This window comes from Eubalaena glacialis, chromosome 1 (genome assembly GCF_028564815.1).
Source record: "Eubalaena glacialis isolate mEubGla1 chromosome 1, mEubGla1.1.hap2.+ XY, whole genome shotgun sequence".
NCBI classification, from domain to species: Eukaryota; Metazoa; Chordata; class Mammalia; order Artiodactyla; family Balaenidae; genus Eubalaena; species Eubalaena glacialis.
In genome coordinates, this window is record NC_083716.1 from 100,852,669 (window position 1) to 100,923,607 (window position 70,939).

The following is a 70,939-nucleotide window of genomic DNA, read 5'->3' on the forward strand; positions in this document are numbered from 1 at the left end:
CACCCCTGTGGGCCTACTGAGCAACATCGAGGCCCATAGGTTCCTCGGAGGCCCTCTGTGTCTGCCGAGTGATGGGCAACACACTGCACGTTACTTCAGGCGTGCTACATTTCCAGAGCCCTCGAACAACAGCAGAACCACATTTCTAGGCAGTCCAACATGGCCTGGAAGTCTTCGACATTGCCCTCGTTTGAGCTGCCATGAGAAAACACTCTGCTTAGAATTCTTAGAGGACCTCGTACCTGAAGTCTCTCTACTCAAGGAGAAAGTCAGCATCCTACCATGCGGTGTCGCTCACGGGACACTCAACGTGAGGACTTGCCTCGAGGTAAGGCCCTGAATTGCTCTGCAGAAGCGGAGGCGTGCAGCAGTTTCCATGAGGCCGTAGTCGCTGCTCTGCAGCATTTGAACGCCAGTACGCTTTGCGGGACACCTAGGTGCCTCGCCTGGAAACCCTATTCCCTGCAAGAACACTGAGTACCCCCAGGCTCCCCTGGCTCTTCTAAACAACATCCAGGCCCGTAGGCCTTCGTACTCACACTGTGTATGCCGAGTGATGGGCAAAACAGTACACTCTTTCTTGGGACAGCTTGATTTCCCCAGCACTACCACAGGTTCACGGGCACGGTTCTAGCAGGTTCCAACATGCCGTGGAAGTCGCACTCATTCCCTACTCTGATTGGCACTGAAAAAAAACACTAGGCTTCGCCTTCCAACCAGGACCTCCTACCTGAAGTCACCCTGCCTCCAGGAGAAAGGCGGATTGCTTGCCTATTGCCACTAAAGCACAGTTCTTCCTGTAGCACTGCAGGCTTCTGAAGAGGCCCGGGCCCAGAGGCCTAGCTAGGGCGTGCCTTGGTTGAGGTCGTTCACTAGATGCAGAACACTCTGCCTGGAGAAGTTGATTCAGGGAAGGAACCAGTGTGTGCTCTGTGTCTCTTTTGACTTGTCAGAAACCACAGGGATGTATGCTGCGTGTGCCCATGGAAATGGGGGCGGGATGGTACTAGCCTTGCTTTTCCATTTGGAAAGCCCCATTCATGCTCCCTTGAAGCTCCCTGAAATTCTCTGCTGTTGACTGGCCTCTGGCCGCTGTAGGCATGGGTCTGGGAAGAAAATGGGTTTTCTCTGGCTACACAGGGTGCTTCCATGGCCGGGGTGGCTCTCTTCTTGTAATGCTCTAGAACTAAAGGGAATCTCAACGTGAGTCCTTGCCTCGAGGTAAGGCCCGAGTAGCCATGCAGAACGGGAGGCAGGCAGCTCTTCCCATGAGCTCTTAGTCGCTGTTCTGCTTTATTTTAAAGAAGGTACCCTTTGAGAACTCCTAGGCCCCTCGGGTGAGCATCATTTTCGTTCCAAGATCACTGAGTACCCCACACCCCTGTGGGCCTACTGAGCAACATCGAGGCCCATAGGTTCCTCGGAGGCCCTCTGTGTCTGCCGAGTGATGGGCAACACACTGCACGTTACTTCAGGCGTGCTACATTTCCAGAGCCCTCGAACAACAGCAGAACCACATTTCTAGGCAGTCCAACATGGCCTGGAAGTCTTCGACATTGCCCTCGTTTGAGCTGCCATGAGAAAACACTCTGCTTAGAATTCTTAGAGGACCTCGTACCTGAAGTCTCTCTACTCAAGGAGAAAGTCAGCATCCTACCATGCGGTGTCGCTCACGGGACACTCAACGTGAGGACTTGCCTCGAGGTAAGGCCCTGAATTGCTCTGCAGAAGCGGAGGCGTGCAGCAGTTTCCATGAGGCCGTAGTCGCTGCTCTGCAGCATTTGAACGCCAGTACGCTTTGCGGGACACCTAGGTGCCTCGCCTGGAAACCCTATTCCCTGCAAGAACACTGAGTACCCCCAGGCTCCCCTGGCTCTTCTAAACAACATCCAGGCCCGTAGGCCTTCGTACTCACACTGTGTATGCCGAGTGATGGGCAAAACAGTACACTCTTTCTTGGGACAGCTTGATTTCCCCAGCACTACCACAGGTTCACGGGCACGGTTCTAGCAGGTTCCAACATGCCGTGGAAGTCACACTCATTCCCTACTCTGATTGGCACTGAAAAAAAACACTAGGCTTCGCCTTCCAACCAGGACCTCCTACCTGAAGTCACCCTGCCTCCAGGAGAAAGTCGGCTTGCGTTCCTATTGCCACTAAAGCACAGTTTTTCCTGTAGCACTGCAGGCTTCTGAAGAGGCACGGGCCCAGAGGTCTAGCTAGGGCGCGCCTTGGTTGAGGCCGTTCACTACATGCAGAACACCCTGCCTCGAGGAGTTGATTCAGGGAAGGACGAAGTGTGTGCTCTGTGTCTCTTTTGACTTGTCAGAAACCACAGGGATGTATGCTGCGTGTGCCCATGGAAATGGGGGCGGGATGGTACTAGCCTTGCTTTTCCATTTGGAAAGCCCTATTCATGCTCCCTGGAAGCTCCCTGAAATTCTCTGCTGTTGTCAGGCCTCTGGCCGCTGTAGGCATGGGTCTGGGAAGAAAATGGGTTTTCTCTGGCTACACAGGGTGCTTCCATGGCCGGGGTGGGGCTCATCTAGCCATGCTCTAGAGCTAAAGGGAATCTCAACGTGAGTCCTTGCCTCGAGGTAAGGCCCCGAGTAGCCATGCAGAACAGGAGGCAGGCAGCTCTTCCCATGAGCTCTTAGTCGCTGTTCTGCTTTATTTTAAAGAAGGTACCCTTTGAGAACTCCTAGGCCCCTCGGGTGAGCATCATTTTCGTTCCAAGATCACTGAGTACCCCACACCCCTGTGGGCCTACTGAGCAACATCGAGGCCCATAGGTTCCTCGGAGGCCCTCTGTGTCTGCCGAGTGATGGGCAACACACTGCACGTTACTTCAGGCGTGCTACATTTCCAGAGCCCTCGAACAACAGCAGAACCACATTTCTAGGCAGTCCAACATGGCCTGGAAGTCTTCGACATTGCCCTCGTTTGAGCTGCCATGAGAAAACACTCTGCTTAGAATTCTTAGAGGACCTCGTACCTGAAGTCTCTCTACTCAAGGAGAAAGTCAGCATCCTACCATGCGGTGTCGCTCACGGGACACTCAACGTGAGGACTTGCCTCGAGGTAAGGCCCTGAATTGCTCTGCAGAAGCGGAGGCGTGCAGCAGTTTCCATGAGGCCGTAGTCGCTGCTCTGCAGCATTTGAACGCCAGTACGCTTTGCGGGACACCTAGGTGCCTCGCCTGGAAACCCTATTCCCTGCAAGAACACTGAGTACCCCCAGGCTCCCCTGGCTCTTCTAAACAACATCCAGGCCCGTAGGCCTTCGTACTCACACTGTGTATGCCGAGTGATGGGCAAAACAGTACACTCTTTCTTGGGACAGCTTGATTTCCCCAGCACTACCACAGGTTCACGGGCACGGTTCTAGCAGGTTCCAACATGCCGTGGAAGTCGCACTCATTCCCTACTCTGATTGGCACTGAAAAAAAACACTAGGCTTCGCCTTCCAACCAGGACCTCCTACCTGAAGTCACCCTGCCTCCAGGAGAAAGGCGGATTGCTTGCCTATTGCCACTAAAGCACAGTTCTTCCTGTAGCACTGCAGGCTTCTGAAGAGGCCCGGGCCCAGAGGCCTAGCTAGGGCGTGCCTTGGTTGAGGTCGTTCACTAGATGCAGAACACTCTGCCTGGAGAAGTTGATTCAGGGAAGGAACCAGTGTGTGCTCTGTGTCTCTTTTGACTTGTCAGAAACCACAGGGATGTATGCTGCGTGTGCCCATGGAAATGGGGGCGGGATGGTACTAGCCTTGCTTTTCCATTTGGAAAGCCCCATTCATGCTCCCTTGAAGCTCCCTGAAATTCTCTGCTGTTGACTGGCCTCTGGCCGCTGTAGGCATGGGTCTGGGAAGAAAATGGGTTTTCTCTGGCTACACAGGGTGCTTCCATGGCCGGAGTGGCTCTCTTCTTGTAATGCTCTAGAACTAAAGGGAATCTCAACGTGAGTCCTTGCCTCGAGGTAAGGCCCGAGTAGCCATGCAGAACGGGAGGCAGGCAGCTCTTCCCATGAGCTCTTAGTCGCTGTTCTGCTTTATTTTAAAGAAGGTACCCTTTGAGAACTCCTAGGCCCCTCGGGTGAGCATCATTTTCGTTCCAAGATCACTGAGTACCCCACACCCCTGTGGGCCTACTGAGCAACATCGAGGCCCATAGGTTCCTCGGAGGCCCTCTGTGTCTGCCGAGTGATGGGCAACACACTGCACGTTACTTCAGGCGTGCTACATTTCCAGAGCCCTCGAACAACAGCAGAACCACATTTCTAGGCAGTCCAACATGGCCTGGAAGTCTTCGACATTGCCCTCGTTTGAGCTGCCATGAGAAAACACTCTGCTTAGAATTCTTAGAGGACCTCGTACCTGAAGTCTCTCTACTCAAGGAGAAAGTCAGCATCCTACCATGCGGTGTCGCTCACGGGACACTCAACGTGAGGACTTGCCTCGAGGTAAGGCCCTGAATTGCTCTGCAGAAGCGGAGGCGTGCAGCAGTTTCCATGAGGCCGTAGTCGCTGCTCTGCAGCATTTGAACGCCAGTACGCTTTGCGGGACACCTAGGTGCCTCGCCTGGAAACCCTATTCCCTGCAAGAACACTGAGTACCCCCAGGCTCCCCTGGCTCTTCTAAACAACATCCAGGCCCGTAGGCCTTCGTACTCACACTGTGTATGCCGAGTGATGGGCAAAACAGTACACTCTTTCTTGGGACAGCTTGATTTCCCCAGCACTACCACAGGTTCACGGGCACGGTTCTAGCAGGTTCCAACATGCCGTGGAAGTCACACTCATTCCCTACTCTGATTGGCACTGAAAAAAAACACTAGGCTTCGCCTTCCAACCAGGACCTCCTACCTGAAGTCACCCTGCCTCCAGGAGAAAGGCGGATTGCTTGCCTATTGCAACTAAAGCACAGTTCTTCCTGTAGCACTGCAGGCTTCTGAAGAGGCCCGGGCCCAGAGGCCTAGCTAGGGCGTGCCTTGGTTGAGGCCGTTCACTAGATGCAGAACACTCTGCCTCGAGAAGTTGATTCAGGGAAGGAACCAGTGTGTGCTCTGTGTCTCTTTTGACTTGTCAGAAACCACAGGGATGTATGCTGCGTGTGCCCATGGAAATGGGGGCGGGATGGTACTAGCCTTGCTTTTCCATTTGGAAAGCCCCATTCATGCTCCCTTGAAGCTCCCTGAAATTCTCTGCTGTTGACTGGCCTCTGGCCGCCGTAGGCATGTGTCTGGGAAGAAAATGGGTTTTCTCTGGCTACACAGGGTGCTTCCATGGCCGGGGTGGCTCTCTTCTTGTAATGCTCTAGAACTAAAGGGAATCTCAACGTGAGTCCTTGCCTCGAGGTAAGGCCCCGAGTAGCCATGCAGAACGGGAGGCAGGCAGCTCTTCCCATGAGCTCTTAGTCGCTGTTCTGCTTTATTTTAAAGAAGGTACCCTTTGAGAACTCCTAGGCCCCTCGGGTGAGCATTATTTTCGTTCCAAGATCACTGAGTACCCCCACACCCCTGTGGGCCTACTGAGCAACATCGAGGCCCATAGGTCCCTCGGAGGCCCTCTGTATCTGCCGAGTGATGGGCAACACACTGCACGTTACTTCAGGCGTGCTACATTTCCAGAGCCCTCGAACAACAGCAGAACCACATTTCTAGGCAGTCCAACATGGCCTGGAAGTCTTCGACATTGCCCTCGTTTGAGCTGCCATGAGAAAACACTCTGCTTAGAATTCTTAGAGGACCTCGTACCTGAAGTCTCTCTACTCAAGGAGAAAGTCAGCATCCTACCATGCGGGGTCGCTCACGGGACACTCAACGTGAGGACTTGCCTCGAGGTAAGGCCCTGAATTGCTCTGCAGAAGCGGAGGCGTGCAGCAGTTTCCATGAGGCCGTAGTCGCTGCTCTGCAGCATTTGAACGCCAGTACGCTTTGCGGGACACCTAGGTGCCTCGCCTGGAAACCCTATTCCCTGCAAGAACACTGAGTACCCCCAGGCTCCCCTGGCTCTTCTAAACAACATCCAGGCCCGTAGGCCTTCGTACTCACACTGTGTATGCCGAGTGATGGGCAAAACAGTACACTCTTTCTTGGGACAGCTTGATTTCCCCAGCACTACCACAGGTTCACGGGCACGGTTTTAGCAGGTTCCAACATGCCGTGGAAGTCGCACTCATTCCCTACTCTGATTGGCACTGAAAAAAAACACTAGGCTTCGCCTTCCAACCAGGACCTCCTACCTGAAGTCACCCTGCCTCCAGGAGAAAGGCGGATTGCTTGCCTATTGCCACTAAAGCACAGTTTTTCCTGTAGCACTGCAGGCTTCTGAAGAGGCCCGGGCCCAGAGGCCTAGCTAGGGCGTGCCTTGGTTGAGGCCGTTCACTAGATGCAGAACACTCTGCCTCGAGAAGTTGATTCAGGGAAGGAACCAGTGTGTGCTCTGTGTCTCTTTTGACTTGTCAGAAACCACAGGGATGTATGCTGCGTGTGCCCATGGAAATGGGGGCGGGATGGTACTAGCCTTGCTTTTCCATTTGGAAAGCCCCATTCATGCTCCCTGGAAGCTCCCTGAAATTCTCTGCTGTTGACTGGCCTCTGGCCGCTGTAGGCATGGGTCTGGGAAGAAAATGGGTTTTCTCTGGCTACACAGGGTGCTTCCATGGCCGGGGTGGCTCTCTTCTTGTAATGCTCTAGAACTAAAGGGAATCTCAACGTGAGTCCTTGCCTCGAGGTAAGGCCCCGAGTAGCCATGCAGAACGGGAGGCAGGCAGCTCTTCCCATGAGCTCTTAGTCGCTGTTCTGCTTTATTTTAAAGAAGGTACCCTTTGAGAACTCCTAGGCCCCTCGGGTGAGCATCATTTTCGTTCCAAGATCACTGAGTACCCCCACACCCCTGTGGGCCTACTGAGCAACATCGAGGCCCATAGGTTCCTCGGAGGCCCTCTGTGTCTGCCGAGTGATGGGCAACACACTGCACGTTACTTCAGGCGTGCTACATTTCCAGAGCCCTCGAACAACATCAGAACCATATTTCTAGGCAGTCCAACATGGCCTGGAAGTCTTCGACATTGCCCTCGTTTGAGCTGCCATGAGAAAACACTCTGCTTAGAATTCTTAGAGGACCTCGTACCTGAAGTCTCTCTACTCAAGGAGAAAGTCAGCATCCTACCATGCGGTGTCGCTCACGGGACACTCAACGTGAGGACTTGCCTCGAGGTAAGGCCCTGAATTGCTCTGCAGAAGCGGAGGCGTGCAGCAGTTTCCATGAGGCCGTAGTCGCTGCTCTGCAGCATTTGAACGCCAGTACGCTTTGCGGGACACCTAGGTGCCTCGCCTGGAAACCCTATTCCCTGCAAGAACACTGAGTACCCCCAGGCTCCCCTGGCTCTTCTAAACAACATCCAGGCCCGTAGGCCTTCGTACTCACACTGTGTATGCCGAGTGATGGGCAAAACAGTACACTCTTTCTTGGGACAGCTTGATTTCCCCAGCACTACCACAGGTTCACGGGCACGGTTCTAGCAGGTTCCAACATGCCGTGGAAGTCGCACTCATTCCCTACTCTGATTGGCACTGAAAAAAACACTAGGCTTCGCCTTCCAACCAGGACCTCCTACCTGAAGTCACCCTGCCTCCAGGAGAAAGGCGGATTGCTTGCCTATTGCAACTAAAGCACTGTTCTTCCTGTAGCACTGCAGGCTTCTGAAGAGGCCCGGGCCCAGAGGCCTAGCTAGGGCGTGCCTTGGTTGAGGCCGTTCACTAGATGCAGAACACCCTGCCTCGAGGAGTTGATTCAGGGAAGGACGAAGTGTGTGCTCTGTGTCTCTTTTGACTTGTCAGAAACCACAGGGATGTATGCTGCGTGTGCCCATGGAAATGGGGGCGGGATGGTACTAGCCTTGCTTTTCCATTTGGAAAGCCCTATTCATGCTCCCTGGAAGCTCCCTGAAATTCTCTGCTGTTGTCAGGCCTCTGGCCGCTGTAGGCATGGGTCTGGGAAGAAAATGGGTTTTCTCTGGCTACACAGGGTGCTTCCATGGCCGGGGTGGGGCTCATCTAGCCATGCTCTAGAGCTAAAGGGAATCTCAACGTGAGTCCTTGCCTCGAGGTAAGGCCCCGAGTAGCCATGCAGAACAGGAGGCAGGCAGCTCTTCCCATGAGCTCTTAGTCGCTGTTCTGCTTTATTTTAAAGAAGGTACCCTTTGAGAACTCCTAGGCCCCTCGGGTGAGCATCATTTTCGTTCCAAGATCACTGAGTACCCCCACACCCCTGTGGGCCTACTGAGCAACATCGAGGCCCATAGGTCCCTCGGAGGCCCTCTGTGTCTGCCGAGTGATGGGCAACACACTGCACGTTACTTCAGGCGTGCTACATTTCCAGAGCCCTCGAACAACAGCAGAACCACATTTCTAGGCAGTGCAACATGGCCTGGAAGTCTTCGACATTGCCCTCGTTTGAGCTGCCATGAGAAAACACTCTGCTTAGAATTCTTAGAGGACCTCGTACCTGAAGTCTCTCTACTCAAGGAGAAAGTCAGCATCCTACCATGCGGTGTCGCTCACGGGACACTCAACGTGAGGACTTGCCTCGAGGTAAGGCCCTGAATTGCTCTGCAGAAGCGGAGGCGTGCAGCAGTTTCCATGAGGCGGTAGCCGCTGCTCTGCAGCATTTGAACGCCAGTACGCTTTGCGGGACACCTAGGTGCCTCGCCTGGAAACCCTATTCCCTGCAAGAACACTGAGTACCCCCAGGCTCCCCTGGCTCTTCTAAACAACATTCAGGCCCGTAGGCCTTCGTACTCACACTGTGTATGCCGAGTGATGGGCAAAACAGTACACTCTTTCCTGGGACAGCTTGATTTCCCCAGCACTACCACAGGTTCACGGGCACGGTTCTAGCAGGTTCCAACATGCCGTGGAAGTCGCACTCATTCCCTACTCTGATTGGCACTGAAAAAAAACACTAGGCTTCGCCTTCCAACCAGGACCTCCTACCTGAAGTCACCCTGCCTCCAGGAGAAAGGCGGATTGCTTGCCTATTGCCACTAAAGCACAGTTCTTCCTGTAGCACTGCAGGCTTCTGAAGAGGCCCGGGCCCAGAGGCCTAGCTAGGGCGTGCCTTGGTTGAGGTCGTTCACTAGATGCAGAACACTCTGCCTCGAGAAGTTGATTCAGGGAAGGAACCAGTGTGTGCTCTGTGTCTCTTTTGACTTGTCAGAAACCACAGGGATGTATGCTGCGTGTGCCCATGGAAATGGGGGCGGGATGGTACTAGCCTTGCTTTTCCATTTGGAAAGCCCCATTCATGCTCCCTTGAAGCTCCCTGAAATTCTCTGCTGTTGACTGGCCTCTGGCCGCTGTAGGCATGGGTCTGGGAAGAAAATGGGTTTTCTCTGGCTACACAGGGTGCTTCCATGGCCGGGGTGGCTCTCTTCTTGTAATGCTCTAGAACTAAAGGGAATCTCAACGTGAGTCCTTGCCTCGAGGTAAGGCCCCGAGTAGCCATGCAGAACGGGAGGCAGGCAGGTCTTCCCATGAGCTCTTAGTCGCTGTTCTGCTTTATTTTAAAGAAGGTACCCTTTGAGAACTCCTAGGCCCCTCGGGTGAGCATCATTTTCGTTCCAAGATCACTGAGTACCCCACACCCCTGTGGGCCTACTGAGCAACATCGAGGCCCATAGGTTCCTCGGAGGCCCTCTGTGTCTGCCGAGTGATGGGCAACACACTGCACGTTACTTCAGGCGTGCTACATTTCAGAGCCCTCGAACAACAGCAGAACCACATTTCTAGGCAGTCCAACATGGCCTGGAAGTCTTCGACATTGCCCTCGTTTGAGCTGCCATGAGAAAACACTCTGCTTAGAATTCTTAGAGGACCTCGTACCTGAAGTCTCTCTACTCAAGGAGAAAGTCAGCATCCTACCATGCGGGGTCGCTCATGGGACACTCAACGTGAGGACTTGCCTCGAGGTAAGGCCCTGAATTGCTCTGCAGAAGCGGAGGCGTGCAGCAGTTTCCATGAGGCCGTAGTCGCTGCTCTGCAGCATTTGAACGCCAGTACGCTTTGCGGGACACCTAGGTGCCTCGCCTGGAAACCCTATTCCCTGCAAGAACACTGAGTACCCCCAGGCTCCCCTGGCTCTTCTAAACAACATCCAGGCCCGTAGGCCTTCGTACTCACACTGTGTATGCCGAGTGATGGGCAAAACAGTACACTCTTTCTTGGGACAGCTTGATTTCCCCAGCACTACCACAGGTTCACGGGCACGGTTTTAGCAGGTTCCAACATGCCGTGGAAGTCGCACTCATTCCCTACTCTGATTGGCACTGAAAAAAAACACTAGGCTTCGCCTTCCAACCAGGACCTCCTACCTGAAGTCACCCTGCCTCCAGGAGAAAGGCGGATTGCTTGCCTATTGCCACTAAAGCACAGTTTTTCCTGTAGCACTGCAGGCTTCTGAAGAGGCCCGGGCCCAGAGGCCTAGCTAGGGCGTGCCTTGGTTGAGGCCGTTCACTAGATGCAGAACACTCTGCCTCGAGGAGTTGATTCAGGGAAGGAACCAGTGTGTGCTCTGTGTCTCTTTTGACTTGTCAGAAACCACAGGGATGTATGCTGCGTGTGCCCATGGAAATGGGGGCGGGATGGTACTAGCCTTGCTTTTCCATTTGGAAAGCCCCATTCATGCTCCCTGGAAGCTCCCTGAAATTCTCTGCTGTTGACTGGCCTCTGGCCGCTGTAGGCATGGGTCTGGGAAGAAAATGGGTTTTCTCTGGCTACACAGGGTGCTTCCATGGCCGGGGTGGCTCTCTTCTTGTAATGCTCTAGAACTAAAGGGAATCTCAACGTGAGTCCTTGCCTCGAGGTAAGGCCCCGAGTAGCCATGCAGAACGGGAGGCAGGCAGCTCTTCCCATGAGCTCTTAGTCGCTGTTCTGCTTTATTTTAAAGAAGGTACCCTTTGAGAACTCCTAGGCCCCTCGGGTGAGCATCATTTTCGTTCCAAGATCACTGAGTACCCCCACACCCCTGTGGGCCTACTGAGCAACATCGAGGCCCATAGGTTCCTCGGAGGCCCTCTGTGTCTGCCGAGTGATGGGCAACACACTGCACGTTACTTCAGGCGTGCTACATTTCCAGAGCCCTCGAACAACATCAGAACCATATTTCTAGGCAGTCCAACATGGCCTGGAAGTCTTCGACATTGCCCTCGTTTGAGCTGCCATGAGAAAACACTCTGCTTAGAATTCTTAGAGGACCTCGTACCTGAAGTCTCTCTACTCAAGGAGAAAGTCAGCATCCTACCATGCGGTGTCGCTCACGGGACACTCAACGTGAGGACTTGCCTCGAGGTAAGGCCCTGAATTGCTCTGCAGAAGCGGAGGCGTGCAGCAGTTTCCATGAGGCCGTAGTCGCTGCTCTGCAGCATTTGAACGCCAGTACGCTTTGCGGGACACCTAGGTGCCTCGCCTGGAAACCCTATTCCCTGCAAGAACACTGAGTACCCCCAGGCTCCCCTGGCTCTTCTAAACAACATCCAGGCCCGTAGGCCTTCGTACTCACACTGTGTATGCCGAGTGATGGGCAAAACAGTACACTCTTTCTTGGGACAGCTTGATTTCCCCAGCACTACCACAGGTTCACGGGCACGGTTCTAGCAGGTTCCAACATGCCGTGGAAGTCGCACTCATTCCCTACTCTGATTGGCACTGAAAAAAACACTAGGCTTCGCCTTCCAACCAGGACCTCCTACCTGAAGTCACCCTGCCTCCAGGAGAAAGGCGGATTGCTTGCCTATTGCAACTAAAGCACTGTTCTTCCTGTAGCACTGCAGGCTTCTGAAGAGGCCCGGGCCCAGAGGCCTAGCTAGGGCGTGCCTTGGTTGAGGCCGTTCACTAGATGCAGAACACCCTGCCTCGAGGAGTTGATTCAGGGAAGGACGAAGTGTGTGCTCTGTGTCTCTTTTGACTTGTCAGAAACCACAGGGATGTATGCTGCGTGTGCCCATGGAAATGGGGGCGGGATGGTACTAGCCTTGCTTTTCCATTTGGAAAGCCCTATTCATGCTCCCTGGAAGCTCCCTGAAATTCTCTGCTGTTGTCAGGCCTCTGGCCGCTGTAGGCATGGGTCTGGGAAGAAAATGGGTTTTCTCTGGCTACACAGGGTGCTTCCATGGCCGGGGTGGGGCTCATCTAGCCATGCTCTAGAGCTAAAGGGAATCTCAACGTGAGTCCTTGCCTCGAGGTAAGGCCCCGAGTAGCCATGCAGAACGGGAGGCAGGCAGCTCTTCCCATGAGCTCTTAGTCGCTGTTCTGCTTTATTTTAAAGAAGGTACCCTTTGAGAACTCCTAGGCCCCTCGGGTGAGCATCATTTTCGTTCCAAGATCACTGAGTACCCCCACACCCCTGTGGGCCTACTGAGCAACATCGAGGCCCATAGGTCCCTCGGAGGCCCTCTGTGTCTGCCGAGTGATGGGCAACACACTGCACGTTACTTCAGGCGTGCTACATTTCCAGAGCCCTCGAACAACAGCAGAACCACATTTCTAGGCAGTGCAACATGGCCTGGAAGTCTTCGACATTGCCCTCGTTTGAGCTGCCATGAGAAAACACTCTGCTTAGAATTCTTAGAGGACCTCGTACCTGAAGTCTCTCTACTCAAGGAGAAAGTCAGCATCCTACCATGCGGTGTCGCTCACGGGACACTCAACGTGAGGACTTGCCTCGAGGTAAGGCCCTGAATTGCTCTGCAGAAGCGGAGGCGTGCAGCAGTTTCCATGAGGCGGTAGCCGCTGCTCTGCAGCATTTGAACGCCAGTACGCTTTGCGGGACACCTAGGTGCCTCGCCTGGAAACCCTATTCCCTGCAAGAACACTGAGTACCCCCAGGCTCCCCTGGCTCTTCTAAACAACATTCAGGCCCGTAGGCCTTCGTACTCACACTGTGTATGCCGAGTGATGGGCAAAACAGTACACTCTTTCCTGGGACAGCTTGATTTCCCCAGCACTACCACAGGTTCACGGGCACGGTTCTAGCAGGTTCCAACATGCCGTGGAAGTCGCACTCATTCCCTACTCTGATTGGCACTGAAAAAAAACACTAGGCTTCGCCTTCCAACCAGGACCTCCTACCTGAAGTCACCCTGCCTCCAGGAGAAAGGCGGATTGCTTGCCTATTGCCACTAAAGCACAGTTCTTCCTGTAGCACTGCAGGCTTCTGAAGAGGCCCGGGCCCAGAGGCCTAGCTAGGGCGTGCCTTGGTTGAGGTCGTTCACTAGATGCAGAACACTCTGCCTCGAGAAGTTGATTCAGGGAAGGAACCAGTGTGTGCTCTGTGTCTCTTTTGACTTGTCAGAAACCACAGGGATGTATGCTGCGTGTGCCCATGGAAATGGGGGCGGGATGGTACTAGCCTTGCTTTTCCATTTGGAAAGCCCCATTCATGCTCCCTTGAAGCTCCCTGAAATTCTCTGCTGTTGACTGGCCTCTGGCCGCTGTAGGCATGGGTCTGGGAAGAAAATGGGTTTTCTCTGGCTACACAGGGTGCTTCCATGGCCGGGGTGGCTCTCTTCTTGTAATGCTCTAGAACTAAAGGGAATCTCAACGTGAGTCCTTGCCTCGAGGTAAGGCCCCGAGTAGCCATGCAGAACGGGAGGCAGGCAGGTCTTCCCATGAGCTCTTAGTCGCTGTTCTGCTTTATTTTAAAGAAGGTACCCTTTGAGAACTCCTAGGCCCCTCGGGTGAGCATCATTTTCGTTCCAAGATCACTGAGTACCCCACACCCCTGTGGGCCTACTGAGCAACATCGAGGCCCATAGGTTCCTCGGAGGCCCTCTGTGTCTGCCGAGTGATGGGCAACACACTGCACGTTACTTCAGGCGTGCTACATTTCAGAGCCCTCGAACAACAGCAGAACCACATTTCTAGGCAGTCCAACATGGCCTGGAAGTCTTCGACATTGCCCTCGTTTGAGCTGCCATGAGAAAACACTCTGCTTAGAATTCTTAGAGGACCTCGTACCTGAAGTCTCTCTACTCAAGGAGAAAGTCAGCATCCTACCATGCGGGGTCGCTCATGGGACACTCAACGTGAGGACTTGCCTCGAGGTAAGGCCCTGAATTGCTCTGCAGAAGCGGAGGCGTGCAGCAGTTTCCATGAGGCCGTAGTCGCTGCTCTGCAGCATTTGAACGCCAGTACGCTTTGCGGGACACCTAGGTGCCTCGCCTGGAAACCCTATTCCCTGCAAGAACACTGAGTACCCCCAGGCTCCCCTGGCTCTTCTAAACAACATCCAGGCCCGTAGGCCTTCGTACTCACACTGTGTATGCCGAGTGATGGGCAAAACAGTACACTCTTTCTTGGGACAGCTTGATTTCCCCAGCACTACCACAGGTTCACGGGCACGGTTCTAGCAGATTCCAACATGCCGTGGAAGTCACACTCATTCCCTACTCTGATTGGCACTGAAAAAAAACACTAGGCTTCGCCTTCCAACCAGGACCTCCTACCTGAAGTCACCCTGCCTCCAGGAGAAAGGCGGATTGCTTGCCTATTGCAACTAAAGCACTGTTCTTCCTGTAGCACTGCAGGCTTCTGAAGAGGCCCGGGCCCAGAGGCCTAGCTAGGGCGTGCCTTGGTTGAGGCCGTTCACTAGATGAAGAACACCCTGCCTCGAGGAGTTGATTCAGGGAAGGACGAAGTGTGTGCTCTGTGTCTCTTTTGACTTGTCAGAAACCACAGGGATGTACGCTGCGTGTGCCCATGGAAATGGGGGCGGGATGGTACTAGCCTTGCTTTTCCATTTGGAAAGCCCTATTCATGCTCCCTGGAAGCTCCCTGAAATTCTCTGCTGTTGTCAGGCCTCTGGCCGCTGTAGGCATGGGTCTGGGAAGAAAATGGGTTTTCTCTGGCTACACAGGGTGCTTCCATGGCCGGGGTGGGGCTCATCTAGCCATGCTCTAGAGCTAAAGGGAATCTCAACGTGAGTCCTTGCCTCGAGGTAAGGCCCCGAGTAGCCATGCAGAACAGGAGGCAGGCAGCTCTTCCCATGAGCTCTTAGTCGCTGTTCTGCTTTATTTTAAAGAAGGTACCCTTTGAGAACTCCTAGGCCCCTCGGGTGAGCATCATTTTCGTTCCAAGATCACTGAGTACCCCCACACCCCTGTGGGCCTACTGAGCAACATCGAGGCCCATAGGTCCCTCGGAGGCCCTCTGTGTCTGCCGAGTGATGGGCAACACACTGCACGTTACTTCAGGCGTGCTACATTTCCAGAGCCCTCGAACAACAGCAGAACCACATTTCTAGGCAGTGCAACATGGCCTGGAAGTCTTCGACATTGCCCTCGTTTGAGCTGCCATGAGAAAACACTCTGCTTAGAATTCTTAGAGGACCTCGTACCTGAAGTCTCTCTACTCAAGGAGAAAGTCAGCATCCTACCATGCGGTGTCGCTCACGGGACACTCAACGTGAGGACTTGCCTCGAGGTAAGGCCCTGAATTGCTCTGCAGAAGCGGAGGCGTGCAGCAGTTTCCATGAGGCCGTAGTCGCTGCTCTGCAGCATTTGAACGCCAGTACGCTTTGCGGGACACCTAGGTGCCTCGCCTGGAAACCCTATTCCCTGCAAGAACACTGAGTACCCCCAGGCTCCCCTGGCTCTTCTAAACAACATCCAGGCCCGTAGGCCTTCGTACTCACACTGTGTATGCCGAGTGATGGGCAAAACAGTACACTCTTTCCTGGGACAGCTTGATTTCCCCAGCACTACCACAGGTTCACGGGCACGGTTCTAGCAGGTTCCAACATGCCGTGGAAGTCGCACTCATTCCCTACTCTGATTGGCACTGAAAAAAAACACTAGGCTTCGCCTTCCAACCAGGACCTCCTACCTGAAGTCACCCTGCCTCCAGGAGAAAGGCGGATTGCTTGCCTATTGCCACTAAAGCACAGTTCTTCCTGTAGCACTGCAGGCTTCTGAAGAGGCCCGGGCCCAGAGGCCTAGCTAGGGCGTGCCTTGGTTGAGGTCGTTCACTAGATGCAGAACACTCTGCCTCGAGAAGTTGATTCAGGGAAGGAACCAGTGTGTGCTCTGTGTCTCTTTTGACTTGTCAGAAACCACAGGGATGTATGCTGCGTGTGCCCATGGAAATGGGGGCGGGATGGTACTAGCCTTGCTTTTCCATTTGGAAAGCCCCATTCATGCTCCCTTGAAGCTCCCTGAAATTCTCTGCTGTTGACTGGCCTCTGGCCGCTGTAGGCATGGGTCTGGGAAGAAAATGGGTTTTCTCTGGCTACACAGGGTGCTTCCATGGCCGGGGTGGCTCTCTTCTTGTAATGCTCTAGAACTAAAGGGAATCTCAACGTGAGTCCTTGCCTCGAGGTAAGGCCCCGAGTAGCCATGCAGAACGGGAGGCAGGCAGCTCTTCCCATGAGCTCTTAGTCGCTGTTCTGCTTTATTTTAAAGAAGGTACCCTTTGAGAACTCCTAGGCCCCTCGGGTGAGCATCATTTTCGTTCCAAGATCACTGAGTACCCCACACCCCTGTGGGCCTACTGAGCAACATCGAGGCCCATAGGTTCCTCGGAGGCCCTCTGTGTCTGCCGAGTGATGGGCAACACACTGCACGTTACTTCAGGCGTGCTACATTTCCAGAGCCCTCGAACAACAGCAGAACCACATTTCTAGGCAGTCCAACATGGCCTGGAAGTCTTCGACATTGCCCTCGTTTGAGCTGCCATGAGAAAACACTCTGCTTAGAATTCTTAGAGGACCTCGTACCTGAAGTCTCTCTACTCAAGGAGAAAGTCAGCATCCTACCATGCGGGGTCGCTCATGGGACACTCAACGTGAGGACTTGCCTCGAGGTAAGGCCCTGAATTGCTCTGCAGAAGCGGAGGCGTGCAGCAGTTTCCATGAGGCCGTAGTCGCTGCTCTGCAGCATTTGAACGCCAGTACGCTTTGCGGGACACCTAGGTGCCTCGCCTGGAAACCCTATTCCCTGCAAGAACACTGAGTACCCCCAGGCTCCCCTGGCTCTTCTAAACAACATCCAGGCCCGTAGGCCTTCGTACTCACACTGTGTATGCCGAGTGATGGGCAAAACAGTACACTCTTTCTTGGGACAGCTTGATTTCCCCAGCACTACCACAGGTTCACGGGCACGGTTCTAGCAGGTTCCAACATGCCGTGGAAGTCGCACTCATTCCCTACTCTGATTGGCACTGAAAAAAAACACTAGGCTTTGCCTTCCAACCAGGACCTCCTACCTGAAGTCACCCTGCCTCCAGGAGAAAGGCGGATTGCTTGCCTATTGCAACTAAAGCACAGTTCTTCCTGTAGCACTGCAGGCTTCTGAAGAGGCCCGGGCCCAGAGGCCTAGCTAGGGCGTGCCTTGGTTGAGGCCGTTCACTAGATGCAGAACACTCTGCCTCGAGAAGTTGATTCAGGGAAGGAACCAGTGTGTGCTCTGTGTCTCTTTTGACTTGTCAGAAACCACAGGGATGTATGCTGCGTGTGCTCATGGAAATGGGGGCGGGATGGTACTAGCCTTGCTTTTCCATTTGGAAAGCCCCATTCATGCTCCCTTGAAGCTCCCTGAAATTCTCTGCTGTTGTCAGGCCTCTGGACGCCGTAGGCATGGGTCTGGGAAGAAAATGGGTTTTCTCTGGCTACACAGGGTGCTTCCATGGCCGGGGTGGCTCTCTTCTTGTAATGCTCTAGAGCTAAAGGGAATCTCAACGTGAGTCCTTGCCTCGAGGTAAGGCCCCGAGTAGCCATGCAGAACGGGAGGCAGGCAGCTCTTCCCATGAGCTCTTAGTCGCTGTTCTGCTTTATTTTAAAGAAGGTACCCTTTGAGAACTCCTAGGCCCCTCGGGTGAGCATCGTTTTCGTTCCAAGATCACTGAGTACCCCCACACCCCTGTGGGCCTACTGAGCAACATCGAGGCCCATAGGTCCCTCGGAGGCCCTCTGTGTCTGCCGAGTGATGGGCAACACACTGCACGTTACTTCAGGCGTGCTACATTTCCAGAGCCCTCGAACAACAGCAGAACCACATTTCTAGGCAGTCCAACATGGCCTGGAAGTCTTCGACATTGCCCTCGTTTGAGCTGCCATGAGAAAACACTCTGCTTAGAATTCTTAGAGGACCTCGTACCTGAAGTCTCTCTACTCAAGGAGAAAGTCAGCATCCTACCATGCGGTGTCGCTCACGGGACACTCAACGTGAGGACTTGCCTCGAGGTAAGGCCCTGAATTGCTCTGCAGAAGCGGAGGCGTGCAGCAGTTTCCATGAGGCGGTAGCCGCTGCTCTGCAGCATTTGAACGCCAGTACGCTTTGCGGGACACCTAGGTGCCTCGCCTGGAAACCCTATTCCCTGCAAGAACACTGAGTACCCCCAGGCTCCCCTGGCTCTTCTAAACAACATCCAGGCCCGTAGGCCTTCGTACTCACACTGTGTATGCCGAGTGATGGGCAAAACAGTACACTCTTTCTTGGGACAGCTTGATTTCCCCAGCACTACCACAGGTTCACGGGCACGGTTCTAGCAGGTTCCAACATGCCGTGGAAGTCGCACTCATTCCCTACTCTGATTGGCACTGAAAAAAACACTAGGCTTCGCCTTCCAACCAGGACCTCCTACCTGAAGTCACCCTGCCTCCAGGAGAAAGGCGGATTGCTTGCCTATTGCCACTAAAGCACTGTTCTTCCTGTAGCACTGCAGGCTTCTGAAGAGGCCCGGGCCCAGAGGCCTAGCTAGGGCGTGCCTTGGTTGAGGCCGTTCACTACATGCAGAACACCCTGCCTCGAGGAGTTGATTCAGGGAAGGACGAAGTGTGTGCTCTGTGTCTCTTTTGACTTGTCAGAAACCACAGGGATGTATGCTGCGTGTGCCCATGGAAATGGGGGCGGGATGGTACTAGCCTTGCTTTTCCATTTGGAAAGCCCTATTCATGCTCCCTGGAAGCTCCCTGAAATTCTCTGCTGTTGTCAGGCCTCTGGCCGCTGTAGGCATGGGTCTGGGAAGAAAATGGGTTTTCTCTGGCTACACAGGGTGCTTCCATGGCCGGGGTGGGGCTCATCTAGCCATACTCTAGAGCTAAAGGGAATCTCAAAGTGAGTCCTTGCCTCGAGGTAAGGCCCCGAGTAGCCATGCAGAACAGGAGGCAGGCAGCTCTTCCCATGAGCTCTTAGTCGCTGTTCTGCTTTATTTTAAAGAAGGTACCCTTTGAGAACTCCTAGGCCCCTCGGGTGAGCATCATTTTCGTTCCAAGATCACTGAGTACCCCCACACCCCTGTGGGCCTACTGAGCAACATCGAGGCCCATAGGTCCCTCGGAGGCCCTCTGTGTCTGCCGAGTGATGGGCAACACACTGCACGTTACTTCAGGCGTGCTACATTTCCAGAGCCCTCGAACAACAGCAGAACCACATTTCTAGGCAGTGCAACATGGCCTGGAAGTCTTCGACATTGCCCTCGTTTGAGCTGCCATGAGAAAACACTCTGCTTAGAATTCTTAGAGGACCTCGTACCTGAAGTCTCTCTACTCAAGGAGAAAGTCAGCATCCTACCATGCGGGGTCGCTCACGGGACACTCAACGTGAGGACTTGCCTCGAGGTAAGGCCCTGAATTGCTCTGCAGAAGCGGAGGCGTGCAGCAGTTTCCATGAGGCGGTAGCCGCTGCTCTGCAGCATTTGAACGCCAGTACGCTTTGCGGGACACCTAGGTGCCTCGCCTGGAAACCCTATTCCCTGCAAGAACACTGAGTACCCCCAGGCTCCCCTGGCTCTTCTAAACAACATCCAGGCCCGTAGGCCTTCGTACTCACACTGTGTATGCCGAGTGATGGGCAAAACAGTACACTCTTTCCTGGGACAGCTTGATTACCCCAGCACTACCACAGGTTCACGGGCACGGTTCTAGCAGGTTCCAACATGCCGTGGAAGTCGCACTCATTCCCTACTCTGATTGGCACTGAAAAAAAACACTAGGCTTCGCCTTCCAACCAGGACCTCCTACCTGAAGTCACCCTGCCTCCAGGAGAAAGGCGGATTGCTTGCCTATTGCCACTAAAGCACAGTTCTTCCTGTAGCACTGCAGGCTTCTGAAGAGGCCCGGGCCCAGAGGACTAGCTAGGGCGTGCCTTGGTTGAGGTCGTTCACTAGATGCAGAACACTCTGCCTCGAGAAGTTGATTCAGGGAAGGAACCAGTGTGTGCTCTGTGTCTCTTTTGACTTGTCAGAAACCACAGGGATGTATGCTGCGTGTGCCCATGGAAATGGGGGCGGGATGGTACTAGCCTTGCTTTTCCATTTGGAAAGCCCCATTCATGCTCCCTTGAAGCTCCCTGAAATTCTCTGCTGTTGACTGGCCTCTGGCCGCTGTAGGCATGGGTCTGGGAAGAAAATGGGTTTTCTCTGGCTACACAGGGTGCTTCCATGGCCGGGGTGGCTCTCTTCTTGTAATGCTCTAGAACTAAAGGGAATCTCAACGTGAGTCCTTGCCTCGAGGTAAGGCCCCGAGTAGCCATGCAGAACGGGAGGCAGGCAGCTCTTCCCATGAGCTCTTAGTCGCTGTTCTGCTTTATTTTAAAGAAGGTACCCTTTGAGAACTCCTAGGCCCCTCGGGTGAGCATCATTTTCGTTCCAAGATCACTGAGTACCCCACACCCCTGTGGGCCTACTGAGCAACATCGAGGCCCATAGGTTCCTCGGAGGCCCTCTGTGTCTGCCGAGTGATGGGCAACACACTGCACGTTACTTCAGGCGTGCTACATTTCCAGAGCCCTCGAACAACAGCAGAACCACATTTCTAGGCAGTCCAACATGGCCTGGAAGTCTTCGACATTGCCCTCGTTTGAGCTGCCATGAGAAAACACTCTGCTTAGAATTCTTAGAGGACCTCGTACCTGAAGTCTCTCTACTCAAGGAGAAAGTCAGCATCCTACCATGCGGGGTCGCTCATGGGACACTCAACGTGAGGACTTGCCTCGAGGTAAGGCCCTGAATTGCTCTGCAGAAGCGGAGGCGTGCAGCAGTTTCCATGAGGCCGTAGTCGCTGCTCTGCAGCATTTGAACGCCAGTACGCTTTGCGGGACACCTAGGTGCCTCGCCTGGAAACCCTATTCCCTGCAAGAACACTGAGTACCCCCAGGCTCCCCTGGCTCTTCTAAACAACATCCAGGCCCGTAGGCCTTCGTACTCACACTGTGTATGCCGAGTGATGGGCAAAACAGTACACTCTTTCTTGGGACAGCTTGATTTCCCCAGCACTACCACAGGTTCACGGGCACGGTTCTAGCAGGTTCCAACATGCCGTGGAAGTCACACTCATTCCCTACTCTGATTGGCACTGAAAAAAAACACTAGGCTTTGCCTTCCAACCAGGACCTCCTACCTGAAGTCACCCTGCCTCCAGGAGAAAGGCGGATTGCTTGCCTATTGCAACTAAAGCACAGTTCTTCCTGTAGCACTGCAGGCTTCTGAAGAGGCCCGGGCCCAGAGGCCTAGCTAGGGCGTGCCTTGGTTGAGGCCGTTCACTAGATGCAGAACACTCTGCCTCGAGAAGTTGATTCAGGGAAGGAACCAGTGTGTGCTCTGTGTCTCTTTTGACTTGTCAGAAACCACAGGGATGTATGCTGCGTGTGCTCATGGAAATGGGGGCGGGATGGTACTAGCCTTGCTTTTCCATTTGGAAAGCCCCATTCATGCTCCCTTGAAGCTCCCTGAAATTCTCTGCTGTTGTCAGGCCTCTGGACGCCGTAGGCATGGGTCTGGGAAGAAAATGGGTTTTCTCTGGCTACACAGGGTGCTTCCATGGCCGGGGTGGCTCTCTTCTTGTAATGCTCTAGAACTAAAGGGAATCTCAACGTGAGTCCTTGCCTCGAGGTAAGGCCCCGAGTAGCCATGCAGAACGGGAGGCAGGCAGGTCTTCCCATGAGCTCTTAGTCGCTGTTCTGCTTTATTTTAAAGAAGGTACCCTTTGAGAACTCCTAGGCCCCTCGGGTGAGCATCGTTTTCGTTCCAAGATCACTGAGTACCCCCACACCCCTGTGGGCCTACTGAGCAACATCGAGGCCCATAGGTCCCTCGGAGGCCCTCTGTGTCTGCCGAGTGATGGGCAACACACTGCACGTTACTTCAGGCGTGCTACATTTCCAGAGCCCTCGAACAACAGCATAACCACATTTCTAGGCAGTCCAACATGGCCTGGAAGTCTTCGACATTGCCCTCGTTTGAGCTGCCATGAGAAAACACTCTGCTTAGAATTCTTAGAGGACCTCGTACCTGAAGTCTCTCTACTCAAGGAGAAAGACAGCATCCTACCATGCGGTGTCGCTCACGGGACACTCAACGTGAGGACTTGCCTCGAGGTAAGGCCCTGAATTGCTCTGCAGAAGCGGAGGCGTGCAGCAGTTTCCATGAGGCGGTAGCCGCTGCTCTGCAGCATTTGAACGCCAGTACGCTTTGCGGGACACCTAGGTGCCTCGCCTGGAAACCCTATTCCCTGCAAGAACACTGAGTACTCCCAGGCTCCCCTGGCTCTTCTAAACAACATCCAGGCCCGTAGGCCTTCGTACTCACACTGTGTATGCCGAGTGATGGGCAAAACAGTACACTCTTTCCTGGGACAGCTTGATTTCCCCAGCACTACCACAGGTTCACGGGCACGGTTCTAGCAGGTTCCAACATGCCGTGGAAGTCGCACTCATTCCCTACTCTGATTGGCACTGAAAAAAAACACTAGGCTTCGCCTTCCAACCAGGACCTCCTACCTGAAGTCACCCTGCCTCCAGGAGAAAGGCGGATTGCTTGCCTATTGCCACTAAAGCACAGTTCTTCCTGTAGCACTGCAGGCTTCTGAAGAGGCCCGGGCCCAGAGGCCTAGCTAGGGCGTGCCTTGGTTGAGGCCGTTCACTAGATGCAGAACACTCTGCCTCGAGAAGTTGATTCAGGGAAGGAACCAGTGTGTGCTCTGTGTCTCTTTTGACTTGTCAGAAACCACAGGGATGTATGCTGCGTGTGCCCATGGAAATGGGGGCGGGATGGTACTAGCCTTGCTTTTCCATTTGGAAAGCCCCATTCATGCTCCCTTGAAGCTCCCTGAAATTCTCTGCTGTTGACTGGCCTCTGGCCGCTGTAGGCATGGGTCTGGGAAGAAAATGGGTTTTCTCTGGCTACACAGGGTGCTTCCATGGCCGGGGTGGCTCTCTTCTTGTAATGCTCTAGAACTAAAGGGAATCTCAACGTGAGTCCTTGCCTCGAGGTAAGGCCCCGAGTAGCCATGCAGAACGGGAGGCAGGCAGCTCTTCCCATGAGCTCTTAGTCGCTGTTCTGCTTTATTTTAAAGAAGGTACCCTTTGAGAACTCCTAGGCCCCTCGGGTGAGCATCATTTTCGTTCCAAGATCACTGAGTACCCCCACACCCCTGTGGGCCTACTGAGCAACATCGAGGCCCATAGGTCCCTCGGAGGCCCTCTGTGTCTGCCGAGTGATGGGCAACACACTGCACGTTACTTCAGGCGTGCTACATTTCCAGAGCCCTCGAACAACAGCAGAACCACATTTCTAGGCAGTGCAACATGGCCTGGAAGTCTTCGACATTGCCCTCGTTTGAGCTGCCATGAGAAAACACTCTGCTTAGAATTCTTAGAGGACCTCGTACCTGAAGTCTCTCTACTCAAGGAGAAAGTCAGCATCCTACCATGCGGGGTCGCTCACGGGACACTCAACGTGAGGACTTGCCTCGAGGTAAGGCCCTGAATTGCTCTGCAGAAGCGGAGGCGTGCAGCAGTTTCCATGAGGCGGTAGCCGCTGCTCTGCAGCATTTGAACGCCAGTACGCTTTGCGGGACACCTAGGTGCCTCGCCTGGAAACCCTATTCCCTGCAAGAACACTGAGTACCCCCAGGCTCCCCTGGCTCTTCTAAACAACATCCAGGCCCGTAGGCCTTCGTACTCACACTGTGTATGCCGAGTGATGGGCAAAACAGTACACTCTTTCCTGGGACAGCTTGATTACCCCAGCAATACCACAGGTTCACGGGCACGGTTCTAGCAGGTTCCAACAGCCGTGGAAGTCGCACTCATTCCCTACTCTGATTGGCACTGAAAAAAAACACTAGGCTTCGCCTTCCAACCAGGACCTCCTACCTGAAGTCACCCTGCCTCCAGGAGAAAGGCGGATTGCTTGCCTATTGCCACTAAAGCACAGTTCTTCCTGTAGCACTGCAGGCTTCTGAAGAGGCCCGGGCCCAGAGGCCTAGCTAGGGCGTGCCTTGGTTGAGGTCGTTCACTAGATGCAGAACACTCTGCCTCGAGAAGTTGATTCAGGGAAGGAACCAGTGTGTGCTCTGTGTCTCTTTTGACTTGTCAGAAACCACAGGGATGTATGCTGCGTGTGCCCATGGAAATGGGGGCGGGATGGTACTAGCCTTGCTTTTCCATTTGGAAAGCCCCATTCATGCTCCCTTGAAGCTCCCTGAAATTCTCTGCTGTTGACTGGCCTCTGGCCGCTGTAGGCATGGGTCTGGGAAGAAAATGGGTTTTCTCTGGCTACACAGGGTGCTTCCATGGCCGGGGTGGCTCTCTTCTTGTAATGCTCTAGAACTAAAGGGAATCTCAACGTGAGTCCTTGCCTCGAGGTAAGGCCCCGAGTAGCCATGCAGAACGGGAGGCAGGCAGCTCTTCCCATGAGCTCTTAGTCGCTGTTCTGCTTTATTTTAAAGAAGGTACCCTTTGAGAACTCCTAGGCCCCTCGGGTGAGCATCATTTTCGTTCCAAGATCACTGAGTACCCCACACCCCTGTGGGCCTACTGAGCAACATCGAGGCCCATAGGTTCCTCGGAGGCCCTCTGTGTCTGCCGAGTGATGGGCAACACACTGCACGTTACTTCAGGCGTGCTACATTTCCAGAGCCCTCGAACAACAGCAGAACCACATTTCTAGGCAGTCCAACATGGCCTGGAAGTCTTCGACATTGCCCTCGTTTGAGCTGCCATGAGAAAACACTCTGCTTAGAATTCTTAGAGGACCTCGTACCTGAAGTCTCTCTACTCAAGGAGAAAGTCAGCATCCTACCATGCGGGGTCGCTCATGGGACACTCAACGTGAGGACTTGCCTCGAGGTAAGGCCCTGAATTGCTCTGCAGAAGCGGAGGCGTGCAGCAGTTTCCATGAGGCCGTAGTCGCTGCTCTGCAGCATTTGAACGCCAGTACGCTTTGCGGGACACCTAGGTGCCTCGCCTGGAAACCCTATTCCCTGCAAGAACACTGAGTACCCCCAGGCTCCCCTGGCTCTTCTAAACAACATCCAGGCCCGTAGGCCTTCGTACTCACACTGTGTATGCCGAGTGATGGGCAAAACAGTACACTCTTTCTTGGGACAGCTTGATTTCCCCAGCACTACCACAGGTTCACGGGCACGGTTCTAGCAGGTTCCAACATGCCGTGGAAGTCACACTCATTCCCTACTCTGATTGGCACTGAAAAAAAACACTAGGCTTTGCCTTCCAACCAGGACCTCCTACCTGAAGTCACCCTGCCTCCAGGAGAAAGGCGGATTGCTTGCCTATTGCAACTAAAGCACAGTTCTTCCTGTAGCACTGCAGGCTTCTGAAGAGGCCCGGGCCCAGAGGCCTAGCTAGGGCGTGCCTTGGTTGAGGCCGTTCACTAGATGCAGAGCACTCTGCCTCGAGAAGTTGATTCAGGGAAGGAACCAGTGTGTGCTCTGTGTCTCTTTTGACTTGTCAGAAACCACAGGGATGTATGCTGCGTGTGCTCATGGAAATGGGGGCGGGATGGTACTAGCCTTGCTTTTCCATTTGGAAAGCCCCATTCATGCTCCCTTGAAGCTCCCTGAAATTCTCTGCTGTTGTCAGGCCTCTGGACGCCGTAGGCATGGGTCTGGGAAGAAAATGGGTTTTCTCTGGCTACACAGGGTGCTTCCATGGCCGGGGTGGCTCTCTTCTTGTAATGCTCTAGAACTAAAGGGAATCTCAACGTGAGTCCTTGCCTCGAGGTAAGGCCCCGAGTAGCCATGCAGAACGGGAGGCAGGCAGGTCTTCCCATGAGCTCTTAGTCGCTGTTCTGCTTTATTTTAAAGAAGGTACCCTTTGAGAACTCCTAGGCCCCTCGGGTGAGCATCGTTTTCGTTCCAAGATCACTGAGTACCCCCACACCCCTGTGGGCCTACTGAGCAACATTGAGGCCCATAGGTCCCTCGGAGGCCCTCTGTGTCTGCCGAGTGATGGGCAACACACTGCACGTTACTTCAGGCGTGCTACATTTCCAGAGCCCTCGAACAACAGCAGAACCACATTTCTAGGCAGTCCAACATGGCCTGGAAGTCTTCGACATTGCCCTCGTTTGAGCTGCCATGAGAAAACACTCTGCTTAGAATTCTTAGAGGACCTCGTACCTGAAGTCTCTCTACTCAAGGAGAAAGTCAGCATCCTACCATGCGGTGTCGCTCACGGGACACTCAACGTGAGGACTTGCCTCGAGGTAAGGCCCTGAATTGCTCTGCAGAAGCGGAGGCGTGCAGCAGTTTCCATGAGGCCGTAGTCGCTGCTCTGCAGCATTTGAACGCCAGTACGCTTTGCGGGACACCTAGGTGCCTCGCCTGGAAACCCTATTCCCTGCAAGAACACTGAGTACCCCCAGGCTCCCCTGGCTCTTCTAAACAACATCCAGGCCCGTAGGCCTTCGTACTCACACTGTGTATGCCGAGTGATGGGCAAAACAGTACACTCTTTCTTGGGACAGCTTGATTTCCCCAGCACTACCACAGGTTCACGGGCACGGTTCTAGCAGGTTCCAACATGCCGTGGAAGTCGCACTCATTCCCTACTCTGATTGGCACTGAAAAAAAACACTAGGCTTCGCCTTCCAACCAGGACCTCCTACCTGAAGTCACCCTGCCTCCAGGAGAAAGGCGGATTGCTTGCCTATTGCCACTAAAGCACAGTTCTTCCTGTAGCACTGCAGGCTTCTGAAGAGGCCCGGGCCCAGAGGCCTAGCTAGGGCGTGCCTTGGTTGAGGCCGTTCACTAGATGCAGAACAGTCTGCCTCGAGAAGTTGATTCAGGGAAGGAACCAGTGTGTGCTCTGTGTCTCTTTTGACTTGTCAGAAACCACAGGGATGTATGCTGCGTGTGCCCATGGAAATGGGGGCGGGATGGTACTAGCCTTGCTTTTCCATTTGGAAAGCCCCATTCATGCTCCCTTGAAGCTCCCTGAAATTCTCTGCTGTTGACTGGCCTCTGGCCGCTGTAGGCATGGGTCTGGGAAGAAAATGGGTTTTCTCTTGCTACACAGGGTGCTTCCATGGCCGGGGTGGCTCTCTTCTTGTAATGCTCTAGAACTAAAGGGAATCTCAACGTGAGTCCTTGCCTCGAGGTAAGGCCCCGAGTAGCCATGCAGAACGGGAGGCAGGCAGCTCTTCCCATGAGCTCTTAGTCGCTGTTCTGCTTTATTTTAAAGAAGGTACCCTTTGAGAACTGCTAGGCCCCTCGGGTGAGCATCATTTTCGTTCCAAGATCACTGAGTACCCCCACACCCCTGTGGGCCTACTGAGCAACATCGAGGCCCATAGGTTCCTCGGAGGCCCTCTGTGTCTGCCGAGTGATGGGCAACACACTGCACGTTACTTCAGGCGTGCTACATTTCCAGAGCCCTCGAACAACAGCAGAACCACATTTCTAGGCAGTCCAACATGGCCTGGAAGTCTTCGACATTGCCCTCGTTTGAGCTGCCATGAGAAAACACTCTGCTTAGAATTCTTAGAGGACCTCGTACCTGAAGTCTCTCTACTCAAGGAGAAAGTCAGCATCCTACCATGCGGTGTCGCTCACGGGACACTCAACGTGAGGACTTGCCTCGAGGTAAGGCCCTGAATTGCTCTGCAGAAGCGGAGGCGTGCAGCAGTTTCCATGAGGCCGTAGTCGCTGCTCTGCAGCATTTGAACGCCAGTACGCTTTGCGGGACACCTAGGTGCCTCGCCTGGAAACCCTATTCCCTGCAAGAACACTGAGTACCCCCAGGCTCCCCTGGCTCTTCTAAACAACATCCAGGCCCGCAGGCCTTCGTACTCACACTGTGTATGCCGAGTGATGGGCAAAACAGTACACTCTTTCTTGGGACAGCTTGATTTCCCCAGCACTACCACAGGTTCACGGGCACGGTTCTAGCAGGTTCCAACATGCCGTGGAAGTCGCACTCATTCCCTACTCTGATTGGCACTGAAAAAAACACTAGGCTTCGCCTTCCAACCAGGACCTCCTACCTGAAGTCACCCTGCCTCCAGGAGAAAGGCGGATTGCTTGCCTATTGCCACTAAAGCACTGTTCTTCCTGTAGCACTGCAGGCTTCTGAAGAGGCCCGGGCCCAGAGGCGTAGCTAGGGCGTGCCTTGGTTGAGGCCGTTCACTAGATGCAGAACACTCTGCCTCGAGAAGTTGATTCAGGGAAGGAACCAGTGTGTGCTCTGTGTCTCTTTTGACTTGTCAGAAACCACAGGGATGTATGCTGCCTGTGCCCATGGAAATGGGGGCGGGATGGTACTAGCCTTGCTTTTCCATTTGGAAAGCCCCATTCATGCTCCCTGGAAGCTCCCTGAAATTCTCTGCTGTTGTCAGGCCTCTGGACGCCGTAGGCATGGGTCTGGGAAGAAAATGGGTTTTCTCTGGCTACACAGGGTGCTTCCATGGCCGGGGTGGCTCTCTTCTTGTAATGCTCTAGAGCTAAAGGGAATCTCAACGTGAGTCCTTGCCTCGAGGTAAGGCCCCGAGTAGCCATGCAGAACGGGAGGCAGGCAGCTCTTCCCATGAGCTCTTAGTCGCTGTTCTGCTTTATTTTAAAGAAGGTACCCTTTGAGAACTGCTAGGCCCCTCGGGTGAGCATCATTTTCGTTCCAAGATCACTGAGTACCCCCACACCCCTGTGGGCCTACTGAGCAACATCGAGGCCCATAGGTTCCTCGGAGGCCCTCTGTGTCTGCCGAGTGATGGGCAACACACTGCACGTTACTTCAGGCGTGCTACATTTCCAGAGCCCTCGAACAACAGCAGAACCACATTTCTAGGCAGTCCAACATGGCCTGGAAGTCTTCGACATTGCCCTCGTTTGAGCTGCCATGAGAAAACACTCTGCTTAGAATTCTTAGAGGACCTCGTACCTGAAGTCTCTCTACTCAAGGAGAAAGTCAGCATCCTACCATGCGGTGTCGCTCACGGGACACTCAACGTGAGGACTTGCCTCGAGGTAAGGCCCTGAATTGCTCTGCAGAAGCGGAGGCGTGCAGCAGTTTCCATGAGGCCGTAGTCGCTGCTCTGCAGCATTTGAACGCCAGTACGCTTTGCGGGACACCTAGGTGCCTCGCCTGGAAACCCTATTCCCTGCAAGAACACTGAGTACCCCCAGGCTCCCCTGGCTCTTCTAAACAACATCCAGGCCCGTAGGCCTTCGTACTCACACTGTGTATGCCGAGTGATGGGCAAAACAGTACACTCTTTCTTGGGACAGCTTGATTTCCCCAGCACTACCACAGGTTCACGGGCACGGTTCTAGCAGGTTCCAACATGCCGTGGAAGTCGCACTCATTCCCTACTCTGATTGGCACTGAAAAAAAAACACTAGGCTTCGCCTTCCAACCAGGACCTCCTACCTGAAGTCACCCTGCCTCCAGGAGAAAGTCGGCTTGCGTTCCTATTGCCACTAAAGCACAGTTTTTCCTGTAGCACTGCAGGCTTCTGAAGAGGCCCGGGCCCAGAGGCCTAGCTAGGGCGTGCCTTGGTTGAGGCCGTTCACTAGATGCAGAACACTCTGCCTCGAGAAGTTGATTCAGGGAAGGAACCAGTGTGTGCTCTGTGTCTCTTTTGACTTGTCAGAAACCACAGGGATGTATGCTGCGTGTGCCCATGGAAATGGGGGCGGGATGGTACTAGCCTTGCTTTTCCATTTGGAAAGCCCCATTCATGCTCCCTTGAAGCTCCCTGAAATTCTCTGCTGTTGACTGGCCTCTGGCCGCTGTAGGCATGGGTCTGGGAAGAAAATGGGTTTTCTCTGGCTACACAGGGTGCTTCCATGGCCGGGGTGGCTCTCTTCTTGTAATGCTCTAGAACTAAAGGGAATCTCAACGTGAGTCCTTGCCTCGAGGTAAGGCCCCGAGTAGCCATGCAGAACGGGAGGCAGGCAGGTCTTCCCATGAGCTCTTAGTCGCTGTTCTGCTTTATTTTAAAGAAGGTACCCTTTGAGAACTCCTAGGCCCCTCGGGTGAGCATCATTTTCGTTCCAAGATCACTGAGTACCCCCACACCCCTGTGGGCCTACTGAGCAACATCGAGGCCCATAGGTTCCTCGGAGGCCCTCTGTGTCTGCCGAGTGATGGGCAACACACTGCACGTTACTTCAGGCGTGCTACATTTCCAGAGCCCTCGAACAACAGCAGAACCACATTTCTAGGCAGTCCAACATGGCCTGGAAGTCTTCGACATTGCCCTCGTTTGAGCTGCCATGAGAAAACACTCTGCTTAGAATTCTTAGAGGACCTCGTACCTGAAGTCTCTCTACTCAAGGAGAAAGTCAGCATCCTACCATGCGGTGTCGCTCACGGGACACTCAACGTGAGGACTTGCCTCGAGGTAAGGCCCTGAATTGCTCTGCAGAAGCGGAGGCGTGCAGCAGTTTCCATGAGGCCGTAGTCGCTGCTCTGCAGCATTTGAACGCCAGTACGCTTTGCGGGACACCTAGGTGCCTCGCCTGGAAACCCTATTCCCTGCAAGAACACTGAGTACCCCCAGGCTCCCCTGGCTCTTCTAAACAACATCCAGGCCCGTAGGCCTTCGTACTCACACTGTGTATGCCGAGTGATGGGCAAAACAGTACACTCTTTCCTGGGACAGCTTGATTTCCCCAGCACTACCACAGGTTCACGGGCACGGTTCTAGCAGGTTCCAACATGCCGTGGAAGTCGCACTCATTCCCTACTCTGATTGGCACTGAAAAAAACACTAGGCTTCGCCTTCCAACCAGGACCTCCTACCTGAAGTCACCCTGCCTCCAGGAGAAAGGCGGATTGCTTGCCTATTGCCACTAAAGCACAGTTCTTCCTGTAGCACTGCAGGCTTCTGAAGAGGCCCGGGCCCAGAGGCCTAGCTAGGGCGTGCCTTGGTTGAGGCCGTTCACTAGATGCAGAACACTCTGCCTCGAGAAGTTGATTCAGGGAAGGAACCAGTGTGTGCTCTGTGTCTCTTTTGACTTGTCAGAAACCACAGGGATGTATGCTGCGTGTGCCCATGGAAATGGGGGCGGGATGGTACTAGCCTTGCTTTTCCATTTGGAAAGCCCCATTCATGCTCCCTTGAAGCTCCCTGAAATTCTCTGCTGTTGACTGGCCTCTGGCCGCTGTAGGCATGGGTCTGGGAAGAAAATGGGTTTTCTCTGGCTACACAGGGTGCTTCCATGGCCGGGGTGGCTCTCTTCTTGTAATGCTCTAGAACTAAAGGGAATCTCAACGTGAGTCCTTGCCTCGAGGTGAGGCCCCGAGTAGCCATGCAGAACGGCAGGCAGGCAGCTCTTCCCATGAGCTCTTAGTCGCTGTTCTGCTTTATTTTAAAGAAGGTACCCTTTGAGAACTCCTAGGCCCCTCGGGTGAGCATCATTTTCGTTCCAAGATCACTGAGTACCCCACACCCCTGTGGGCCTACTGAGCAACATCGAGGCCCATAGGTTCCTCGGAGGCCCTCTGTGTCTGCCGAGTGATGGGCAACACACTGCACGTTACTTCAGGCGTGCTACATTTCCAGAGCCCTCGAACAACAGCAGAACCACATTTCTAGGCAGTCCAACATGGCCTGGAAGTCTTCGACATTGCCCTCGTTTGAGCTGCCATGAGAAAACACTCTGCTTAGAATTCTTAGAGGACCTCGTACCTGAAGTCTCTCTACTCAAGGAGAAAGACAGCATCCTACCATGCGGGGTCGCTCACGGGACACTCAACGTGAGGACTTGCCTCGAGGTAAGGCCCTGAATTGCTCTGCAGAAGCGGAGGCGTGCAGCAGTTTCCATGAGGCCGTAGTCGCTGCTCTGCAGCATTTGAACGCCAGTACGCTTTGCGGGACACCTAGGTGCCTCGCCTGGAAACCCTATTCCCTGCAAGAACACTGAGTACCCCCAGGCTCCCCTGGCTCTTCTAAACAACATCCAGGCCCGTAGGCCTTCGTACTCACACTGTGTATGCCGAGTGATGGGCAAAACAGTACACTCTTTCTTGGGACAGCTTGATTTCCCCAGCACTACCACAGGTTCACGGGCACGGTTCTAGCAGGTTCCAACATGCCGTGGAAGTCGCACTCATTCCCTACTCTGATTGGCACTGAAAAAAAACACTAGGCTTCGCCTTCCAACCAGGACCTCCTACCTGAAGTCACCCTGCCTCCAGGAGAAAGGCGGATTGCTTGCCTATTGCCACTAAAGCACAGTTCTTCCTGTAGCACTGCAGGCTTCTGAAGAGGCCCGGGCCCAGAGGCCTAGCTAGGGCGTGCCTTGGTTGAGGCCGTTCACTAGATGCAGAACAGTCTGCCTCGAGAAGTTGATTCAGGGAAGGAACCAGTGTGTGCTCTGTGTCTCTTTTGACTTGTCAGAAACCACAGGGATGTATGCTGCGTGTGCCCATGGAAATGGGGGCGGGATGGTACTAGCCTTGCTTTTCCATTTGGAAAGCCCCATTCATGCTCCCTTGAAGCTCCCTGAAATTCTCTGCTGTTGACTGGCCTCTGGCCGCTGTAGGCATGGGTCTGGGAAGAAAATGGGTTTTCTCTGGCTACACAGGGTGCTTCGATGGCCGGGGTGGCTCTCTTCTTGTAATGCTCTAGAACTAAAGGGAATCTCAACGTGAGTCCTTGCCTCGAGGTAAGGCCCCGAGTAGCCATGCAGAACGGGAGGCAGGCAGCTCTTCCCATGAGCTCTTAGTCGCTGTTCTGCTTTATTTTAAAGAAGGTACCCTTTGAGAACTCCTAGGCCCCTCGGGTGAGCATCATTTTCGTTCCAAGATCACTGAGTACCCCCACACCCCTGTGGGCCTACTGAGCAACATCGAGGCCCATAGGTCCCTCGGAGGCCCTCTGTGTCTGCCGAGTGATGGGCAACACACTGCACGTTACTTCAGGCGTGCTACATTTCCAGAGCCCTCGAACAACAGCAGAACCACATTTCTAGGCAGTCCAACATGGCCTGGAAGTCTTCGACATTGCCCTCGTTTGAGCTGCCATGAGAAAACACTCTGCTTAGAATTCTTAGAGGACCTCGTACCTGAAGTCTCTCTACTCAAGGAGAAAGTCAGCATCCTACCATGCGGTGTCGCTCATGGGACACTCAACGTGAGGACTTGCTTCGAGGTAAGGCCCTGAATTGCTCTGCAGAAGCGGAGGCGTGCAGCAGTTTCCATGAGGCGGTAGCCGCTGCTCTGCAGCATTTGAACGCCAGTACGCTTTGCGGGACACCTAGGTGCCTCGCCTGGAAACCCTATTCCCTGCAAGAACACTGAGTACCCCCAGGCTCACCTGGCTCTTCTAAACAACATCCAGGCCCGTAGGCCTTCGTACTCACACTGTGTATGCCGAGTGATGGGCAAAACAGTACACTCTTTCTTGGGACAGCTTGATTTCCCCAGCACTACCACAGGTTCACGGGCATGGTTCTAGCAGGTTCCAACATGCCGTGGAAGTCGCACTCATTCCCTACTCTGATTGGCACTGAAAAAACAACACTAGGCTTCGCCTTCCAACCAGGACCTCCTACCTGAAGTCACCCTGCCTCCAGGAGAAAGTCGGCTTGCGTTCCTATTGCCACTAAAGCACAGTTTTTCCTGTAGCACTGCAGGCTTCTGAAGAAGCAAGGGCCCAGAGGTCTAGCTAGGGCGCGCCTTGGTTGAGGCCGTTCACTACATGCAGAACACCCTGCCTCGAGGAGTTGATTCAGGGAAGGACGAAGTGTGTGCTCTGTGTCTCTTTTGACTTGTCAGAAACCACAGGGATGTATGCTGCGTGTGCCCATGGAAATGGGGGCGGGATGGTACTAGCCTTGCTTTTCCATTTGGAAAGCCCCATTCATGCTCCCTGGAAGCTCCCTGAAAATCTCTGCTGTTGTCAGGCCTCTGGACGCCGTAGGCATGGGTCTGGGAAGAAAATGGGTTTTCTCTGGCTACACAGGGTGCTTCCATGGCCGGGGTGGGGCTCATCTAGCCATGCTCTAGAGCTAAAGGGAATCTCAACGTGAGTCCTTGCCTCGAGGTAAGGCCCCGAGTAGCCATGCAGAACGGGATGCAGGCAGCTCTTCCCATGAGCTCTTAGTCGCTGTTCTGCTTTATTTTAAAGAAGGTACCCTTTGAGAACTCCTAGGCCCCTCGGGTGAGCATCATTTTCGTTCCAAGATCACTGAGTACCCCCACACCCCTGTGGTCCTACTGAGCAACATCGAGGCCCATAGGTCCCTCGGAGGCTCTCTGTGTCTGCCGAGTGATGGGCAACACACTGCACGTTACTTCAGGCGTGCTACATTTCCAGAGCCCTCGAACAACAGCAGAACCACATTTCTAGGCAGTCCAACATGGCCTGGAAGTCTTCGACATTGCCCTCGTTTGAGCTGCCATGAGAAAACACTCTGCTTAGAATTCTTAGAGGACCTCGTACCTGAAGTTTCTCTACTCAAGGAGAAAGTCAGCATCCTACCATGCGGTGTCGCTCACGGGACACTCAACGTGAGGACTTGCCTCGAGGTAAGGCCCTGAATTGCTCTGCAGAAGCGGAGGCGTGCAGCAGTTTCCATGAGGCCGTAGTCGCTGCTCTGCAGCATTTGAACGCCAGTACGCTTTGCGGGACACCTAGGTGCCTCGCCTGGAAACCCTATTCCCTGCAAGAACACTGAGTACCCCCAGGCTCCCCTGGCTCTTCTAAACAACATCCAGGCCCGTAGGCCTTCGTACTCACACTGTGTATGCCGAGTGATGGGCAAAACAGTACACTCTTTCCTGGGACAGCTTGATTTCCCCAGCACTACCACAGGTTCACGGGCACGGTTCTAGCAGGTTCCAACATGCCGTGGAAGTCGCACTCATTCCCTACTCTGATTGGCACTGAAAAAAAACACTAGGCTTCGCCTTCCAACCAGGACCTCCTACCTGAAGTCACCCTGCCTCCAGGAGAAAGGCGGATTGCTTGCCTATTGCCACTAAAGCACAGTTCTTCCTGTAGCACTGCAGGCTTCTGAAGAGGCCCGGGCCCAGAGGTCTAGCTAGGGCGCGCCTTGGTTGAGGCCGTTCACTACATGCAGAACACCCTGCCTCGAGGAGTTGATTCAGGGAAGGACGAAGTGTGTGCTCTGTGTCTCTTTTGACTTGTCAGAAACCACAGGGATGTATGCTGCGTGTGCCCATGGAAATGGGTGCGGGATGGTACTAGCCTTGCTTTTCCATTTGGAAAGCCCCATTCATGCTCCCTGGAAGCTCCCTGAAATTCTCTGCTGTTGTCAAGCCTCTGGACGCCGTAGGCATGGGTCTGGGAAGAAAATGGGTTTTCTCTGGCTACACAGGGTGCTTCCATGGCCGGGGTGGGGCTCATCTAGCCATGCTCTAGAGCTAAAGGGAATCTCAACGTGAGTCCTTGCCTCGAGGTAAGGCCCCGAGTAGCTATGCAGAACGGGAGGCAGGCAGCTCTTCCCATGAGCTCTTAGTCGCTGTTCTGCTTTATTTTAAAGAAGGTACCCTTTGAGAACTCCTAGGCCCCTCGGGTGAGCATCATTTTCGTTCCAAGATCACTGAGTACCCCCACACCCCTGTGGGCCTACTGAGCAACATCGAGGCCCATAGGTCCCTCGGAGGCCCTCTGTGTCTGCCGAGTGATGGGCAACACACTGCACGTTACTTCAGGCGTGCTACATTTCCAGAGCCCTCGAACAACAGCAGAACCACATTTCTAGGCAGTCCAACATGGCCTGGAAGTCTTCGACATTGCCCTCGTTTGAGCTGCCATGAGAAAACACTCTGCTTAGAATTCTTAGAGGACCTCGTACCTGAAGTCTCTCTACTCAAGGAGAAAGTCAGCATCCTACCATGCGGTGTCGCTCACGGGACACTCAACGTGAGGACTTGCCTCGAGGTAAGGCCCTGAATTGCTCTGCAGAAGCGGAGGCGTGCAGCAGTTTCCATGAGGCGGTAGCCGCTGCTCTGCAGCATTTGAACGCCAGTACGCTTTGCGGGACACCTAGGTGCCTCGCCTGGAAACCCTATTCCCTGCAAGAACACTGAGTACCCCCAGGCTCCCCTGGCTCTTCTAAACAACATCCAGGCCCGTAGGCCTTCGTACTCACACTGTGTATGCCGAGTGATGGGCAAAACAGTACACTCTTTCTTGGGACAGCTTGATTTCCCCAGCACTACCACAGGTTCACGGGCACGGTTCTAGCAGGTTCCAACATGCCGTGGAAGTCGCACTCATTCCCTACTCTGATTGGCACTGAAAAACAACACTAGGCTTCGCCTTCCAACCAGGACCTCCTACCTGAAGTCACCCTGCCTCCAGGAGAAAGGCGGATTGCTTGCCTATTGCAACTAAAGCACAGTTTTTACTGTAGCACTGCAGGCTTCTGAAGAAGCACGGGCCCAGAGGTCTAGCTAGGGCGCGCCTTGGTTGAGGCCGTTCACTACATGCAGAACACCCTGCCTCGAGGAGTTGATTCAGGGAAGGAACCAGTGTGTGCTCTGTGTCTCTTTTGACTTGTCAGAAACCACAGGGATGTATGCTGCGTGTGCCCATGGAAATGGGGGCGGGATGGTACTAGCCTTGCTTTTCCATTTGGAAAGCCCCATTCATGCTCCCTTGAAGCTCCCTGAAATTCTCTGCTGTTGTCAGGCCTCTGGACGCCGTAGGCATGGGTCTGGGAAGAAAATGGGTTTTCTCTGGCTACACAGGGTGCTTCCATGGCCGGGGTGGCTCTCTTCTTGTAATGCTCTAGAGCTAAAGGGAATCTCAACGTGAGTCCTTGCCTCGAGGTAAGGCCCCGAGTAGCCATGCAGAACGGGAGGCAGGCAGCTCTTCCCATGAGCTCTTAGTCGCTGTTCTGCTTTATTTTAAAGAAGGTACCCTTTGAGAACTCCTAGGCCCCTCGGGTGAGCATCATTTTCGTTCCAAGATCACTGAGTACCCCCACACCCCTGTGGGCCTACTGAGCAACATCGAGGCCCATAGGTCCCTCGGAGGCCCTCTGTGTCTGCCGAGTGATGGGCAACACACTGCACGTTACTTCAGGCGTGCTACATTTCCAGAGCCCTCGAACAACAGCAGAACCACATTTCTAGGCAGTCCAACATGGCCTGGAAGTCTTCGACATTGCCCTCGTTTGAGCTGCCATGAGAAAACACTCTGCTTAGAATTCTTAGAGGACCTCGTACCTGAAGTCTCTCTACTCAAGGAGAAAGTCAGCATCCTACCATGCGGGGTCGCTCACGGGACACTCAACGTGAGGACTTGCCTCGAGGTAAGGCCCTGAATTGCTCTGCAGAAGCGGAGGCGTGCAGCAGTTTCCATGAGGCCGTAGTCGCTGCTCTGCAGCATTTGAACGCCAGTACGCTTTGCGGGACACCTAGGTGCCTCGCCTGGAAACCCTATTCCCTGCAAGAACACTGAGTACCCCCAGGCTCCCCTGGCTCTTCTAAACAACATCCAGGCCCGTAGGCCTTCGTACTCACACTGTGTATGCCGAGTGATGGGCAAAACAGTACACTCTTTCTTGGGACAGCTTGATTTCCCCAGCACTACCACAGGTTCACGGGCACGGTTCTAGCAGGTTCCAACATGCCGTGGAAGTCGCACTCATTCCCTACTCTGATTGGCACTGAAAAAAAAACACTAGGCTTCGCCTTCCAACCAGGACCTCCTACCTGAAGTCACCCTGCCTCCAGGAGAAAGTCGGCTTGCGTTCCTATTGCCACTAAAGCACAGTTTTTCCTGTAGCACTGCAGGCTTCTGAAGAGGCACGGGCCCAGAGGTCTAGCTAGGGCGTGCCTTGGTTGAGGCCGTTCACTACATGCAGAACACCCTGCCTCGAGGAGTTGATTCAGGGAAGGACGAAGTGTGTGCTCTGTGTCTCTTTTGACTTGTCAGAAACCACAGGGATGTATGCTGCGTGTGCCCATGGAAATGGGGGCGGGATGGTACTAGCCTTGCTTTTCCATTTGGAAAGCCCCATTCATGCTCCCTGGAAGCTCCCTGAAATTCTCTGCTGTTGTCAGGCCTCTGGACGCCGTAGGCATGGGTCTGGGAAGAAAATAGTTTTCTCTGGCTACACAGGGTGCTTCCATGGCCGGGGTGGGGCTCATCTTGCCATGCTCTAGAGCTAAAGGGAATCTCCACGTGAGTCCTTGCCTCGAGGTAAGGCCCTGAGTAGCCATGCAGAAAGGGAGGCATGCAGCTCTTTCCATGAGCTCTTAGGTGCTGTTCTGCTTTATTTTTAAAAAGGACCCTTTCTGGAACTCCTAGGCCCCTCGGGTGAGCGTCATTATCGTTCCAAGATCACCGAGTACCACCTCCACACTGCTGTGGGCCTGATGAGCAACATCGAGGCCCATAAGTCCCTCGGAGGCCCTCTGTGTCTGCCGAGGGATGGGGCAACACCCTGCACTCTTTCTTGGGACTTCTTGATTTCCCCAGCACTCGCACAGGATCACGAGCACCGTGTAGCAAGGTCCAACATGCCGTGGAAGTCGCACTCTTTCCCTAGTCTGAGCTGCACTGAGAAAAACACTCGGCTTCGTCTTCCATCCTGGACCTCGTACCTGAAGTCACCCTGCCTCCAGGAGAAAGGCGGATTGCTTGCCTATTGCCACTAAAGCACAGTTCTTCCTGTAGCACTGCAGGCTTCTGAAGAGGCCCGGGCCCAGAGGCCTAGCTAGGGCGTGCCTTGGTTGAGGCCGTTCACTAGATGCAGAACACTCTGCCTCGAGAAGTTGATTCAGGGAAGGAACCAGTGTGTGCTCTGTGTCTCTTTTGACTTGTCAGAAACCACAGGGATGTATGCTGCGTGTGCCCATGGAAATGGGGGCGGGATGGTACTAGCCTTGCTTTTCCATTTGGAAAGCCCCATTCATGCTCCCTTGAAGCTCCCTGAAATTCTCTGCTGTTGACTGGCCTCTGGCCGCTGTAGGCATGGGTCTGGGAAGAAAATGGGTTTTCTCTGGCTACACAGGGTGCTTCCATGGCCGGGGTGGCTCTCTTCTTGTAATGCTCTAGTACTAAAGGGAATCTCAACGTGAGTCCTTGCCTCGAGGTAAGGCCCCGAGTAGCCATGCAGAACGGGAGGCAGGCAGCTCTTCCAATGAGCTCTTAGTCGCTGTTCTGCTTTATTTTAAAGAAGGTACCCTTTGAGAACTCCTAGGCCCCTCGGGTGAGCATCATTTTCGTTCCAAGATCACTGAGTACCCCCACACCCCTGTGGGCCTACTGAGCAACATCGAGGCCCATAGTTCCCTCGGAGGCCCTCTGTGTCTGCCGAGTGATGGGCAACACACTGCACGTTACTTCAGGCGTGCTACATTTCCAGAGCCCTCGAACAACAGCAGAACCACAATTCTAGGCAGTCCAACATGGCCTGGAAGTCTTCGACATTGCCCTCGTTTGAGCTGCCATGAGAAAACACTCTTCTTAGAATTCTTAGAGGACTTCGTACCTGAAGTCTCTCTACTCAAGGAGAAAGTCAGCATCCTACCATGCGGTGTCGCTCACGGGACACTCAACGTGAGGACTTGCCTCGAGGTAAGGCCCTGAATTGCTCTGCAGAAGCGGAGGCGTGCAGCAGTTTCCATGAGGCCGTAGTCGCTGCTCTGCAGCATTTGAACGCCAGTACGCTTTGCGGGACACCTAGGTGCCTCGCCTGGAAACCCTATTCCCTGCAAGAACACTGAGTACCCCCAGGCTCCCCTGGCTCTTCTAAACAACATCCAGGCCCGTAGGCCTTCGTACTCACACTGTGTATGCCGAGTGATGGGCAAAACAGTACACTCTTTCCTGGGACAGCTTGATTTCCCCAGCACTACCACAGGTTCACGGGCACGGTTCTAGCAGGTTCCAACATGCCGTGGAAGTCGCACTCATTCCCTACTCTGATTGGCACTGAAAAAAAAACACTAGGCTTCGCCTTCCAACCAGGACCTCCTACCTGAAGTCACCCTGCCTCCAGGAGAAAGTCGGCTTGCGTTCCTATTGCCACTAAAGCACAGTTTTTCCTGTAGCACTGCAGGCTTCTGAAGAAGCAAGGGCCCAGAGGTCTAGCTAGGGCGCGCCTTGGTTGAGGCCGTTCACTACATGCAGAACACCCTGCCTCGAGGAGTTGATTCAGGGAAGGACGAAGTGTGTGCTCTGTGTCTCTTTTGACTTGTCAGAAACCACAGGGATGTATGCTGCGTGTGCCCATGGAAATGGGGGCGGGATGGTACTAGCCTTGCTTTTCCATTTGGAAAGCCCCATTCATGCTCCCTGGAAGCTCCCTGAAAATCTCTGCTGTTGTCAGGCCTCTGGACGCCGTAGGCATGGGTCTGGGAAGAAAATGGGTTTTCACTGGCTACACAGGGTGCTTCCATGGCCGGGGTGGGGCTCATCTAGCCATGCTCTAGAGCTAAAGGGAATCTCAACGTGAGTCCTTGCCTCGAGGTAAGGCCCCGAGTAGCCATGCAGAACGGGAGGCAGGCAGCTCTTCCCATGAGCTCTTAGTGGCTGTTCTGCTTTATTTTAAAGAAGGTACCCTTTGAGAACTCCTAGGCCCCTCGGGTGAGCATCATTTTCGTTCCAAGATCACTGAGTACCCCCACACCCCTGTGGGCCTACTGAGCAACATCGAGGCCCATAGGTCCCTCGGAGGCCCTCTGTGTCTGCCGAGTGATGGGCAACACACTGCACGTTACTTCAGGCGTGCTACATTTCCAGAGCCCTCGAACAACAGCAGAACCACATTTCTAGGCAGTCCAACATGGCCTGGAAGTCTTCGACATTGCCCTCGTTTGAGCTGCCATGAGAAAACACTCTGCTTAGAATTCTTAGAGGACCTCGTACCTGAAGTCTCTCTACTCAAGGAGAAAGTCAGCATCCTACCATGCGGGGTCGCTCACGGGACACTCAACGTGAGGACTTGCCTCGAGGTAAGGCCCTGAATTGCTCTGCAGAAGCGGAGGCGTGCAGCAGTTTCCATGAGGCCGTAGTCGCTGCTCTGCAGCATTTGAACGCCAGTACGCTTTGCGGGACACCTAGGTGCCTCGCCTGGAAACCCTATTCCCTGCAAGAACACTGAGTACCCCCAGGCTCCCCTGCCTCTTCTAAACAACATCCAGGCCCGTAGGCCTTCGTACTCACACTGTGTATGCCGAGTGATGGGCAAAACAGTACACTCTTTCTTGGGACAGCTTGATTTCCCCAGCACTACCACAGGTTCACGGGCACGGTTCTAGCAGGTTCCAACATGCCGTGGAAGTCGCACTCATTCCCTACTCTGATTGGCACTGAAAAAAAACACTAGGCTTCGCCTTCCAACCAGGACCTCCTACCTGAAGTCACCCTGCCTCCAGGAGAAAGTCGGCTTGCGTTCCTATTGCCACTAAAGCACAGTTTTTCCTGTAGCACTGCAGGCTTCTGAAGAGGCACGGGCCCAGAGGTCTAGCTAGGGCGCGCCTTGGTTGAGGCCGTTCACTACATGCAGAACACCCTGCCTCGAGGAGTTGATTCAGGGAAGGACGAAGTGTGTGCTCTGTGTCTCTTTTGACTTGTCAGAAACCACAGGGATGTATGCTGCGTGTGCCCATGGAAATGGGGGCGGGATGGTACTAGCCTTGCTTTTCCATTTGGAAAGCCCCATTCATGCTCCCTGGAAGCTCCCTGAAATTCTCTGCTGTTGTCAGGCCTCTGGACGCCGTAGGCATGGGTCTGGGAAGAAAATAGTTTTCTCTGGCTACACAGGGTGCTTCCATGGCCGGGGTGGGGCTCATCTTGCCATGCTCTAGAGCTAAAGGGAATCTCCACGTGAGTCCTTGCCTCGAGGTAAGGCCCTGAGTAGCCATGCAGAAAGGGAGGCATGCAGCTCTTTCCATGAGCTCTTAGGTGCTGTTCTGCTTTATTTTTAAAAAGGACCCTTTCTGGAACTCCTAGGCCCCTCGGGTGAGCGTCATTATCGTTCCAAGATCACCGAGTACCACCTCCACACTGCTGTGGGCCTGATGAGCAACATCGAGGCCCATAAGTCCCTCGGAGGCCCTCTGTGTCTGCCGAGGGATGGGGCAACACACTGCACTCTTTCTTGGGACTTCTTGATTTCCCCAGCACTCGCACAGGATCACGAGCACCGTGTAGCAAGGTCCAACATGCCGTGGAAGTCGCACTCTTTCCCTAGTCTGAGCTGCACTGAGAAAAACACTCGGCTTCGCCTTCCATCCTGGACCTCGTACCTGAAGTCACCCTGCCTCCAGGAGAAAGGCGGATTGCTTGCCTACTGCCACTAAAGCACAGTTCTTCCTGTAGCACTGCAGGCTTCTGAAGAGGCCCGGGCCCAGAGGCCTAGCTAGGGCGTGCCTTGGTTGAGGCCGTTCACTAGATGCAGAACACTCTGCCTCGAGAAGTTGATTCAGGGAAGGAACCAGTGTGTGCTCTGTGTCTCTTTTGACTTGTCAGAAACCACAGGGATGTATGCTGCGTGTGCCCATGGAAATGGGGGCGGGATGGTACTAGCCTTGCTTTTCCATTTGGAAAGCCCCATTCATGCTCCCTTGAAGCTCCCTGAAATTCTCTGCTGTTGACTGGCCTCTGGCCGCTGTAGGCATGGGTCTGGGAAGAAAATGGGTTTTCTCTGGCTACACAGGGTGCTTCCATGGCTGGGGTGGCTCTCTTCTTGTAATGCTCTAGTACTAAAGGGAATCTCAACGTGAGTCCTTGCCTCGAGGTAAGGCCCCGAGTAGCCATGCAGAACGGGAGGCAGGCAGCTCTTCCCATGAGCTCTTAGTCGCTGTTCTGCTTTATTTTAAAGAAGGTACCCTTTGAGAACTCCTAGGCCCCTCGGGTGAGCATCATTTTCGTTCCAAGATCACTGAGTACCCCCACACCCCTGTGGGCCTACTGAGCAACATCGAGGCCCATAGTTCCCTCGGAGGCCCTCTGTGTCTGCCGAGTGATGGGCAACACACTGCACGTTACTTCAGGCGTGCTACATTTCCAGAGCCCTCGAACAACAGCAGAACCACAATTCTAGGCAGTCCAACATGGCCTGGAAGTCTTCGACATTGCCCTCGTTTGAGCTGCCATGAGAAAACACTCTGCTTAGAATTCTTAGAGGACCTCGTACCTGAAGTCTCTCTACTCAAGGAGAAAGTCAGCATCCTACCATGCGGTGTCGCTCACGGGACACTCAACGTGAGGACTTGCCTCGAGGTAAGGCCCTGAATTGCTCTGCAGAAGCGGAGGCGTGCAGCAGTTTCCATGAGGCCGTAGTCGCTGCTCTGCAGCATTTGAACGCCAGTACGCTTTGCGGGACACCTAGGTGCCTCGCCTGGAAACCCTATTCCCTGCAAGAACACTGAGTACCCCCAGGCTCCCCTGCCTCTTCTAAACAACATCCAGGCCCGTAGGCCTTCGTACTCACACTGTGTATGCCGAGTGATGGGCAAAACAGTACACTCTTTCTTGGGACAGCTTGATTTCCCCAGCACTACCACAGGTTCACGGGCACGGTTCTAGCAGGTTCCAACATGCCGTGGAAGTCGCACTCATTCCCTACTCTGATTGGCACTGAAAAAACAACACTAGGCTTCGCCTTCCAACCAGGACCTCCTACCTGAAGTCACCCTGCCTCCAGGAGAAAGGCTGATTGCTTGCCTATTGCAACTAAAGCACAGTTCTTCCTGTAGCACTGCAGGCTTCTGAAGAGGCCCGGGCCCAGAGGTCTAGCTAGGGCGCGCCTTGGTTGAGGCCGTTCACTACATGCAGAACACCCTGCCTCGAGGAGTTGATTCAGGGAAGGACGAAGTGTGTGCTCTGTGTCTCTTTTGACTTGTCAGAAACCACAGGGATGTATGCTGCGTGTGCCCATGGAAATGGGGGCGGGATGGTACTAGCCTTGCTTTTCCATTTGGAAAGCCCCATTCATGCTCCCTGGAAGCTCCCTGAAATTCTCTGCTGTTATCAAGCCTCTGGACGCCGTAGGCATGGGTCTGGGAAGAAAATGGGTTTTCTCTGGCTACACAGGGTGCTTCCATGGCCGGGGTGGGGCTCATCTAGCCATGCTCTAGAGCTAAAGGGAATCTCAACGTGAGTCCTTGCCTCGAGGTAAGGCCCCGAGTAGCCATGCAGAACGGGAGGCAGGCAGCTCTTCCCATGAGCTCTTAGTCGCTGTTCTGCTTTATTTTAAAGAAGGTACCCTTTGAGAACTCCTAGGCCCCTCGGGTGAGCATCATTTTCGTTCCAAGATCACTGAGTACCCCCACACCCCTGTGGGCCTACTGAGCAACATCGAGGCCCATAGGTCCCTCGGAGGCCCTCTGTGTCTGCCGAGTGATGGGCAACACACTGCACGTTACTTCAGGCGTGCTACATTTCCAGAGCCCTCGAACAACAGCAGAACCACATTTCTAGGCAGTCCAACATGGCCTGGAAGTCTTCGACATTGCCCTCGTTTGAGCTGCCATGAGAAAACACTCTGCTTAGAATTCTTAGAGGACCTCGTACCTGAAGTCTCTCTACTCAAGGAGAAAGTCAGCATCCTACCATGCGGTGTCGCTCACGGGACACTCAACGTGAGGACTTGCCTCGAGGTAAGGCCCTGAATTGCTCTGCAGAAGCGGAGGCGTGCAGCAGTTTCCATGAGGCGGTAGCCGCTGCTCTGCAGCATTTGAACGCCAGTACGCTTTGCGGGACACCTAGGTGCCTCGCCTGGAAACCCTATTCCCTGCAAGAACACTGAGTACCCCCAGGCTCCCCTGGCTCTTCTAAACAACATCCAGGCCCGTAGGCCTTCGTACTCACACTGTGTATGCCGAGTGATGGGCAAAACAGTACACTCTTTCTTGGGACAGCTTGATTTCCCCAGCACTACCACAGGTTCACGGGCACGGTTCTAGCAGGTTCCAACATGCCGTGGAAGTCGCACTCATTCCCTACTCTGATTGGCACTGAAAAAAAACACTAGGCTTCGCCTTCCAACCAGGACCTCCTACCTGAAGTCACCCTGCCTCCAGGAGAAAGGCGGATTGCTTGCCTATTGCAACTAAAGCACAGTTTTTACTGTAGCACTGCAGGCTTCTGAAGAAGCACGGGACCAGAGGTCTAGCTAGGGCGCGCCTTGGTTGAGGCCGTTCACTACATGCAGAACACCCTGCCTCGAGGAGTTGATTCAGGGAAGGAACCAGTGTGTGCTCTGTGTCTCTTTTGACTTGTCAGAAACCACAGGGATGTATGCTGCGTGTGCCCATGGAAATGGGGGCGGGATGGTACTAGCCTTGCTTTTCCATTTGGAAAGCCCCATTCATGCTCCCTGGAAGCTCCCTGAAATTCTCTGCTGTTGTCAGGCCTCTGGACGCCGTAGGCATGGGTCTGGGAAGAAAATGGGTTTTCTCTGGCTACACAGGGTGCTTCCATGGCCGGGGTGGCTCTCTTCTTGTAATGCTCTAGAGCTAAAGGGAATCTCAACGTGAGTCCTTGCCTCGAGGTAAGGCCCCGAGTAGCCATGCAGAACGGGAGGCAGGCAGCTCTTCCCATGAGCTCTTAGTCGCTGTTCTGCTTTATTTTAAAGAAGGTACCCTTTGAGAACTCCTAGGCCCCTCGGGTGAGCATCATTTTCGTTCCAAGATCACTGAGTACCCCCACACCCCTGTGGGCCTACTGAGCAACATCGAGGCCCATAGGTCCCTCGGAGGCCCTCTGTGTCTGCCGAGTGATGGGCAACACACTGCACGTTACTTCAGGCGTGCTACATTTCCAGAGCCCTCGAACAACAGCAGAACCACATTTCTAGGCAGTCCAACATGGCCTGGAAGTCTTCGACATTGCCCTCGTTTGAGCTGCCATGAGAAAACACTCTGCTTAGAATTCTTAGAGGACCTCGTACCTGAAGTCTCTCTACTCAAGGAGAAAGTCAGCATCCTACCATGCGGGGTCGCTCACGGGACACTCAACGTGAGGACTTGCCTCGAGGTAAGGCCCTGAATTGCTCTGCAGAAGCGGAGGCGTGCAGCAGTTTCCATGAGGCCGTAGTCGCTGCTCTGCAGCATTTGAACGCCAGTACGCTTTGCGGGACACCTAGGTGCCTCGCCTGGAAACCCTATTCCCTGCAAGAACACTGAGTACCCCCAGGCTCCCCTGGCTCTTCTAAACAACATCCAGGCCCGTAGGCCTTCGTACTCACACTGTGTATGCCGAGTGATGGGCAAAACAGTACACTCTTTCTTGGGACAGCTTGATTTCCCCAGCACTAACACAGGTTCACGGGCACGGTTCTAGCAGGTTCCAACATGCCGTGGAAGTCGCACTCATTCCCTACTCTGATTGGCACTGAAAAAAAACACTAGGCTTCGCCTTCCAACCAGGACCTCCTACCTGAAGTCACCCTGCCTCCAGGAGAAAGTCGGCTTGCGTTCCTATTGCCACTAAAGCACAGTTTTTCCTGTAGCACTGCAGGCTTCTGAAGAGGCACGGGCCCAGAGGTCTAGCTAGGGCGCGCCTTGGTTGAGGCCGTTCACTACATGCAGAACACCCTGCCTCGAGGAGTTGATTCAGGGAAGGACGAAGTGTGTGCTCTGTGTCTCTTTTGACTTGTCAGAAACCACAGGGATGTATGCTGCGTGTGCCCATGGAAATGGGGGCGGGATGGTACTAGCCTTGCTTTTCCATTTGGAAAGCCCCATTCATGCTCCCTGGAAGCTCCCTGAAATTCTCTGCTGTTGTCAGGCCTCTGGACGCCGTAGGCATGGGTCTGGGAAGAAAATAGTTTTCTCTGGCTACACAGGGTGCTTCCATGGCCGGGGTGGGGCTCATCTTGCCATGCTCTAGAGCTAAAGGGAATCTCCACGTGAGTCCTTGCCTCGAGGTAAGGCCCTGAGTAGCCATGCAGAAAGGGAGGCATGCAGCTCTTTCCATGAGCTCTTAGGTGCTGTTCTGCTTTATTTTTAAAAAGGACCCTTTCTGGAACTCCTAGGCCCCTCGGGTGAGCGTCATTATCGTTCCAAGATCACCGAGTACCACCTCCACACTGCTGTGGGCCTGATGAGCAACATCGAGGCCCATAAGTCCCTCGGAGGCCCTCTGTGTCTGCCGAGGGATGGGGCAACACACTGCACTCTTTCTTGGGACTTCTTGATTTCCCCAGCACTCGCACAGGATCACGAGCACCGTGTAGCAAGGTCCAACATGCCGTGGAAGTCGCACTCTTTCCCTAGTCTGAGCAGCACTGAGAAAAACACTCGGCTTCGCCTTCCATCCTGGACCTCGTACCTGAAGTCACCCTGCCTCCAGGAGAAAGGCGGATTGCTTGCCTATTGCCACTAAAGCACAGTTCTTCCTGTAGCACTGCAGGCTTCTGAAGAGGCCCGGGCCCAGAGGCCTAGCTAGGGCGTGCCTTGGTTGAGGCCGTTCACTAGATGCAGAACACTCTGCCTCGAGAAGTTGATTCAGGGAAGGAACCAGTGTGTGCTCTGTGTCTCTTTTGACTTGTCAGAAACCACAGGGATGTATGCTGCGTGTGCCCATGGAAATGGGGGCGGGATGGTACTAGCCTTGCTTTTCCATTTGGAAAGCCCCATTCATGCTCCCTTGAAGCTCCCTGAAATTCTCTGCTGTTGACTGGCCTCTGGCCGCTGTAGGCATGGGTCTGGGAAGAAAATGGGTTTTCTCTGGCTACACAGGGTGCTTCCATGGCCGGGGTGGGGCTCATCTTGCCATGCTCTAGAGCTAAAGGGAATCTCCACGTGAGTCCTTGCCTCGAGGTAAGGCCCTGAGTAGCCATGCAGAAAGGGAGGCATGCAGCTCTTTCCATGAGCTCTTAGGTGCTGTTCTGCTTTATTTTTAAAAAGGACCCTTTCTGGAACTCCTAGGCCCCTCGGGTGAGCGTCATTATCGTTCCAAGATCACCGAGTACCACCTCCACACTGCTGTGGGCCTGATGAGCAACATCGAGGCCCATAAGTCCCTCGGAGGCCCTCTGTGTCTGCCGAGGGATGGGGCAACACACTGCACTCTTTCTTGGGACTTCTTGATTTCCCCAGCACTCGCACAGGATCACGAGCACCGTGTAGCAAGGTCCAACATGCCGTGGAAGTCGCACTCTTTCCCTAGTCTGAGCTGCACTGAGAAAAACACTCGGCTTCGCCTTCCATCCTGGACCTCGTACCTGAAGTCACCCTGCCTCCAGGAGAAAGGCGGATTGCTTGCCTATTGCCACTAAAGAACAGTTCTTCCTGTAGCACTGCAGGCTTCTGAAGAGGCCCGGGCCCAGAGGCCTAGCTAGGGCGTGCCTTGGTTGAGGCCGTTCACTAGATGCAGAACACTCTGCCTCGAGAAGTTGATTCAGGGAAGGAACCAGTGTGTGCTCTGTGTCTCTTTTGACTTGTCAGAAACCACAGGGATGTATGCTGCGTGTGCCCATGGAAATGGGGGCGGGATGGTACTAGCCTTGCTTTTCCATTTGGAAAGCCCCATTCATGCTCCCTTGAAGCTCCCTGAAATTCTCTGCTGTTGACTGGCCTCTGGCCGCTGTAGGCATGGGTCTGGGAAGAAAATGGGTTTTCTCTGGCTACACAGGGTGCTTCCATGCCCGGGGTGGGGCTCATCTAGCCATGCTCTAGAGCTAAAGGGAATCTCAACGTGAGTCCTTGCCTCGAGGTAAGGCCCCGAGTAGCCATGCAGAACGGGAGGCAGGCAGCTCTTCCCATGAGCTCTTAGTCGCTGTTCTGCTTTATTTTAAAGAAGGTACCCTTTGAGAACTCCTAGGCCCCTCGGGTGAGCATCATTTTCGTTCCAAGATCACTGAGTACCCCCACACCCCTGTGGGCCTACTGAGCAACATCGAGGCCCATAGGTCCCTCGGAGGCCCTCTGTGTCTGCCGAGTGATGGGCAACACACTGCACGTTACTTCAGGCGTGCTACATTTCCAGAGCCCTCGAACAACAGCAGAACCACATTTCTAGGCAGTCCAACATGGCCTGGAAGTCTTCGACATTGCCCTCGTTTGAGCTGCCATGAGAAAACACTCTGCTTAGAATTCTTAGAGGACCTCGTACCTGAAGTCTCTCTACTCAAGGAGAAAGTCAGCATCCTACCATGCGGTGTCGCTCACGGGACACTCAACGTGAGGACTTGCCTCGAGGTAAGGCCCTGAATTGCTCTGCAGAAGCGGAGGCGTGCAGCAGTTTCCATGAGGCGGTAGCCGCTGCTCTGCAGCATTTGAACGCCAGTACGCTTTGCGGGACACCTAGGTGCCTCGCCTGGAAACCCTATTCCCTGCAAGAACACTGAGTACCCCCAGGCTCCCCTGGCTCTTCTAAACAACATCCAGGCCCGTAGGCCTTCGTACTCACACTGTGTATGCCGAGTGATGGGCAAAACAGTACACTCTTTCTTGGGACAGCTTGATTTCCCCAGCACTACCACAGGTTCACGGGCACGGTTCTAGCAGGTTCCAACATGCCGTGGAAGTCGCACTCATTCCCTACTCTGATTGGCACTGAAAAACAACACTAGGCTTCGCCTTCCAACCAGGACCTCCTACCTGAAGTCACCCTGCCTCCAGGAGAAAGGCGGATTGCTTGCCTATTGCAACTAAAGCACAGTTTTTACTGTAGCACTGCAGGCTTCTGAAGAAGCACGGGACCAGAGGTCTAGCTAGGGCGCGCCTTGGTTGAGGCCGTTCACTACATGCAGAACACCCTGCCTCGAGGAGTTGATTCAGGGAAGGAACCAGTGTGTGCTCTGTGTCTCTTTTGACTTGTCAGAAACCACAGGGATGTATGCTGCGTGTGCCCATGGAAATGGGGGCGGGATGGTACTAGCCTTGCTTTTCCATTTGGAAAGCCCCATTCATGCTCCCTGGAAGCTCCCTGAAATTCTCTGCTGTTGTCAGGCCTCTGGACGCCGTAGGCATGGGTCTGGGAAGAAAATGGGTTTTCTCTGGCTACACAGGGTGCTTCCATGGCCGGGGTGGCTCTCTTCTTGTAATGCTCTAGAGCTAAAGGGAATCTCAACGTGAGTCCTTGCCTCGAGGTAAGGCCCCGAGTAGCCATGCAGAACGGGAGGCAGGCAGCTCTTCCCATGAGCTCTTAGTCGCTGTTCTGCTTTATTTTAAAGAAGGTACCCTTTGAGAACTCCTAGGCCCCTCGGGTGAGCATCATTTTCGTTCCAAGATCACTGAGTACCCCCACACCCCTGTGGGCCTACTGAGCAACATCGAGGCCCATAGGTCCCTCGGAGGCCCTCTGTGTCTGCCGAGTGATGGGCAACACACTGCACGTTACTTCAGGCGTGCTACATTTCCAGAGCCCTCGAACAACAGCAGAACCACATTTCTAGGCAGTCCAACATGGCCTGGAAGTCTTCGACATTGCCCTCGTTTGAGCTGCCATGAGAAAACACTCTGCTTAGAATTCTTAGAGGACCTCGTACCTGAAGTCTCTCTACTCAAGGAGAAAGTCAGCATCCTACCATGCGGTGTCGCTCACGGGACACTCAACGTGAGGACTTGCCTCGAGGTAAGGCCCTGAATTGCTCTGCAGAAGCGGAGGCGTGCAGCAGTTTCCATGAGGCCGTAGTCGCTGCTCTGCAGCATTTGAACGCCAGTACGCTTTGCGGGACACCTAGGTGCCTCGCCTGGAAACCCTATTCCCTGCAAGAACACTGAGTACCCCCAGGCTCCCCTGGCTCTTCTAAACAACATCCAGGCCCGTAGGCCTTCGTACTCACACTGTGTATGCCGAGTGATGGGCAAAACAGTACACTCTTTCTTGGGACAGCTTGATTTCCCCAGCACTAACACAGGTTCACGGGCACGGTTCTAGCAGGTTCCAACATGCCGTGGAAGTCGCACTCATTCCCTACTCTGATTGGCACTGAAAAAAAACACTAGGCTTCGCCTTCCAACCAGGACCTCCTACCTGAAGTCACCCTGCCTCCAGGAGAAAGTCGGCTTGCGTTCCTATTGCCACTAAAGCACAGTTTTTCCTGTAGCACTGCAGGCTTCTGAAGAGGCACGGGCCCAGAGGTCTAGCTAGGGCGCGCCTTGGTTGAGGCCGTTCACTACATGCAGAACACCCTGCCTCGAGGAGTTGATTCAGGGAAGGACGAAGTGTGTGCTCTGTGTCTCTTTTGACTTGTCAGAAACCACAGGGATGTATGCTGCGTGTGCCCATGGAAATGGGGGCGGGATGGTACTAGCCTTGCTTTTCCATTTGGAAAGCCCCATTCATGCTCCCTGGAAGCTCCCTGAAATTCTCTGCTGTTGTCAGGCCTCTGGACGCCGTAGGCATGGGTCTGGGAAGAAAATAGTTTTCTCTGGCTACACAGGGTGCTTCCATGGCCGGGGTGGGGCTCATCTTGCCATGCTCTAGAGCTAAAGGGAATCTCCACGTGAGTCCTTGCCTCGAGGTAAGGCCCTGAGTAGCCATGCAGAAAGGGAGGCATGCAGCTCTTTCCATGAGCTCTTAGGTGCTGTTCTGCTTTATTTTTAAAAAGGACCCTTTCTGGAACTCCTAGGCCCCTCGGGTGAGCGTCATTATCGTTCCAAGATCACCGAGTACCACCTCCACACTGCTGTGGGCCTGATGAGCAACATCGAGGCCCATAAGTCCCTCGGAGGCCCTCTGTGTCTGCCGAGGGATGGGGCAACACACTGCACTCTTTCTTGGGACTTCTTGATTTCCCCAGCACTCGCACAGGATCACGAGCACCGTGTAGCAAGGTCCAACATGCCGTGGAAGTCGCACTCTTTCCCTAGTCTGAGCAGCACTGAGAAAAACACTCGGCTTCGCCTTCCATCCTGGACCTCGTACCTGAAGTCACCCTGCCTCCAGGAGAAAGGCGGATTGCTTGCCTATTGCCACTAAAGCACAGTTCTTCCTGTAGCACTGCAGGCTTCTGAAGAGGCCCGGGCCCAGAGGCCTAGCTAGGGCGTGCCTTGGTTGAGGCCGTTCACTAGATGCAGAACACTCTGCCTCGAGAAGTTGATTCAGGGAAGGAACCAGTGTGTGCTCTGTGTCTCTTTTGACTTGTCAGAAACCACAGGGATGTATGCTGCGTGTGCCCATGGAAATGGGGGCGGGATGGTACTAGCCTTGCTTTTCCATTTGGAAAGCCCCATTCATGCTCCCTTGAAGCTCCCTGAAATTCTCTGCTGTTGACTGGCCTCTGGCCACTGTAGGCATGGGTCTGGGAAGAAAATGGGTTTTCTCTGGCTACACAGGGTGCTTCCATGGCCGGGGTGGGGCTCATCTTGCCATGCTCTAGAGCTAAAGGGAATCTCCACGTGAGTCCTTGCCTCGAGGTAAGGCCCTGAGTAGCCATGCAGAAAGGGAGGCATGCAGCTCTTTCCATGAGCTCTTAGGTGCTGTTCTGCTTTATTTTTAAAAAGGACCCTTTCTGGAACTCCTAGGCCCCTCGGGTGAGCGTCATTATCGTTCCAAGATCACCGAGTACCACCTCCACACTGCTGTGGGCCTGATGAGCAACATCGAGGCCCATAAGTCCCTCGGAGGCCCTCTGTGTCTGCCGAGGGATGGGGCAACACACTGCACTCTTTCTTGGGACTTCTTGATTTCCCCAGCACTCGCACAGGATCACGAGCACCGTGTAGCAAGGTCCAACATGCCGTGGAAGTCGCACTCTTTCCCTAGTCTGAGCTGCACTGAGAAAAACACTCGGCTTCGCCTTCCATCCTGGACCTCGTACCTGAAGTCACCCTGCCTCCAGGAGAAAGTCGGCTTGCTTGCCTATTGCCACTAAAGCACAGTTCTTCCTGTAGCACTGCAGGCTTCTGAAGAGGCCCGGGCCCAGAGGCCTAGCTAGGGCGTGCCTTGGTTGAGGCCGTTCACTAGATGCAGAACACTCTGCCTCGAGAAGTTGATTCAGGGAAGGAACCAGTGTGTGCTCTGTGTCTCTTTTGACTTGTCAGAAACCACAGGGATGTATGCTGCGTGTGCCCATGGAAATGGGGGCGGGATGGTACTAGCCTTGCTTTTCCATTTGGAAAGCCCCATTCATGCTCCCTGGAAGCTCCCTGAAATTCTCTGCTGTTGTCAGGCCTCTGGTCGCCGTAGGCGTGGGTCTGGGAAGAAAATGGGTTTTCTCTGGCTACACAGGGTGCTTCCATGGCCGGGGTGGGGCTCATCTAGCCATGCTCTAGAGCTAAAGGGAATCTCAACGTGAGTCCTTGCCTCGAGGTAAGGCCCCGAGTAGCCATGCAGAACGGGAGGCAGGCAGCTCTTCCCATGAGCTCTTAGTCGCTGTTCTGCTTTATTTTAAAGAAGGTACCCTTTGAGAACTCCTAGGCCCCTCGGGTGAGCATCATTTTCGTTCCAAGATCACTGAGTACCCCCACACCCCTGTGGGCCTACTGAGCAACATCGAGGCCCATAGGTCCCTCGGAGGCCCTCTGTGTGTGCCGAGTGATGGGCAACACACTGCACGTTACTTCAGGCGTGCTACATTTCCAGAGCCCTCGAACAACAGCAGAACCACATTTCTAGGCAGTCCAACATGGCCTGGAAGTCTTCGACATTGCCCTCGTTTGAGCTGCCATGAGAAAACACTCTGCTTAGAATTCTTAGAGGACCTCGTACCTGAAGTCTCTCTACTCAAGGAGAAAGTCAGCATCCTACCATGCGGTGTCGCTCACGGGACACTCAACGTGAGGACTTGCCTCGAGGTAAGGCCCTGAATTGCTCTGCAGAAGCGGAGGCGTGCAGCAGTTTCCATGAGGCGGTAGCCGCTGCTCTGCAGCATTTGAACGCCAGTACGCTTTGCGGGACACCTAGGTGCCTCGCCTGGAAACCCTATTCCCTGCAAGAACACTGAGTACCCCCAGGCTCCCCTGGCTCTTCTAAACAACATCCAGGCCCGTAGGCCTTCGTACTCACACTGTGTATGCCGAGTGATGGGCAAAACAGTACACTCTTTCTTGGGACAGCTTGATTTCCCCAGCACTACCACAGGTTCACGGGCACGGTTCTAGCAGGTTCCAACATGCCGTGGAAGTCGCACTCATTCCCTACTCTGATTGGCACTGAAAAAAAAACACTAGGCTTCGCCTTCCAACCAGGACCTCCTACCTGAAGTCACCCTGCCTCCAGGAGAAAGGCGGATTGCTTGCCTATTGCCACTAAAGCACAGTTCTTCCTGTAGCACTGCAGGCTTCTGAAGAAGCAAGGGCCCAGAGGTCTAGCTAGGGCGCGCCTTGGTTGAGGCCGTTCACTACATGCAGAACACCCTGCCTCGAGGAGTTGATTCAGGGAAGGACGAAGTGTGTGCTCTGTGTCTCTTTTGACTTGTCAGAAACCACAGGGATGTATGCTGCGTGTGCCCATGGAAATGGGGGCGGGATGGTACTAGCCTTGCTTTTCCATTTGGAAAGCCCCATTCATGCTCCCTGGAAGCTCCCTGAAATTCTCTGCTGTTGTCAGGCCTCTGGACCCCGTAGGCATGGGTCTGGGAAGAAAATGAGTTTTCTCTGGCTACACAGGGTGCTTCCATGGCCGGGGTGGCTCTCTTCTTGTAATGCTCTAGAGCTAAAGGGAATCTCCACGTGAGTCCTTGCCTCGAGGTAAGGCCCTGAGTAGCCATGCAGAAAGGGAGGCATGCAGCTCTTTCCATGAGCTCGTAGGTGCTGTTCTGCTTTATTTTTAAAAACTGCCCTTTCTGGAACTCCTAGGCCCCTCGGGTGAGCGTCATTTTCGTTCCAAGATCACTGAGTACCACCTCCACACTGCTGTGGGCCTGATGAGCAACATCGAGGCCCATAAGTCCCTCGGAGGCCCTCTGTGTCTGCCGAGGGGTGGGGCAACACACTGCACTCTTTCTTGGGACTTCTTGATTTCCCCAGCACTCGCACAGGATCACGAGCACCGTTGTAGCAAGGTCCAACATGCCGTGGAAGTCGCACTCTTTCCCTAGTCTGAGCTGCACTGAGAAAAACACTCGGCTTCGCCTTCCATCCTGGACCTCGTACCTGAAGTCACCCTGCCTCCAGGAGAAAGGCGGATTGCTTGCCTATTGCCACTAAAGCACAGTTCTTCCTGTAGCACTGCAGGCTTCTGAAGAGGCCCGGGCCCAGAGGCCTAGCTAGGGCGTGCCTTGGTTGAGGCCGTTCACTAGATGCAGAACACTCTGCCTCGAGAAGTTGATTCAGGGAAGGAACCAGTGTGTGCTCTGTGTCTCTTTTGACTTGTCAGAAACCACAGGGATGTATGCTGCGTGTGCCCATGGAAATGGGGGCGGGATGGTACTAGCCTTGCTTTTCCATTTGGAAAGCCCCATTCATGCTCCCTGGAAGCTCCCTGAAATTCTCTGCTGTTGTCAGGCCTCTGGAGGCCGTAGGCATGGGTCTGGGAAGAAAATGGGTTTTCTCTGGCTACACAGGGTGCTTCCATGGCCGGGGTGGCTCTCTTCTTGTAATGCTCTAGAGCTAAAGGGAATCTCAACGTGAGTCCTTGCCTCGAGGTAAGGCCCCGAGTAGCCATGCAGAATGGGAGGCAGGCAGCTCTTCCCATGAGCTCTTAGTCGCTGTTCTGCTTTATTTTAAAGAAGGTACCCTTTGAGAACTCCTAGGCCCCTCGGGTGAGCATCATTTTCGTTCCAAGATCACTGAGTACCCCCACACCCCTGTGGGCCTACTGAGCAACATCGAGGCCCATAGTTCCCTCGGAGGCCCTCTGTGTCTGCCGAGTGATGGGCAACACACTGCACGTTACTTCAGGCGTGCTACATTTCCAGAGCCCTCGAACAACAGCAGAACCACAATTCTAGGCAGTCCAACATGGCCTGGAAGTCTTCGACATTGCCCTCGTTTGAGCTGCCATGAGAAAACACTCTGCTTAGAATTCTTAGAGGACCTCGTACCTGAAGTCTCTCTACTCAAGGAGAAAGTCAGCATCCTACCATGCGGTGTCGCTCACGGGACACTCAACGTGAGGACTTGCCTCGAGGTAAGGCCCTGAATTGCTCTGCAGAAGCGGAGGCGTGCAGCAGTTTCCATGAGGCCGTAGTCGCTGCTCTGCAGCATTTGAACGCCAGTACGCTTTGCGGGACACCTAGGTGCCTCGCCTGGAAACCCTATTCCCTGCAAGAACACTGAGTACCCCCAGGCTCCCCTGGCTCTTCTAAACAACATCCAGGCCCGTAGGCCTTCGTACTCACACTGTGTATGCCGAGTGATGGGCAAAACTGTACACTCTTTCTTGGGACAGCTTGATTTCCCCAGCACTACCACAGGTTCACGGGCACGGTTCTAGCAGGTTCCAACATGCCGTGGAAGTCGCACTCATTCCCTACTCTGATTGGCACTGAAAAACAACACTAGGCTTCGCCTTCCAACCAGGACCTCCTACCTGAAGTCACCCTGCCTCCAGGAGAAAGTCGGCTTGCGTTCCTATTGCCACTAAAGCACAGTTTTTCCTGTAGCACTGCAGGCTTCTGAAGAGGCACGGGCCCAGAGGTCTAGCTAGGGCGCGCCTTGGTTGAGGCCGTTCACTACATGCAGAACACCCTGCCTCGAGGAGTTGATTCAGGGAAGGACGAAGTGTGTGCTCTGTGTCTCTTTTGACTTGTCAGAAACCACAGGGATGTATGCTGTGTGTGCCCATGGAAATGGGGGCGGGATGGTACTAGCCTTGCTTTTCCATTTGGAAAGCCCCATTCATGCTCCCTGGAAGCTCCCTGAAATTCTCTGCTGTTGTCAGGCCTCTGGACGCCGTAGGCATGGGTCTGGGAAAAAAATAGTTTTCTCTGGCTACACAGGGTGCTTCCATGGCCGGGGTGGGGCTCATCTTGCCATGCTCTAGAGCTAAAGGGAATCTCCACGTGAGTCCTTGCCTCGAGGTAAGACCCCGAGTAGCCATGCAGAAAGGGAGGCATGCAGCTCTTTCCATGAGCTCTTAGGTGCTGTTCTGCTTTATTTTTAAAAAGGACCCTTTCTGGAACTCCTAGGCCCCTCGGGTGAGCGTCATTTTCGTTCCAAGATCACCGAGTACCACCTCCACACTGCTGTGGGCCTGATGAGCAACATCGAGGCCCATAAGTCCCTCGGAGGCCCTCTGTGTCTGCCGAGGGATGGGGCAACACACTGCACTCTTTCTTGGGACTTCTTGATTTCCCCAGCACTCGCACAGGATCACGAGCACCGTGTAGCAAGGTCCAACATGCCGTGGAAGTCGCACTCTTTCCCTAGTCTGAGCTGCACTGAGAAAAACACTCGGCGTCGCCTTCCATCCTGGACCTCGTACCTGAAGTCACCCTGCCTCCAGGAGAAAGTCGGCTTGCGTTCCTATTGCCACTAAAGCACAGTTTTTCCTGTAGCATTGCAGGCTTCTGAAGAAGCAAGGGCCCAGAGGTCTAGCTAGGTCGCGCCTTGGTTGAGGCCGTTCACTACATGCAGAACACCCTGCCTCGAGGAGTTGATTCAGGGAAGGACGAAGTGTGTGCTCTGTGTCTCTTTTGACTTGTCAGAAACCACAGGGATGTATGCTGCGTGTGCCCATGGAAATGGGGGCGGGATGGTACTAGCCTTGCTTTTCCATTTGGAAAGCCCCATTCATGCTCCCTGGAAGCTCCCTGAAATTCTCTGCTGTTGTCAGGCCTCTGGACGCCGTAGGCGTGGGTCTGGGAAGAAAATGGGTTTTCTCTGGCTACACAGGGTGCTTCCATGGCCGGGGTGGGGCTCATCTAGCCATGCTCTAGAGCTAAAGGGAATCTCAACGTGAGTCCTTGCCTCGAGGTAAGGCCCCGAGTAGCCATGCAGAACGGGAGGCAGGCAGCTCTTCCCATGAGCTCTTAGTCGCTGTTCTGCTTTATTTTAAAGAAGGTACCCTTTGAGAACTCCTAGGCCCCTCGGGTGAGCATCATTTTCATTCCAAGATCACTGAGTACCCCCACACCCCTGTGGGCCTACTGAGCAACATCGAGGCCCATAGGTCCCTCGGAGGCCCTCTGTGTGTGCCGAGTGATGGGCAACACACTGCACGTTACTTCAGGCGTGCTACATTTCCAGAGCCCTCGAACAACAGCAGAACCACATTTCTAGGCAGTCCAACATGGCCTGGAAGTCTTCGACATTGCCCTCGTTTGAGCTGCCATGAGAAAACACTCTGCTTAGAATTCTTAGAGGACCTCGTACCTGAAGTCTCTCTACTCAAGGAGAAAGTCAGCATCCTACCATGCGGTGTCGCTCACGGGACACTCAACGTGAGGACTTGCCTCGAGGTAAGGCCCTGAATTGCTCTGCAGAAGCGGAGGCGTGCAGCAGTTTCCATGAGGCGGTAGCCGCTGCTCTGCAGCATTTGAACGCCAGTACGCTTTGCGGGACACCTAGGTGCCTCGCCTGGAAACCCTATTCCCTGCAAGAACACTGAGTACCCCCAGGCTCCCCTGGCTCTTCTAAACAACATCCAGGCCCGTAGGCCTTCGTACTCACACTGTGTATGCCGAGTGATGGGCAAAACAGTACACTCTTTCTTGGGACAGCTTGATTTCCCCAGCACTACCACAGGTTCACGGGCACGGTTCTAGCAGGTTCCAACATGCCGTGGAAGTCGCACTCATTCCCTACTCTGATTGGCACTGAAAAAAAAACAATAGGCTTCGCCTTCCAACCAGGACCTCCTACCTGAAGTCACCCTGCCTCCAGGAGAAAGTCGGCTGGCGTTCCTATTGCCACTAAAGCACAGTTTTTCCTGTAGCACTGCAGGCTTCTGAAGAAGCAAGGGCCCAGAGGTCTAGCTAGGGCGCGCCTTGGTTGAGGCCGTTCACTACATGCAGAACACCCTGCCTCGAGGAGTTGATTCAGGGAAGGACGAAGTGTGTGCTCTGTGTCTCTTTTGACTTGTCAGAAACCACAGGGATGTATGCTGCGTGTGCCCATGGAAATGGGGGCGGGATGGTACTAGCCTTGCTTTTCCATTTGGAAAGCCCCATTCATGCTCCCTGGAAGCTCCCTGAAATTCTCTGCTGTTGTCAGGCCTCTGGACGCCGTAGGCATGGGTCTGGGAAGAAAATGGGTTTTCTCTGGCTACACAGGGTGCTTCCATGGCCGGGGTGGCTCTCTTCTTGTAATGCTCTAGAGCTAAAGGGAATCTCAACGTGAGTCCTTGCCTCGAGGTAAGGCCCTGAGTAGCCATGCAGAAAGGGAGGCATGCAGCTCTTTCCATGAGCTCGTAGGTGCTGTTCTGCTTTATTTTTAAAAACTGCCCTTTCTGGAACTCCTAGGCCCCTCGGGTGAGCGTCATTTTCGTTCCAAGATCACCGAGTACCACCTCCACACTGCTGTGGGCCTGATGAGCAACATCGAGGCCCATAAGTCCCTCGGAGGCCCTCTGTGTCTGCCGAGGGATGGGGCAACACACTGCACTCTTTCTTGGGACTTCTTGATTTCCCCAGCACTCGCACAGGATCACGAGCACCGTGTAGCAAGGTCCAACATGCCGTGGAAGTCGCACTCTTTCCCTAGTCTGAGCTGCACTGAGAAAAACACTCGGCGTCGCCTTCCATCCTGGGCCTCGTACCTGAAGTCACCCTGCCTCCAGGAGAAAGTCGGCTTGCGTTCCTATTGCCACTAAAGCACAGTTTTTCCTGTAGCACTGCAGGCTTCTGAAGAAGCAAGGGCCCAGAGGTCTAGCTAGGGCGCGCCTTGGTTGAGGCCGTTCACTACATGCAGAACACCCTGCCTCGAGGAGTTGATTCAGGGAAGGACGAAGTGTGTGCTCTGTGTCTCTTTTGACTTGTCAGAAACCACAGGGATGTATGCTGCGTGTGCCCATGGAAATGGGGGCGGGATGGTACTAGCCTTGCTTTTCCATTTGGAAAGCCCCATTCATGCTCCCTGGAAGCTCCCTGAAATTCTCTGCTGTTGTCAGGCCTCTGGACGCCGTAGGCGTGGGTCTGGGAAGAAAATGGGTTTTCTCTGGCTACACAGGGTGCTTCCATGGCCGGGGTGGGGCTCATCTAGCCATGCTCTAGAGCTAAAGGGAATCTCAACGTGAGTCCTTGCCTCGAGGTAAGGCCCCGAGTAGCCATGCAGAACGGGAGGCAGGCAGCTCTTCCCATGAGCTCTTAGTCGCTGTTCTGCTTTATTTTAAAGAAGGTACCCTTTGAGAACTCCTAGGCCCCTCGGGTGAGCATCATTTTCGTTCCAAGATCACTGAGTACCCCCACACCCCTGTGGGCCTACTGAGCAACATCGAGGCCCATAGGTCCCTCGGAGGCCCTCTGTGTCTGCCGAGTGATGGGCAACACACTGCACGTTACTTCAGGCGTGCTACATTTCCAGAGCCCTCGAACAACAGCAGAACCACATTTCTAGGCAGTCCAACATGGCCTGGAAGTCTTCGACATTGCCCTCGTTTGAGCTGCCATGAGAAAACACTCTGCTTAGAATTCTTAGAGGACCTCGTACCTGAAGTCTCTCTACTCAAGGAGAAAGTCAGCATCCTACCATGCGGTGTCGCTCACGGGACACTCAACGTGAGGACTTGCCTCGAGGTAAGGCCCTGAATTGCTCTGCAGAAGCGGAGGCGTGCAGCAGTTTCCATGAGGCGGTAGCCGCTGCTCTGCAGCATTTGAACGCCAGTACGCTTTGCGGGACACCTAGGTGCCTCGCCTGGAAACCCTATTCCCTGCAAGAACACTGAGTACCCCCAGGCTCCCCTGGCTCTTCTAAACAACATCCAGGCCCGTAGGCCTTCGTACTCACACTGTGTATGCCGAGTGATGGGCAAAACAGTACACTCTTTCTTGGGACAGCTTGATTTCCCCAGCACTACCACAGGTTCACGGGCACGGTTCTAGCAGGTTCCAACATGCCGTGGAAGTCGCACTCATTCCCTACTCTGATTGGCACTGAAAAAAAACACTAGGCTTCGCCTTCCAACCAGGACCTCCTACCTGAAGTCACCCTGCCTCCAGGAGAAAGGCGGATTGCTTGCCTATTGCAACTAAAGCACAGTTTTTCCTGTAGCACTGCAGGCTTCTGAAGAGGCCCGGGCCCAGAGGTCTAGCTAGGGCGCGCCTTGGTTGAGGCCGTTCACTACATGCAGAACACCCTGCCTCGAGGAGTTGATTCAGGGAAGGACGAAGTGTGTGCTCTGTGTCTCTTTTGACTTGTCAGAAACCACAGGGATGTATGCTGCGTGTGCCCATGGAAATGGGGGCGGGATGGTACTAGCCTTGCTTTTCCATTTGGAAAGCCCCATTCATGCTCCCTGGAAGCTCCCTGAAATTCTCTGCTGTTGTCAAGCCTCTGGACGCCGTAGGCATGGGTCTGGGAAGAAAATGGGTTTTCTCTGGCTACACAGGGTGCTTCCATGGCCGGGGTGGCTCTCTTCTTGTAATGCTCTAGAGCTAAAGGGAATCTCAACGTGAGTCCTTGCCTCGAGGTAAGGCCCCGAGTAGCCATGCAGAACGGGAGGCAGGCAGCTCTTCCCATGAGCTCTTAGTCGCTGTTCTGCTTTATTTTAAAGAAGGTACCCTTTGAGAACTCCTAGGCCCCTCGGGTGAGCATCATTTTCGTTCCAAGATCACTGAGTACCCCCACACCCCTGTGGGCCTACTGAGCAACATCGAGGCTCATAGTTCCCTCGGAGGCCCTCTGTGTCTGCCGAGTGATGGGCAACACACTGCACGTTACTTCAGGCGTGCTACATTTCCAGAGCCCTCGAACAACATCAGAACCACAATTCTAGGCAGTCCAACATGGCCTGGAAGTCTTCGACATTGCCCTCGTTTGAGCTGCCATGAGAAAACACTCTGCTTAGAATTCTTAGAGGACCTCGTACCTGAAGTCTCTCTACTCAAGGAGAAAGTCAGCAACCTACCATGCGGTGTCGCTCACGGGACACTCAACGTGAGGACTTGCCTCGAGGTAAGGCCCTGAATTGCTCTGCAGAAGCGGAGGCGTGCAGCAGTTTCCATGAGGCGGTAGCCGCTGCTCTGCAGCATTTGAACGCCAGTACGCTTTGCGGGACACCTAGGTGCCTCGCCTGGAAACCCTATTCCCTGCAAGAACACTGAGTACCCCCAGGCTCCCCTGGCTCTTCTAAACAACATCCAGGCCCGTAGGCCTTCGTACTCACACTGTGTATGCCGAGTGATGGGCAAAACAGTACACTCTTTCTTGGGACAGCTTGATTTCCCCAGCACTACCACAGGTTCACGGGCACGGTTCTAGCAGGTTCCAACATGCCGTGGAAGTCGCACTCATTCCCTACTCTGATTGGCACTGAAAAACAACACTAGGCTTCGCCTTCCAACCAGGACCTCCTACCTGAAGTCACCCTGCCTCCAGGAGAAAGTCGGCTTGCGTTCCTATTGCCACTAAAGCACAGTTTTTCCTGTAGCACTGCAGGCTTCTGAAGAAGCAAGGGCCCAGAGGTCTAGCTAGGGTGCGCCTTGGTTGAGGCCGTTCACTACATGCAGAACACCCTGCCTCGAGGAGTTGATTCAGGGAAGGACGAAGTGTGTGCTCTGTGTCTCTTGTGACTTGTCAGAAACCACAGGGATGTATGCTGCGTGTGCCCATGGAAATGGGGGCGGGATGGTACTAGCCTTGCTTTTCCATTTGGAAAGCCCCATTCATGCTCCCTGGAAGCTCCCTGAAATTCTCTGCTGTTGTCAGGCCTCTGGACGCCGTAGGCATGGGTCTGGGAAGAAAATGGGTTTTCTCTGGCTACACAGGGTGCTTCCATGGCCGGGGTGGGGCTCATCTAGCCATGCTCTAGAGCTAAAGGGAATCTCAAAGTGAGTCCTTGCCTCGAGGTAAGGCCCCGAGTAGCCATGCAGAACGGGAGGCAGGCAGCTCTTCCCATGAGCTCTTAGTCGCTGTTCTGCTTTATTTTAAAGAAGGTACCCTTTGAGAACTCCTAGGCCCCTCGGGTGAGCATCATTTTCGTTCCAAGGTCACTGAGTACCCCCACACCCCTGTGGGCCTACTGAGCAACATCGAGGCCCATAGGTCCCACGGAGGCCCTCTGTGTGTGCCGAGTGATGGGCAACACACTGCACGTTACTTCAGGCGTGCTACATTTCCAGAGCCCTCGAACAACAGCAGAACCACATTTCTAGGCAGTCCAACATGGCCTGGAAGTCTTCGACATTGCCCTCGTTTGAGCTGCCATGAGAAAACACTCTGCTTAGAATTCTTAGAGGACCTCGTACCTGAAGTCTCTCTACTCAAGGAGAAAGTCAGCATCCTACCATGCGGTGTCGCTCACGGGACACTCAACGTGAGGACTTGCCTCGAGGTAAGGCCCTGAATTGCTCTGCAGAAGCGGAGGCGTGCAGCAGTTTCCATGAGGCGGTAGCCGCTGCTCTGCAGCATTTGAACGCCAGTACGCTTTGCGGGACACCTAGGTGCCTCGCCTGGAAACCCTATTCCCTGCAAGAACACTGAGTACCCCCAGGCTCCCCTGGCTCTTCTAAACAACATCCAGGCCCGTAGGCCTTCGTACTCACACTGTGTATGCCGAGTGATGGGCAAAACAGTACACTCTTTCTTGGGACAGCTTGATTTCCCCAGCACTACCACAGGTTCACGGGCACGGTTCTAGCAGGTTCCAACATGCCGTGGAAGTCGCACTCATTCCCTACTCTGATTGGCACTGAAAAAAAAACAATAGGCTTCGCCTTCCAACCAGGACCTCCTACCTGAAGTCACCCTGCCTCCAGGAGAAAGTCGGCTTGCGTTCCTATTGCCACTAAAGCACAGTTTTTCCTGTAGCACTGCAGGCTTCTGAAGAAGCAAGGGCCCAGAGGTCTAGCTAGGGCGCGCCTTGGTTGAGGCCGTTCACTACATGCAGAACACCCTGCCTCGAGGAGTTGATTCAGGGAAGGACGAAGTGTGTGCTCTGTGTCTCTTTTGACTTGTCAGAAACCACAGGGATGTATGCTGCGTGTGCCCATGGAAATGGGGGCGGGATGGTACTAGCCTTGCTTTTCCATTTGGAAAGCCCCATTCATGCTCCCTGGAAGCTCCCTGAAATTCTCTGCTGTTGTCAGGCCTCTGGACGCCGTAGGCATGGGTCTGGGAAGAAAATGGGTTTTCTCTGGCTACACAGGGTGCTTCCATGGCCGGGGTGGGGCTCATCTAGCCATGCTCTAGAGCTAAAGGGAATCTCAACGTGAGTCCTTGCCTCGAGGTAAGGCCCCGAGTAGCCATGCAGAACGGGAGGCAGGCAGCTCTTCCCATGAGCTCTTAGTCGCTGTTCTGCTTTATTTTAAAGAAGGTACCCTTTGAGAACTCCTAGGCCCCTCGGGTGAGCATCATTTTCGTTCCAAGATCACTGAGTACCCCCACACCCCTGTGGTCCTACTGAGCAACATCGAGGCCCATAGGTCCCTCGGAGGCCCTCTGTGTCTGCCGAGTGATGGGCAACACACTGCACGTTACTTCAGGCGTGCTACATTTCCAGAGCCCTCGAACAACAGCAGAACCACATTTCTAGGCAGTCCAACATGGCCTGGAAGTCTTCGACATTGCCCTCGTTTGAGCTGCCATGAGAAAACACTCTGCTTAGAATTCTTAGAGGACCTCGTACCTGAAGTCTCTCTACTCAAGGAGAAAGTCAGCATCCTACCATGCGGTGTCGCTCACGGGACACTCAACGTGAGGACTTGCCTCGAGGTAAGGCCCTGAATTGCTCTGCAGAAGCGGAGGCGTGCAGCAGTTTCCATGAGGCGGTAGCCGCTGCTCTGCAGCATTTGAACGCCAGTACGCTTTGCAGGACACCTAGGTGCCTCGCCTGGAAACCCTATTCCCTGCAAGAACACTGAGTACCCCCAGGCTCCCCTGGCTCTTCTAAACAACATCCAGGCCCGTAGGCCTTCGTACTCACACTGTGTATGCCGAGTGATGGGCAAAACAGTACACTCTTTCTTGGGACAGCTTGATTTCCCCAGCACTACCACAGGTTCACGGGCACGGTTCTAGCAGGTTCCAACATGCCGTGGAAGTCGCACTCATTCCCTACTCTGATTGGCACTGAAAAAAAACACTAGGCTTCGCCTTCCAACCAGGACCTCCTACCTGAAGTCACCCTGCCTCCAGGAGAAAGGCGGATTGCTTGCCTATTGCAACTAAAGCACAGTTCTTCCTGTAGCACTGCAGGCTTCTGAAGAGGCCCGGGCCCAGAGGTCTAGCTAGGGCGCGCCTTGGTTGAGGCCGTTCACTACATGCAGAACACCCTGCCTCGAGGAGTTGATTCAGGGAAGGACGAAGTGTGTGCTCTGTGTCTCTTTTGACTTGTCAGAAACCACAGGGATGTATGCTGCGTGTGCCCATGGAAATGGGGGCGGGATGGTACTAGCCTTGCTTTTCCATTTGGAAAGCCCCATTCATGCTCCCTGGAAGCTCCCTGAAATTCTCTGCTGTTGTCAGGCCTCTGGACGCCGTAGGCATGGGTCTGGGAAGAAAATGGGTTTTCTCTGGCTACACAGGGTGCTTCCATGGCCGGGGTGGGGCTCATCTAGCCATGCTCTAGAGCTAAAGGGAATCTCAACGTGAGTCCTTGCCTCGAGGTAAGGCCCCGAGTAGCCATGCAGAACGGGAGGCAGGCAGCTCTTCCCATGAGCTCTTAGTCGCTGTTCTGCTTTATTTTAAAGAAGGTACCCTTTGAGAACTCCTAGGCCCCTCGGGTGAGCATCATTTTCGTTCCAAGATCACTGAGTACCCCCACACCCCTGTGGGCCTACTGAGCAACATCGAGGCCCATAGGTCCCTCGGAGGCCCTCTGTGTCTGCCGAGTGATGGGCAACACACTGCACGTTACTTCAGGCGTGCTACATTTCCAGAGCCCTCGAACAACAGCAGAACCACATTTCTAGGCAGTCCAACATGGCCTGGAAGTCTTCGACATTGCCCTCGTTTGAGCTGCCATGAGAAAACACTCTGCTTAGAATTCTTAGAGGACCTCGTACCTGAAGTCTCTCTACTCAAGGAGAAAGTCAGCATCCTACCATGCGGTGTCGCTCACGGGACACTCAACTTGAGGACTTGCCTCGAGGTAAGGCCCTGAATTGCTCTGCAGAAGCGGAGGCGTGCAGCAGTTTCCATGAGGCCGTAGTCGCTGCTCTGCAGCATTTGAACGCCAGTACGCTTTGCGGGACACCTAGGTGCCTCGCCTGGAAACCCTATTCCCTGCAAGAACACTGAGTACCCCCAGGCTCCCCTGGCTCTTCTAAACAACATCCAGGCCCGTAGGCCTTCGTACTCACACTGTGTATGCCGAGTGATGGGCAAAACAGTACACTCTTTCTTGGGACAGCTTGATTTCCCCAGCACTACCACAGGTTCACGGGCACGGTTCTAGCAGGTTCCAACATGCCATGGAAGTCGCACTCATTCCCTACTCTGATTGGCACTGAAAAAAAACACTAGGCTTCGCCTTCCAACCAGGACCTCCTACCTGAAGTCACCCTGCCTCCAGGAGAAAGTCGGCTTGCGTTCCTATTGCCACTAAAGCACAGTTTTTCCTGTAGCACTGCAGGCTTCTGAAGAGGCACGGGCCCAGAGGTCTAGCTAGGGCGCGCCTTGGTTGAGGCCGTTTACTACATGCAGAACACCCTGCCTCGAGGAGTTGATTCAGGGAAGGACGAAGTGTGTGCTCTGTGTCTCTTTTGTCTTGTCAGAAACCACAGGGATGTATGCTGCGTGTGCCCATGGAAATGGGGGCGGGATGGTACTAGCCTTGCTTTTCCATTTGGAAAGCCCCATTCATGCTCCCTGGAAGCTCCCTGAAATTCTCTGCTGTTGTCAGGCCTCTGGACGCCGTAGGCATGGGTCTGGGAAGAAAATGGGTTTTCTCTGGCTACACAGGGTGCTTCCATGGCCGGGGTGGGGCTCATCTAGCCATGCTCTAGAGCTAAAGGGAATCTCAACGTGAGTCCTTGCCTCGAGGTAAGGCCCCGAGTAGCCATGCAGAATGGGAGGCAGGCAGCTCTTCCCATGAGCTCTTAGTCGCTGTTCTGCTTTATTTTAAAGAAGGTACCCTTTGAGAACTCCTAGGCCCCTCGGGTGAGCATCATTTTCGTTCCAAGATCACTGAGTACCCCCACACCCCTGTGGGCCTACTGAGCAACATCGAGGCCCATAGGTCCCTCGGAGGCCCTCTGTGTGTGCCGAGTGATGGGCAACACACTGCACGTTACTTCAGGCGTGCTACATTTCCAGAGCCCTCGAACAACAGCAGAACCACATTTCTAGGCAGTCCAACATGGCCTGGAAGTCTTCGACATTGCCCTCGTTTGAGCTTCCATGAGAAAACACTCTGCTTAGAATTCTTAGAGGACCTCGTACCTGAAGTCTCTCTACTCAAGGAGAAAGTCAGCATCCTACCATGCGGTGTCGCTCACGGGACACTCAACGTGAGGACTTGCCTCGAGGTAAGGCCCTGAATTGCTCTGCAGAAGCGGAGGCGTGCAGCAGTTTCCATGAGGCGGTAGCCGCTGCTCTGCAGCATTTGAACGCCAGTACGCTTTGCGGGACACCTAGGTGCCTCGCCTGGAAACCCTATTCCCTGCAAGAACACTGAGTACCCCCAGGCTCCCCTGGCTCTTCTAAACAACATCCAGGCCCGTAGGCCTTCGTACTCACACTGTGTATGCCGAGTGATGGGCAAAACAGTACACTCTTTCTTGGGACAGCTTGATTTCCCCAGCACTACCACAGGTTCACGGGCACGGTTCTAGCAGGTTCCAACATGCCGTGGAAGTCGCACTCATTCCCTACTCTGATTGGCACTGAAAAAAAAACACTAGGCTTCGCCTTCCAACCAGGACCTCCTACCTGAAGTCACCCTGCCTCCAGGAGAAAGTCGGCTTGCGTTCCTATTGCCACTAAAGCACAGTTTTTCCTGTAGCACTGCAGGCTTCTGAAGAAGCAAGGGCCCAGAGGTCTAGCTAGGGCGCGCCTTGGTTGAGGCCGTTCACTACATGCAGAACACCCTGCCTCGAGGAGTTGATTCAGGGAAGGACGAAGTGTGTGCTCTGTGTCTCTTTTGACTTGTCAGAAACCACAGGGATGTATGCTGCGTGTGCCCATGGAAATGGGGGCGGGATGGTACTAGCCTTGCTTTTCCATTTGGAAAGCCCCATTCATGCTCCCTGGAAGCTCCCTGAAATTCTCTGCTGTTGTCAGGCCTCTGGACGCCGTAGGCATGGGTCTGGGAAGAAAATGGGTTTTCTCTGGCTACACAGGGTGCTTCCATGGCCGGGGTGGGGCTCATCTAGCCTTGCTCTAGAGCTAAAGGGAATCTCAACGTGAGTCCTTGCCTCGAGGTAAGGCCCCGAGTAGCCATGCAGAACGGGAGGCAGGCAGCTCTTCCCATGAGCTCTTAGTCGCTGTTCTGCTTTATTTTAAAGAAGGTACCCTTTGAGAACTCCTAGGCCCCTCGGGTGAGCATCATTTTCGTTCCAAGATCACTGAGTACCCCCACACCCCTGTGGGCCTACTGAGCAACATCGAGGCCCATAAGTCCCTCGGAGGCCCTCTGTGTGTGCCGAGTGATGGGCAACACACTGCACGTTACTTCAGGCGTGCTACATTTCCAGAGCCCTCGAACAACAGCAGAACCACATTTCTAGGCAGTCCAACATGGCCTGGAAGTCTTCGACATTGCCCTCGTTTGAGCTGCCATGAGAAAACACTCTGCTTAGAATTCTTAGAGGACCTCGTACCTGAAGTCTCTCTACTCAAGGAGAAAGTCAGCATCCTACCATGCGGTGTCGCTCACGGGACACTCAACGTGAGGACTTGCCTCGAGGTAAGGCCCTGAATTGCTCTGCAGAAGCGGAGGCGTGCAGCAGTTTCCATGAGGCGGTAGCCGCTGCTCTGCAGCATTTGAACGCCAGTACGCTTTGCGGGACACCTAGGTGCCTCGCCTGGAAACCCTATTCCCTGCAAGAACACTGAGTACCCCCAGGCTCCCCTGGCTCTTCTAAACAACATCCAGGCCCGTAGGCCTTCGTACTCACACTGTGTATGCCGAGTGATGGGCAAAACAGTACACTCTTTCTTGGGACAGCTTGATTTCCCCAGCACTACCACAGGTTCACGGGCACGGTTCTAGCAGGTTCCAACATGCCGTGGAAGTCGCACTCATTCCCTACTCTGATTGGCACTGAAAAACAACACTAGGCTTCGCCTTCCAACCAGGACCTCCTACCTGAAGTCACCCTGCCTCCAGGAGAAAGTCGGCTTGCGTTCCTATTGCCACTAAAGCACAGTTTTTCCTGTAGCACTGCAGGCTTCTGAAGAGGCACGGGCCCAGAGGTCTAGCTAGGGCGCGCCTTGGTTGAGGCCGTTCACTACATGCAGAACACCCTGCCTCGAGGAGTTGATTCAGGGAAGGACGAAGTGTGTGCTCTGTGTCTCTTTTGACTTGTCAGAAACCACAGGGATGTATGCTGCGTGTGCCCATGGAAATGGGGGCGGGATGGTACTAGCCTTGCTTTTCCATTTGGAAAGCCCCATTCATGCTCCCTGGAAGCTCCCTGAAATTCTCTGCTGTTGTCAGGCCTCTGGACGCCGTAGGCATGGGTCTGGGAAGAAAATGGGTTTTCTCTGGCTACACAGGGTGCTTCCATGGCCGGGGTGGGGCTCATCTAGCCATGCTCTAGAGCTAAAGGGAATCTCAACGTGAGTCCTTGCCTCGAGGTAAGGCCCCGAGTAGCCATGCAGAACGGGAGGCAGGCAGCTCTTCCCATGAGCTCTTAGTCGCTGTTCTGCTTTATTTTAAAGAAGGTACCCTTTGAGAACTCCTAGGCCCCTCGGGTGAGCATCATTTTCGTTCCAAGATCACTGAGTACCCCCACACCCCTGTGGGCCTACTGAGCAACATCGAGGCCCATAGGTCCCTCGGAGGCCCTCTGTGTGTGCCGAGTGATGGGCAACACACTGCACGTTACTTCAGGCGTGCTACATTTCCAGAGCCCTCGAACAACAGCAGAACCACATTTCTAGGCAGTCCAACATGGCCTGGAAGTCTTCGACATTGCCCTCGTTTGAGCTGCCATGAGAAAACACTCTGCTTAGAATTCTTAGAGGACCTCGTACCTGAAGTCTCTCTACTCAAGGAGAAAGTCAGCATCCTACCATGCGGTGTCGCTCACGGGACACTCAACGTGAGGACTTGCCTCGAGGTAAGGCCCTGAATTGCTCTGCAGAAGCGGAGGCGTGCAGCAGTTTCCATGAGGCGGTAGCCGCTGCTCTGCAGCATTTGAACGCCAGTACGCTTTGCGGGACACCTAGATGCCTCGCCTGGAAACCCTATTCCCTGCAAGAACACTGAGTACCCCCAGGCTCCCCTGGCTCTTCTAAACAACATCCAGGCCCGTAGGCCTTCGTACTCACACTGTGTATGCCGAGTGATGGGCAAAACAGTACACTCTTTCTTGGGACAGCTTGATTTCCCCAGCACTACCACAGGTTCACGGGCACGGTTCTAGCAGGTTCCAACATGCCGTGGAAGTCGCACTCAATCCCTACTCTGATTGGCACTGAAAAACAACACTAGGCTTCGCCTTCCAACCAGGACCTCCTACCTGAAGTCACCCTGCCTCCAGGAGAAAGTCGGCTTGCGTTCCTATTGCCACTAAAGCACAGTTTTTCCTGTAGCACTGCAGGCTTCTGAAGAGGCACGGGCCCAGAGGTCTAGCTAGGGCGCGCCTTGGTTGAGGCCGTTCACTACATGCAGAACACC